This window comes from Lynx rufus, unplaced genomic scaffold (genome assembly GCF_022079265.1).
Source record: "Lynx rufus isolate CCGP_SWC_20201006 ecotype Redwood Valley unplaced genomic scaffold, mLynRuf1.p SCAF_14, whole genome shotgun sequence".
Taxonomy (NCBI): Eukaryota; Metazoa; Chordata; class Mammalia; order Carnivora; family Felidae; genus Lynx; species Lynx rufus.
The window spans coordinates 47,459,469-47,531,557 of record NW_025814828.1 but is presented as its reverse complement, the minus strand read 5'-3'; the positions used below and the strand labels follow the sequence as shown (position 1 = coordinate 47,531,557).

The window sequence follows — 72,089 nt, the reverse complement described above, 5'->3', positions numbered from 1 at the left end:
AACTGTGAGATCATGACCTGAACTGAAGTCGGACGCTTAACCGACTGAGCCACCAAGGCAACCAAGGTTTTGTTTTTGTTTTTGTTTTTAATTTATTGTCAAGTTAGCTAACATACAGTGTGTACAGTATGCTTTTGGTTTGGGGGTAGATTCCTGTGATTTATCGCTTGCATACAACACCTGGTGCTCATCCCAACATGTGTTCTCCTCAATGCCCATCACCCTTTTCTTCCCTTCCCCACCCCCCCCATCAACACTCAGTTTGTTCTCCCCATTCAAGGGTCTCTTATGCTTTGCCTCCCTCTCTGAAACTGTTCCTCTTCCTTACCTCATGGTCCTGCATTAAGTTTCTCAAGTTTCACATATAAGTGAAAATATAGGATATCTTCTTTCTTTGACTAATTTCACTTAGCATAATACCTTCCAGTTATATCCATGTTGTTGCAAATGGCAGGACTTTATTCTCTCTCATTGCCAAGTAGTATCCCATTGTATATAAAAACCACATCTTCTTTATCCATTCATCAGTTGATGGACATTTGAGCTGTTTCCATAATTTGGCTATTGTTGAAACTCTGCTATAAACATTGGGGTCCATGTGCCCCCATGAATCAGAACTACTGTATCTTTTGGATAAATTCCTAGTAGTGCAATTGCAGTTCTACTTTTAATTTTTTGAGGGCCCTCCACACTATTTTCCAGAGTGTCTACACCAGTTTGCATTCCCACCAAAAGTGCAAGAGAGTTCCCCTTTCTCCACATCCTCACCAGCATCTGTCGTTTCCTGAGTTGTTAATTTCAGCCACTCTGACTGGTGTGATGTGGTATCTCAGTGTGGCTTGGACTCGTATTTCCCTGATTATGATTGACGTTGAGCTTATTTTCATGTGTTTGTTGGCCATATGGAAAAGTGGAATGTCTTCTTTAGAAAAGTGTCTATCCATGTCTTCTACTCATATCTTCACTGGATTATTTGTATTTGGGTGGTGAGTTTGGTAAGTTCTTTATATATTTTGTATATTAACCCTTTATCTGATATGTTACTTGCAAATATCTTCTCCCATTCCGTCAGTTGACTTTTAGTTTTGTTGATTGTTTCCTTTTCAGTGCAGAAGCTTTTTATCTTGATGAGGTCCCAATAGTTCATTTTTGCTTTTATTTCCCTTGCCTTCTGAGACCTGTCAAGTAAGAAGTTGCTGCGACCAGTGTCAAAGAGGTTTCTGCCTGTTTTCTCCTGTAGGATTTTGATGGTTTCATTTTTCACAGTTAGGTCTTTCATCATTTTTGAGTTTATTTTTGTGTATGGTGTAAGAAAGTCTTCCAGTTTAATTCTTCTGCATGTTGCTGTCCAGTTCTTCCAAAACCATTTGCTAAAGAGACTCTCTTTCTTTTCCATTGAATACTCATTCCTGTGTTGTCAAAGAGTAGTTAGCCATACATTTGTGGGTCCAATTCTGGGTTCTCTATTCTATTCTCCATTTGTCTATGTGTCTGATCTTGTGCCAGTACCATACTATCTTGATGATTACAGCTTTGTAGTAGAGGCTAACATTCGAGATTGTGATGCCTCCTGCTTTGGTTTTTTCAACATAACATTGGCTATTCGGGGTCTTTTTTGGTTCCATACACATTTTAGGCTTGTTTGTTCTAGCTTTGAGAAGAATGCTGATGCAATTTTGAGTGGAATTGCATTGAATGAGTAGATTATTTGGGTAATATTGACATTTTAACAATATTTATTCTTCCAAAACATGAGCATGGAATGTTTTTCCCTTTTTTTGTGTCTTCTTCAATTTCCTTCACAAGTTTTCTATAGTTCTCAGCACACAGATCTTTCAAATATTTGGTTAGGTTTATTCCTAGGTATTTTATGGTTCTTGGTGCAATTGCAAATGGGATCAATTTCCTGATATCTCTTTCTGTTGCTTCATTATTGGTGTATAGAAATGCAACTGATTTTTGTACATTGATTTTGTATCCTGAAGCATTGCTGAATTCATGTATCAGTTCTAGCAGCTTTTTGGTGGGGACTTTCAGGTTTTCCATGTAGAGTATCATGTCGTCTGTGAAAAGTGAAAGTTTCACTTATTCTTTGTCAATTTGGATGACTTTTATTTAATTTGGTTGTCTTATTACTCAGGCTAGGACTTCCAACACTATGTTAAACAACAGTGGTAAGAATGGACATCCCTGCCATGTTCCTGATCTCAGGGGGAAAGCTCTCAGATTTTCGTCATTGGAGATAGTATTAGCTGTGGGCTATTCATATATGGCTCTTATGATGTTGAGGTATGTTCCTCCTATCCCAACTTACTTGAGGGTTTTTATTAAGAAAAGATGCTGTATTTTGTCAAATAAAATACTTTTTTTGTACATATTGACAGAACCATATGGTTGTTTTCCTTTCTTCTATTAATGTGATATATCACATTAATTGATTTGTGAATATTGAACCAACCCTGCAGCACAGAAATGATTCCCACTTGATCGTGGTGAACAATTCTTTTGATATAAAGTTGAATTCAATTTGCTAGTACCATGTTGAGAATCTTTGCATCCATGTTCATCAGGGATAGTGGCCTATAATTCTCCTTTTTAGTGGAGTCTCTGTCAGGTTTAGGAATAAAGGTAATGCTGGATTCATAGAATGAGTCCGGGAGCTTTACTTCCATTTCTATTTTTTGGAACAGCTTGAGAAGATAGGTATTAACTCTGCTTTCAACGTCTGGGAGAATTCCCCTAGGAAGCCATCTGGCCCAGGACTCTTATTAGTGGGGAGATTTTTGATTACTGATTCAATTTCTTCACTGGTTATGTGTCCTTTCATTTGTTTTTTATTTCTTCCTGTTTGAGTTTTGGTAGTGTGTGGGTGTCTAGGAATTATTCCGTTTCCTCCAGGTTGTCCAGTTTCTTGGCATATAGTTTTTCATAGTATTCTCTAATAATTGTTTTTATTTCTGTGGTGTTGGTTGTGATATGTCCTTTTTCATTTGTGATTTTATTCATTTGGATCATCTCTTTTCTAGAATTCTGGCTAGGGGGTATGAATTTTGTTTATATTTTCAAAACAACAGCTGTTAGTTTAATTGATCTGTTCTACTTTTTTTTGTTTGATTGATTGATTGATTGAATTTTGGATTCTATTTTTTTTTAATTTCTGCCCTAATCTTTAGTATTTCTCTTCTTCTGCTGGCTTTGTGGTTTCTTTCTGTCTGCTTCTAGTTTCTTTAAGTGTGCTGTTAGATTTTGTATTTGGGATTTTTTTTGTTTCTTGAGATAGGCCTGGATTTCAATGTATTTTCCTCTCAGGACCGCCTTTGCTGCATCCAAAATGGTTTGGACTGTGGTGTTTTCATTTACATTCACTTTTGTATATTTTTAAAAAATTTCTTCTTTAATTGCCTGGTTGAACCATTCATTCTTTAGTAGGATGTTCTTTAACCTCAATGCATTTGGAGGCATTCCAAATATTTTCTTGTGGTTGATTTCAAGTTTCATAACGTTGTGATCAGAAAATATACATAGTATGATCTTAATTCTTTTATATTTATTGACAGCTATTTTGTAACGCAGTATGTGATTTATCTTGGAGAATATTTCATGTGTACTCTAAAAGAATTTGTATTCTGATGCTTTCAGATTAAAAGTTCTGAATATATCTGTCAAGTTCATCTGGCCCAGTGTATCATTCAAGGTCTTTGTTTCTTGATATTTTGCCTAGATGATCTGTCCATTGTTGTCAGTGGAGTATTAAAGTCCCCTGCAGTAACAGTATTCCTATCAATAAGATTGCTTATGTTTGGGATTATTTGATTTATATATTTGGGTGCTTACAAGTTTAGAGTATAAACATTTACAATTGTTAGCTCTTCTTGATGGATAGACCCTGTAATTATGATATAATGCCCTTCTTCATCTCTTGTTACAGCCTTTAGTTTAAAATCTAGTTTGTCTGATATAAGCATAGCTACTCCAGCTTCCTTTTGACTTCCAGTAGCATAATAAATGTTTTTCCATCCCTTAACTTTCAATCTGAAGGTTTCCTCAGGTCTAAAATGGGTTTCTTGTAGACAGCATATAGACACATCTTGTTTTGTTTTGTCTTGTTTTTTATACATTCTGATACCCTATGTCTTTTGGAGCATTTCATCCATTTGCATTCAGAATTATTATTGAAAGACATGGATTTAGTGTCATTGTATTATCTGCAGGTTTTATTCTTATGGTGATGTCTCTGGTACTTTGTAGTCTTTGCAACGTTCTCCTCACAGAGTCACCTTAGGATCTCTTGCAGGGCTGGTTTAGTGGTCATGAGCTTCTTAAGTTTTTGTTTGTCTGAGAGAGCCTTTATCTTTCCTTCTATTCTGAATGACAACCTTGCTGGGTAAAGGATTCTTGGCTGCATATTTTTCCTATTCAGCATGTTGAATATTTCCTGGCACTCCCTTCTGAACTACCATGTTTCAGTACATAGGTCTGCTACTACCCTTATGTGTCTACCCTTGTAGGTTAAGGCCCATTTGTCCTTAGCTGCTTTCAGAATTCTCTTTTTATCTTTGTATTTTGCCAGTTTGACTATGATATGCTGTGGAGAAGACCTATTCTTGTTAAATCTGAAGGCGGTTCTCTGTGCCTCCTGGATTTGGATGTCTGTTTCTTTCCCCATATTAGGGAAGTTCTCAGCTTTAATTTGTTCAAGTAAACCTTCTGCTCCTTTCTGTCTCTTCTTCTTATGAAACTCCTATGGTATGAATATTATTACGTTTCACTGAATCACTTAGTTGTCTAATTCTCCTCTCGTGGTCTAGTAGTTCCTCATCTTTTTCTCGGTTTCATCATTTTCCATAATTTTTCCTGTATTTCACTGAATCTCCCCTCTGCCTCCTCCATCCTTGCTGTCACCACATCTAGTTTATTTTTCACCTCATTTATAGCACTTCTTAATTCATCTTGTCTATTAGTTCCTTGATCTCTGGAGCAATAGATTCTCTGCTGTCTTCTATGCTTTTTTTCAAGACAGCTATTAATCTTATGGCTATTATTTAAAATTCTTGCTCAGATATATAGTTTATATCTGTTTTGAGCAATTCTTTAGCTTTCATTTATTCCCAGAATTTCTTTCAAGGAGAATTCTTCTGTTTCATCATATTGGCTAGTTTTCTGTTCCTTATGTGTTTTAATAGCTTGCTATGAGTACTGAACCTTTGAGCACTACTATGTTAAAAGCACAGGTCCTGTGCCGTCCAGGGCCTGGCCCTTCAGGAGGTGTTTTTGGATTGTGTTTCATGATTTCTGTTGTTGAGACTCTGGTTGCTTTATCTCTCTACTTGTATTAGTGGTTTGGACCTTCCATCAGGTGTGCCTTAATATGTTCATTCAAGTATCTCTGGAAAGAAATTTAGGGGAAAAAGGGGGGTGGTGGTGGAAGAAGACTTATCCCATACAAAGAAAGGAATATCAGAGGTAGGGAAAAGGAAAAGAATAAAAATTGACATGCCAGAGAATCAGAGAAACTACACGGATTAGTCCAGAGAGAGAGAGAGAGAGAGAGAGGGAGGAAAATAAAGAAGGAGATGCAGAAGAGATGTAAAAAGAATAGATTATTAATTTCTGTTTAAACAAACCAAAAACCAGAATAACCAGACTAGAGAAGGGAAGAAAAAAAGAGGAAGAAAAGGAAGAAAATATACACATACTTTATATATATATACAAATATATATGTATGCATCTACATACATAAAATAACAACTGACCAAGAATCAAATCAGAGAATGCAAAACCACCGGGCTGACATCTGACAGTGCCTTGAAACTGGTGACTGCACTCCTCTTGAGGAGGGCCTTTCTGGTTCCATCAGTGTCAATCTTGCTGTGCTGGATATTCAGTTACCAGACATGGAGGGGCGTGGTTTTGTGTAGCTGGGCTTGCCTCCACTGTGTGCCCATTGTCCATTCCCTGAAACCCCAATTTGTTGGTGATGGGGAGAAAAATGGCAATGCTCCAGTCTCTCTTCCCCAGACCGGGTGTCCCAACCCACTCTGTTCGGTCTGTCCTCACAATGCCACTATGTGCGAGATGGCCAGTTCTACTCCACTCCACAGTCTCCCATGCCTCCCAGCTGCTTGGATGGGGTTAAAACCCCAGTGTCTTAAAGGATTCTGCTCCATGTGCCCTGGTTCTGGGGAAGCGCAACTCCACCCCACAGACTAAGGGCCCCTGGGTCCTCACAGTGTGGAGTGAGCAGGCCACTATGTCCTGCTTCACCATTTCCCGCACCTCCCTGGCACTTGGCTGGGATTCAAACCCCGATGTCTTAAAGGATCCTACTCCATGTGCCCCAGTTCCAGGATGCTTTTACTCTGGGGTACTGTCACAAAGGGCCTCTGGGTGGTGGGGGCCTGCAAGGTCTTTTGTAGTTGGAGTGGCTACTTTCCTTCTTCCCACAGCACTAAAGGGAGGGGAATGCTCTCTCTGACTGCACCTGGAAGCTAGCTACTGAGCCTGGGGCTGGCTCCCCTCCCCGCCAGACACATGAACAGGCCAGAGAAAGCCCCACCATTAGAGATTGGTTCTTTCTGTTTTTTTGGTTCCCTGTTCCAAGGTTTTTCTCTTATCCAAATACAATATTACACTTCCACAGACTCTCTTTCTCTTCCTTTTGTCTCTCCATAGAATGGGATCCCTCCTGTCCATTCCTTTGTCTCTGATTTTGTCTCTCCTAGTTCATAATCATGCAACTATGGCCTGCCATGTTGTCCCTGTGGGCTCTTGGAGATGTTTCCATCATTTTGTAGCCCAAATTTCTGGAATTCCAAGTCTTCTGTCCTCAACACTGCTGTGTTTGAGGGAGGAGGGAACTTCAGGTCCCCCTGCTTTTCCGCCATGTTGACTTCTCCTGCAGTTTTGACAGGTCTTAAATGATTCTGTCTATATGGCAGAGCCTTTCTGATATTATTTAGATGAAGTCATCTAACTGAAAATAGTTCTTTCTCAGATCACTGTCTGGATTGGGGTGTGTGGGGGCAAGAGACAGAAAGAAAGAAAAAGATAGTAGGGAATGAAAGAAGGGAGGAAGGAAGGAAGGATAAGGAAAGAAAGAGAAAGAAAGAAAGAAAGAAAGAAAGAAAGAAAGAAAGAGGAAGGAAGGAAGGAAGGAAGGAAGAAAGGAAGGAAGGAAGGAAGGAAGGAAAAAGAAAGAAAGGGGGCACCCGTGTGGCTCAGTTGGTTGGGCATCCGACTTGATTTAAGCTCGAGGCATGGTCTCCAGTTAGCGAGTTTGAGCCCTGTGTCAGGCTCTACTCTATCAGTGCAGAACCTGCTTGGGATTTTGTTTCTCCCTGTCTCTCTGTCTCTCCCCAGATTTTTCTCTCTAAAAAGAAACAAACTTTTGAAAAAAAAGAAAGAAAGAAAAGATTTTTAATTGGTAAAAGGATTGAACAAGTTGCTTTTATTTATTATTTACTTTTTCTATTTCTCAACTGGAAAGAAACATACATTTCCGTGTCAGGCATCTTACAGAAATTGCCTCATCTACTGCACAATGGCCCTAAGAGAAAGTGATGCACTGTAAAGGGAAGGGTGAAGGGCTTGTTTGAGTTTGAATTTGAGAATTGTGGAAAGAAGTGATGCAGAATGCACCCAGAAGTGTAATATGAAGGAGAAAGAATTAAACTCAATACTTCTATACATTTGTGAATAGAGGCAGTGATTTTACCTTAACCTAAAGAGTTGTTACTATTTTCATTTGGTGAATGAAAGCTATTAAGACAGTGCTAATAAATGTCAATGATAAGATTCAAACCTACTCAGCTTTATTCCAAAGTCACTAGTGTTTTGTCTTTTCTTTATTTTTAATGTGTATTTGTTGGTATTTATATTTTAATTCAACAAACGGGTTTTTATTTATTATTTAGACTCCAGTTAGTTAACCTATAGTGTAGTATTGGTTTCAGGAGTAGAATTTAGTGATTCATCACTTACATATATAACACCCAGTGCTTAGGCCTCTTTAATGCCCATCACCCATTTAGCCCATTCCCCACCCACTTTGCCTCCAGCAACACTCAGTTCATTCTCTATATTTAAGAGTGTCTTATGTTTTGCCCACCTCCATGTTTTTATATTTTTTTTGCTTCCCTTCCCTTATTTTCATCTGCTTTGTATCTTAAATTCCACATACGTGTGAAGTCATATGATATTTGTCTTTCTCTGATTGACTTATTTCGATTAGCATAATACACTCTAGTTCCATCCACATTGCTGCAAATGGCAGGATTTCATTCTTTTTGAAAACTGAGTAACATTCCATTTTATATATATATATATATATATATATATATATATATTCCTTTATATATATGTATATATATATTCCATTTTGTGTGTATATATATATGTGTATATATATATATGTGTGTATATATATATATATATATATACCACATCTTCTGTATTCATTCATTAGTTGAACATTTGGGCTCTTTCCATAAACTGGCTATTATTGATAACACTGCTATAAATATGGGAGACGCATGGGCCCCTTTGATTCAGCATTTTTGTATCTTTTGGATAAATACTTGGTGGTGCAATTTCTAGGTCATAGGGTAGTTCTATTTTTAGTTTTTTGAGGAAACTCCACACTGTTTTCAGAGTGGATGCACCAGTTTTCATTCCTACCAGCAGTGGAGAAGTGCTCCCTTTTCTCTGCATCATCACCAACTTCTGTTGTTTCCTGAGTCGTTAATTTTAGCCATTCTGACAAGTATGAGGTGGTATCTCATTGCGGTTTTTATATCTATTTCCTTGATGGTGAGTGATGTTGACCATCTTTTCATGTGTCTGTTAGCCACCTGGATATGTTCTTTGGAAAAGTGTCTGTTCATTTATTCACTGGATAATTTTTTTTTTTTTGCGGGGGAGGGGTGTTGAGTTTGGATCCCAACCCTTTATCTTATATGTCATTTGAAAATATCTTCTTCCACTCTGTCAGTTGCATTTTAGTTTTGTTGATTGTTTCCTTTGCTGTATATAAGGTTTTTTTTTAATATTGATAAGGCCTCAGTAGTTCATTTTTGCTTTTGTTTTCCTTGTTTCCAGAGATAAGTCTAGTAGGTAGCTGCTGCTGCTGAGGTCAAAGACATTGCTGCCTGTTTCTCCTCTAGGATTTTGATGGTTTCCTTTCTTGCATTTAGGTGTTTCATCCATTTTGAATTTACTATTTTTCTGTATGGTGTAAGAAAGTTCTCCAGTTTCATTCTTCTGCATGTTGCTGTTTACTTTTCCCAACACCATTTGCTGAAGAGGCTGCCTTTTTTTCCATTGTATATTCTTTCCTATTTTGTCAATGATTAGTGGGCCACACATTTGTGAGTCCATTTATGGGTTTTGTGTTCTGTTCCATTGATCTATGTGTCTATTTTTTGTGCCAATACCATACTGTCTTGATGATTACAGCTTTGAAATACAGCTTGAAGTCCATAATTGTGATATTTCCAGCTTTGGTTTTCTTTTTCAACATTACTTTAGCTATTCAAGGTATTTTCTGGTTCCATACAAATTTTAGTATTGTTTGTTCTGTTTCTGTGAAGAATGCTGGTGTTATTTTGATAGGGATTGCTTTGAATGTGTAGCAACAAAGACTAGAAAGGACCAGAAAACATCACTAGAAACACCAACTCTACAGGCAACACATTGACACTAAATTCATATCTTTAAATAATCACTCTGAATGTAACGACTAAATTCTCCAATCAAAAGACATAGAGTATCATAATGGATTAAAAAAAAAAACCAAGTTCCATCTATATACTGCCTATAAGAGACTCTTTTAAGACCTAAAGTCAACTTCAGTGTGAAAGTGAGGGGATGGAGATCCATCTATCATGCTAATGGACATCCAATGAAAGCCAGAGTAGCCATACTTATATCAGATTAACTGGATTTTAAAAGAAATACTGTAACCAGAGATGAAGAAGGGCATGGCCTTTTGTCTTTTCAATGTTATTTTTAATTTTTGCTTAATTTGTGTGTGTTATATTTAACTTGTGCTTAGGAAATTTCTTCTGAGCACTGAGCCTAGGCTCTTGGGCACATATAATTTGCAAGAGCTAATAGTAAGCCATAAGTCCCATCACTACTTTACTTGAAGCCTGAAAATGAAATCACTTCATTTAAACCTATGCAATTCAAATACCAATGGTGGTTCTCAAATACCAATTAATAATACCATTTTCACAGACATGGGAAAAATATAAATAATACATTTTCACAAGGCTAAATGCATTCCAGTTAAACATGTTTTTATTCCAAGCTTGGGTTCTTTCTTTAAATAAGGGTGGTAGATTAAAATGTCCTTTAAAAATATATTAATGGTAATAGTAGATGTAATTGGTGATTTGCTTTAATATATTTGGCAAAATACAATCTCTGCCAGTCCCTCCTATTTTTTTCTATAGAATTATTTTCTGGACTGTGAAATCCACATCTATTGTGATAACAACTCTTGTGATAAGCTATTTAAGTTTACTTGAATGTATTATAGGGATTTGAGGACCCTTAATTAAGAAGTAAGTCAGAGGTAAACCATGCAGCACTTTGCATTTCTTCTCCCTAAACTGTTAAGAGGTGGTTACTTTTTGTAGTATAAGGCACTAATTATGACATAGAACACTAAATTCTGAAATGCATGTCTTGTAAGCTTCACACTGCCTAATTTTGCAATGTTTTACAATCTAGAACAACTTTGTGGTTTCCTTCACCAGGGAGGACTTAGAAGAGAGGAATATCTTTACCCTCATATATCATGGGATAGAGAAGACCTTTAGTGGAAATTTCTGATTATACTGGTGATACAAATAATGTCATCAAACCGTAAAATGTTAATTATATAATTATTACAAATTAGAGTCGAATAATTTAGACTATATTATAGACTATAATTCTTACAAATTATAGATGAATAACTTGAGTTTACACAAGAAGACACTGAGGCCCTAAAGATAGACAGCTGGATAAATAGTAAGCTGTTTTATAAGGATAAATAGTAAAGCTGTTGGTTGTTATAATAGAAGTTCAGAAAGATTAATTTATCTGCACAGGGCAAAAGTATTTTATCAAAGGTAATTCCAGTGTAGATGATGGTTTAAAGGCTTTTCTAAATTTTAGTAACCTTTGTTGTGAAGGAAGGAGCTATTAAAAAAAAAAAGACCTTGTCCTTACTTGTCCAGATAAGCCTGTTTCTTACTACAGCAATTTAGATAACTAAGTCAAATCTTCAGTTTTACTAGACATGATCCTAGAAGATATATAGAACGAGGTTATCCCTCAATAAACTACTTAAATGACATCTTTCCTAACCTTATTTAAACCCATGCTTCTCTTTAATAAAAAGACAAAGCAGTCTCATGCCCTTGTTTAATGATACCTAAAGTTTAAAAATATATTAAATATTATGACCATAAATATAAGCAATGGTGATTTTAGAATAAAATGTATTTTATCTTTAAAACTGAACATAGAATTGTATCTGTAAACAGTTCATTTCAACCATATGTTTTTTTATTATAAAAATCCAGGACCCAGCTACTACATGGCAGTAGTAGGTACTCAAAAAATATTTGTTCACAGATGGATGGATAATAAAATAATGACAGACGAAACCAGATTAAGATGAACTGAGGAGTAAGTGGGAGGTCAAGAGGTAGAGACAATATCATTAAGCTAACTCTGTCATTATTTTCTTCATATCCCCAGTGCCTAACACAAAGCATGCTTCATAGTAATCAGTCGGTGTTTAACTATTTAATTACCATGAGTTTTAAGACAAGAAAATTTCCACAACTTTCCTATTCTAGCTAAAGTTGAAGATACATCACATTATAGGTCACCTTAAATAACAAGTCTATTGCTTTGTTTCATTTTCATAGCCAGAGACAAAACAAAAGAGTTTTGAAAGTGATTTATATTAAGCATATTATATTATTAGAAATGCCTTTTCTAGGGGGCGCCTGGGTTGTTCAGTCAGTTAAGCGTCCGACTCTTGATTTTGTCTCAGATCATGATCTCACGGTTGGTGAGATCCATCCCCGCGTCGCTCTGTGCTGACAATGCGGAGGCTACTTGGGAGTCTCTCTCTGCCTCTCTTTCTCTGCCCCTCCCCTACTCATGCATTCTCTCTCTCTCTCTCTCTCTCTCTTCACTCTCAACAAATAAATAAATAAACTTAACAAAAAAGAAGAAATGCCTTTTCTAAATACTTAAGCTTCTCTGGTTGTTGTAATGATCCTTCTCCTCTAGTTTCCCAAACATGCCTTTCTTCCTCTACCTCTTTATAGAACGCAAAGTTGTAAGTTGATATAGAATAGTTGAATGCTGTATGAGTTCAACTTATTTACCTTCATTTTTTATTTATCCATTTTTTATTTATTTATCGGTATATAGATAATTGAGATTTATTTGACATACAACATTATGTAAGTTTAAGGTGTACAACATGATTTGGTATTTTTTTACATGTTTATTTTTTTATACTTGAGAGAGCATGAGAGGGTCAGAGAGAGGGAGGGATAGAGGATCTGAAGTAGGCTCTGTGCTGACAGAAGAGATTCTGACACAGAGCTTGAACACACGAACCACTAGAGCATGGCCTGAGCTCAAGTTGGACCCTTAACCGACTGAGCCACCCAGGCACCCTGATTTGATACTTTTATATTGCAATATAATCACCATTATAGCATTAGGTAATACGTTGATTGCATCACACAATTATCATTTCCTCTTGTGGTTAAGAGCAATTAAGATTTGGTCTCTTAGCAAGTTTAATGTTTGTAAGTACGTTTTTTGTTGTCTACAAGCCCTATACTGTGTATTAGGTCTCCAGGACTAATTTATCAACTAGGTGCAAGTACGTACCCTTAAACATCATCTCTTCCATTCCCCCAACCACCGGTCTCTGGTTCCACCATTTTACTCTTTGACTTTGTGATTTCAGGTTTTTTTAATCTATGTATAAAAGACACAATACAGTATTTGTATTTCTCTGCCTGACTTATGTCACTTATTATCATGTTCTCAAGGTCCATACTTGTTGCAAATGGCAGAATTTCCATTTCTTCATGGCTGAATAGTATTACATTGGATATATATACTGCCTCTGTTTGTATGTTCAACAATTGATAGGGGGTTGGAAGGAAGATGGCAGCGTAGGAGGACGCTGGGCTCACCGCGCGTCCTGCTGATCACTTAGATTCCACCTACACCTGCCTAAATAACCCAGAAAACCGCCAGAGGATTAGCAGAACGGAGTCACCAGACCCAAGTGCAGACGAGAGGCCCACGGAAGAGGGTAGGAAGGGCGGCGAGGCGGTGCGTGCTCCACGGACTGGCGGGAGGGAGGGGGCGGAGGGGCGGCTCGCCGGCCAAGCAGAGCCCCTGAGCCCGGCTTGCAAAAGCGGAGGGGCCTGACGGACTGTGTTCCGACAGCAAGCGCGACTTAGCGTCTGGGAGGTCATAAGTTAACAGCTCTGCTCGGAAAGCGGGAAGGCTGGAGGACAAAGGGAGGGTGAGCTGCGGAGCCCCCGGACAACAGAGCTCAGTTTGGCGGGGAACAAAGGCGCTCGCCAGCGCCATTTCCCCCACCCATCCCCCAGCCAAAATCCTAAAGGGAACCGGTTCCGGCCAGGGAAATTGCTCGCTCCGCGGAAACACCCAACTCTGTGCTTCTGCGGAGCCAAATCTCTGGCAGCGGATCTGACTCCCTCTGGCTGCCACAGGGCCCCTCCTGAAGTGGATCACCTAAGGAGAAGCGAGCTAAGCCTGCCCCCCCTGCCGCTGTGCACCTTGCCTTCCCACCCCAGCTAATACGCCAGATCCCCAGCATCACAAGCCTGGCAGTGTGCAAGTAGCCCAGACGGGCCACGCCACCCCACAGTGAATCCCGCCCCTAGGAGAGGGGAAGAGAAGGCACACACCAGTCTGACTGTGGCCCCAGCGGTGGGCTGGGGGCAGACATCAGGACTGACTGCGGCCCCGCCCACCAACTCCAGTTATACACCACAGCACAGGGGAAGTGCCCTGCAGGCCCTCACCACACCAGGGACTATCCAAAATGACCAAGCGGAAGAATTCCCCTCAGAAGAATCTCCAGGAAATAACAACAGCTAATGAGCTGATCAAAAAGGATTTAAATAATATAACAGAAAGTGAATTTAGAATAATAGTCATAAAATTAATCGCTGGGCTGGAAAACAGTATACAGGACAGCAGAGAATCTCTTGCTACAGAGATCAAGGGACTAAGGAACAGTCACGAGGAGCTGAAAAACGCTTTAAAGGAAATGCAAAACAAAATGCAAACCACCACGGCTCGGATGGAAGAGGCAGAGGAGAGAATAGGTGAACTAGAAGATAAAGTTATGGAAAAAGAGGAAGCTGAGAAAAAGAGAGATAAAAAAATCCAGGAGTATGAGGGGAAAATTAGAGAACTAAGTGATACACTAAAAAGAAATAATATACGCATAATTGGTATCCCAGAGGAGGAAGAGAGAGGGAAAGGTGCTGAAGGGGTACTTGAAGAAATAATAGCTGAGAACTTCCCTGAACTGGGGAAGGAAAAAGGCATTGAAATCCAAGAGGCACAGAGAACTCCCTTCAGACGTAACTTGAATCGATCTTCTGCACGACATATCATAGTGAAACTGGCAAAATACAAGGATAAAGAGAAAATTCTGAAAGCAGCAAGGGGTAAACGTGCCCTCACATATAAAGGGAGACCTATAAGACTCGTGACTGATCTCTCTTTTGAAACTTGGCAGGCCAAAAAGAATTGGCACGAGATTTTCAGTGTGCTAGACAGAAAAAATATGCAGCCGAGAGTCCTTTATCCAGCAAGTCTGTCATTTAGAATAGAAGGAGAGATAAGGTCTTCCCAAACAAACAAAAACTGAAGGAATTTGTCACCACTAAACCAGCCCTACAAGAGATCCTAAGGGGGACCCTGTGAGACAAAGTACCAGAGACATCACTACAAGCATAAAACAGACAGACATCACAATGACTCTAAACCCGTATCTTTCTATAATAACACTGAATGTAAATGGATTAAATGCGCCAACCAAAAGACATAGGGTATCAGAATGGATAAAAAAACAAGACCCATCTATTTGCTGTCTACAAGAGACTCATTTTAGACCTGAGGACACCTTTACATTCAGAGTGAGGGGATGGAGAACTATTTATCATGCTACTGGAAGCCAAAAGAAAGCTGGAGTAGCCATACTTATCTCAGAAAAACTAGACTTTAAATTAAAGGCTGTAACAAGAGATGAAGAAGGACATTATATAATAGTTACAGGGTCTATCCATCAGGAAGAGCTAACAATTATAAATGTCTATGCGCCGAATACCGGAGCCCCCTAATATATAAAACAATTACTCATAAACAGAAGCAACCTTATTGATAAGAATGTGGTAATTGCTGGGGACTTTAACACCCCACTTACAGAAATGGATAGATCATCTAGACACACGGTCAATAAAGAAACAAGGGCCCTGAATGAGACATTGGATCAGATGGACTTGACAGATATATTTAGAACTCTGCATCCCAAAGCAACAGAATATACGTTCTTCTCGAGTGCACATGGAATATTCTCCAAGATAGGTCATATACTGGGTCACAAAACAGCCCTTCATAAGTTTACAAGAATTGAAATTATACCATGCATACTTTCAGACCACAATGCTATGAAGCTTGAAATCAACCACAGGAAAAAGTCTGGAAAACCTCCAAAAGCATGGAGGTTAAAGAACACCCTACTAACGAATGAGTGGGTCAACCAGGCAATTCGAGAAGAAATCAAAAAATATATGGAAACAAACGAAAATGAAAATACAACAATCCAAACGCTTTGGGACGCAGCAAAGGCAGTCCTGAGAGGAAAATACATTGCAATCCAGGCCTATCTCAAGAAACAAGAAAAATCCCAAATACAAACTCTAAGAGCACACCTAAAGGAAATAGAAGCAGAACAGCAAAGGCAGCCTAAACCCAGCAGAAGAAGAGAAATAATAAAGATCAGAGCAGAAATAAACAATATAGAATCTAAAAAAACTGTAGAGCAGGTCAACGAAACCAAGAGTTGGTTTTTTGAAAAAATAAACAAAATTGACAAACCGCTAGCCAGGCTTCTCAAAAAGAAAAGGGAGATGACCCAAATAGATAAAATCATGAATGAAAATGGAATTATTACAACCAATCCCTCAGAGATACAAACAATTATCAGGGAATACTATGAAGAATGATATGCCAACAAATTGGACAACCTGGAAGAAATGGACAAATTCTTGAACACCCACACTCTTCCAAAACTCAATCAGGAGGAAATAGAAAGCTTGAACAGACCCATAACCAGCGAAGAAATTGAATCGGTTATCAAAAATCTCCCAACAAATAAGAGTCCAGGACCAGATGGCTTCCCAGGGGAGTACTACCAGACGTTTAAAGCAGAAATAATACCTATCCTTCTCAAGCTATTCCAAGAAATAGAAAGGGAAGGAAAACTTCCAGACGCATTCTATGAAGCCAGTATTACTTTGATTCCTAAACCAGACAGAGACCCAGGAAAAAAAGAGAACTACAGGCCAATATCCCTGATGAATATGGATGCAAAAATTCTCAATAAGATACTAGCAAATCGAATTCAACGGCATATCAAAAGAATTATTCACCATGATCAAGTGGGATTCATTCCTGGGATGCAGGGCTGGTTCAACATTCGCAAATCAATCAACGTGATACATCACATTAACAAAAAAAAGAGAAGAACCATATGATCCTGTCAATCGATGCAGAAAAGGCCTTTGACAAAATCCAGCCCCCTTTCTTAATAAAAACCCTTGAGAAAGTCGGGATAGAAGGAACATACTTAAAGATCATAAAAGCCATTTATGAAAAGCCCACAGCTAACATCATCCTCAACGGGGAAAAACTGAGAGCTTTTTCCCTGAGATCAGGAACACGACAGGGATGCCCACTCTCACCGCTGTTGTTTAACATAGTGCTGGAAGCTCTAGCATCAGCAATCGGACAACAAAAGGAAATCAAAGGCATCAAAATTGGCAAAGATGAAGTCAAGCTTTCGCTTTTTGCAGATGACATGATATTATACCTGGAAAATCCGATAGACTCCACCAAAAGTCTGCTAGAACTGATACATGAATTCAGCAAAGTTGCAGGATACAAAATCAATGTACAGAAATCAGTTGCATTCTTATACACTAACAATGAAGCAACAGAAAGACAAATAAAGAAACTGATCCCATTCACAATTGCACCAAGAAGCATAAAATACCTAGGAATAAATCTAACCAAAGATGTAAAGGATCTGTATGCTGAAAAGTATAGAAAGCTGATGAAGGTAATTGAAGAAGATTTAAAGAAATGGAAAGACATTCCCTGCTCATGGATTGGAAAAATAAATATTGTCAAAATGTCAATACTACCCAAAGCTATCTACACATTCAATGCAATCCCAATCAAAATTGCCCCAGCACTCTTCTCGAAATTAGAACAAGCAATCCTAAAATTCATATGGAACCACAAAAGGCCCCGAATAGCCAAAGGAATTTTGAAGCAGAAGACCAAAGCAGGAGGCATCACAATCCCAGACTTCAGCCTCTACTACAAAGCTGTCATCATCAAGACAGCATGGTATTGGCACAAAAACAGACACACAGACCAATGGAATAGAATAGAAACCCCAGAACTAGACCCACAAACGTATGGCCAACTCATCTTTGACAAAGCAGGAAAGAACATCCAATGGAAAAAAGACAGCCTCTTTAACAAATGGTGCTGGGAGAACTGGACAGCAACATGCAGAAGGTTGAAACTAGACCACTTTCTCACACCATTTACAAAAATAAACTCAAAATGGATAAAGGACCTAAATGTGAGACAGGAAACCATCAAAACCTTAGAGGAGAAAGCAGGAAAAGACCTCTCTGACCTCAGCCGTAGCAATCTCTTCCTCGACACATCCCCAAAGGCAAGGGAATTAAAAGCAAAAGTGAATTACTGGGACCTTATGAAGATAAAAAGCTTCTGCACAGCAAAGGAAACAACCAACAAAACTAAAAGGCAACCAACGGAATGGGAAAAGATATTTGCAAATGACTTATCGGACAAAGGGCTAGTATCTAAAATCTATAAAGAGCTCACCAAACTCCACACCCGAAAAACAAATAACCCAGTGAAGAAATGGGCAGAAAACATGAATAGACACTTCTCTAAAGAAGACATCCAGATGGCCAACAGGCACATGAAAAGATGTTCAGCGTCGCTCCTTATCAGGGAAATACAAATCAAAACCACACTCAGGTATCACCTCACGCCAGTCAGAGTGGCCAAAGTGAACAAATCAGGAGACTATAGATGCTGGCGAGGATGTGGAGAAACGGGAACCCTCTTGCACTGTTAGTGGGAATGCAAATTGGTGCAGCCGCTCTGGAAAGCAGTGTGGAGGTTCCTCAGAAAATTAAAAATAGACCTACCCTATGACCCAGCAATAGCACTGCTAGGAATTTACCCAAGGGATACAGGAGTACTGATGCATAGGAGCACTTGTACCCCAATGTTCATAGCAGCACTCTCAACAATAGCCAAATTATGGAAAGAGCCCAAATGTCCATCAACTGATGAATGGATAAAGAAATTGTGGAATATATACACAATGGAATACTATGTGGCAATGAGAAAAAATGAAATATGGCCTTTTGTAGCAACGTGGATGGAACTGGAGAGTGTAATGCTAAGTGAAATAAGCCATACAGAGAAAGACAGATACCATATGGTTTCACTCTTATGTGGATCCTGAGAAACTTAACAGGAACCCATGGGGGAGGGGAAGGAAAAAAAAAAAAAAGAGGTTAGAGTGGGAGAGAGCCAAAGCATAAGAGACTGTTAAAAACTGAGAACAAACTGAGGGTTGATGGGGGGTGGGAGGGAGGGGAGGGTGGGTGATGGGTATTGAGGAGGGCACCTTTTGGGATGAGCACTGGGTGTTGTATGGAAACCAACTTGTCAATAAATTTCATATATAAAAAAAAAAACAATTGATAGACACATGTTGTTTCCATATCTCAGCTATTGGTGCAATAAACATGGGAGTGCATATAACTCCTCAGTAACCTCTTTTCATTTTCTTTGGGTATAAATTCAGTAGTGGAATTACAGTATCATATGATAGTTTTGTTTTTAATTTTTTTGATGAAGTTCCATACTGTTCTCCACAGTGGCTGAACCAGTTTACAACCAGTGCACAAATGTTCCTTTTTCATTACTTCCTCCACAATATTGTTTCATTTCTTGTCTTCTTGATGATTTCCATTTACAGGTGAGAGGTGATATCTCATCCTATTTATAATTTGCATTTCCTTGATGGTTAGCAGTATTGAGCACCTTTTCATGTACCTGTTAGAAATTTGGATATCTTCTTTGAAAAATGTCTATTTAGGTCCTCTGCCCAGTTTTAAAAATCAGATTGTTTGGTTTTGTTGTTGTTGTTGTTCAGTTGTATGTTTTTTTTTAGTTTTTAATATGAAATTTATTGTCAAATTATTTTCCGTACAACACCCAGTGCTCATCCCAACAGGTGGCCTCCTCAATACCCATCACCTCCCCTCCCCTCCCTCCCACTCCCCATCAACCCTCATATTGTTCTCAGTTGTTAAGAGTCTTTTATGTTTTGACTTTGAATATTAGCCCATTATCTGATATATGACATGGTTTGCTAAAAGTTTGACCTATTCTATAGGTAGTCTTTTTATTTTGTTTATTTTTTCTTTTGCTTTGCAGGAGTTTTGTGTTTAATTTAGTCCCACTTGTTGATATTTTCTTTTTTTGTTTGTGCTTTTGGTGTCATATCCAAAAAAAGCACTGTTAAGACCAATGTCAAGGAGTATTTTTCACTATGCTTTCTTTCAGGATTTTTATAGTTTAAGGTCTTTATGTGTAGACTTTGATCCTTTTAGAATTAATTTTTGTGAATGGTATGAGATATGTGAGCAATTTCATTTTTCTGCAGGTTATACAGTTTTTCCAATACCATTTTTGGAAGACTATCCTTTCCCCACTGGAGGTTCCTGACCCCCTAATCAAATATTATTTGACTGTATATGCAGAGGTTTAATTCTGGGCTCTTCTGTTCCATTGGTCTATGTGCCTATTTATTATTATTATTATTATTATTATTAATTATTATTATTTGCAGTACTGCATGATTATAATTCTTATAGTTTTTAGATATAGTTTGAAATCAGGAAATGTGATGCCTCCAGTTTTTTTCATTCTTTCTCATGATTGCTTTATCTATTCAAGATCTTTTATGATTCCATACACATTTTGGGATTGTTTTTTCTAGTTCCACGAAAAATGCTATTGGTATTTTGATAGGGATTGCATTCAATCTACAGGTGGCTTTGGGTAGTATTAACATTTTGACAATATTAAGTCTTCCAATCCATGAAAACAGGATGTCCTTCCATTTGTGTCTTAGATTTCTTTCAGTGAAGTCTTATTCTTTTCATTATAACAAATCCATTACTTCTTTGGATAAATTTATTCCTAGGTATTTTATTGTTTTTGATACTATTGTGAATGGAATATTTTCTTTATTTCTTTTTTCAGATGCCTCATTATTAGTATATAGAAAAACACCTGATTTCTGTGTATTGATTTTATATCCTACAACTTTATGGAATCCATTATTTAAATCCAATAGTTTTTTAGTTTGGTATATGGGATTTTTATTACATAAGATTGTATCATCAACAAATAGTGATAATTGTACTTCTTCATTTCAGATATGAATGCCTTTTATTTCTTTGCCTTGCTGATTGCTCTAGTTAGTACTTCCAATACTATGTTGAGTAAGAATGGAGTAGGCACCTTTGTCATGTTCTTTTTTTTTTTTTTTCAACGTTTATTTATTTTTGGGACAGAGAGAGACAGAGCATGAACGGGGGAGGGGCAGAGAGAGAGGGAGACACAGCATCGGAAACAGGCTCCAGGCTCTGAGCCATCAGCCCAGAGCCCGACGCGGGGCTCGAACTCACGGACCGTGAGATTGTGACCTGGCTGAAGTCGGACGCTTAACCGACTGCGCCACCCAGGCACCCCACCTTTGTCATGTTCTTAATCCTCAAAGAAAAGATTAGTATTTTCCATTAATAGAATGTTAGCTATGGGTTTGTCATGTATGGCCTTTATTATACTGAGGTATGTTCTTTCTCTACCTATCTCTTGACAGATTTTACCATTAGAAATGTATTTTGTCAAATGCTTTTTCTGCATTTTTTGAGATGATCGTACAAATTTTATCTTTCATCTTATGAAGTATATCACATTTATTTATTTGAGTATTTTATTTTTTGGGGTAAACTATTTTTTATTGGAAAACAAATACAAAACTTGGAATGGATTTGTGGCAAATCATGCCATAAGCAGATTTTCTTTAAGTGGCTAAGCAAAGTTTAAACTTTTTTTTTTTCAACGTTTATTTATTTTTGGGACAGAGAGAGACAGAGCATGAACGGGGGAGGGGCAGAGAGAGAGGGAGACACAGAATCGGAAACAGGCTCCAGGCTCTGAGCCATCAGCCCAGAGCCCGACGCGGGGCTCGAACTCACGGACCGCGAGATCGTGACCTGGCTGAAGTCGGACGCTTAACCGACTGCGCCACCCAGGCGCCCCAGCAAAGTTTAAAAAGCAAGTAATAGGGGTGCCTGAGTGGCTCGGTTGGTTAAGCATCAACTCTTGATTTTGGCTCAGGTCATAATCTTATGGTTCATGGGATCAAACCCCATATCAGGCTCTGCACTGACAGAGTAGAGCCTGCTTGGCATTCTCTTTCTCTCTGCATCTCCCCTGCTCTCTCTCTCTCTCTCTCTCTCTCTCAAAATAAATAAATAAACTTTTTTTTTAAAGCAAGTAGTAATAAAAAAATGTTTCAGGTGCAGGACCATCAGTACCAAAAAATAGTGTACAAGCACCTGGATAATACACCTGTTTTGCAATAGTGTAGCTTTTAAGTACATATTGTCCACACAGAGTCCATAGTCCACAGAGTTACATCTCCACATTTCAACAACATGCTGACAGTTCCTAAAGAAAACTATTTTTTTAAAAAGGCAAAACACAGATGTTCCCTCTTTTGACCAATTACATCTGTTTAGATGTGCAGAAGAGCTTAGATATATCCAGAGTAAGCCACATGTAACTTGTTACTTGATCAATTTTCTAAAATAAGGTTTCAGGACAATGACAGAAAGCTGAGAAAAGGAAAAAAATGGAGGAATGGAATCCTAATTACTATACAGGCATCTTTTTAAATGTTTGTATATTTATTTTGAGAGAGAGTGTGTGAGTGGTGGAGGGACAGAGAGAAGAGAAAAGAGAGAATTCCAAGCAGGCTCCATGCACAGCATGGAGCCCAACACTGGACTCCACATGGGGCTCGATCTCATGACCTTAATATCATGACCTGAGCCAATATCAAGAGTCTTATGCTTAACCAACTGAGCCACCAGGCGCTCCTGTACGTGCATATATATATATATTTTTTTTACATCAGGGGGAAACCTTTTACAGATAAGTTAAAAAGAAAAGGCACATAAACAATTTTGTACAAGAAATTTAACACATTCTGTACAATGTCTTCACTTTGATGTCATCATTCGTACAAACTCTTCATAGTTTACCCGACCAGCTCCATCAATATCTGCTTCCCTGAGAATTCATCAACCTCATCATGTGTTAACTTCTCTCCCAGGTTTATCATCACATGGCTAAGCTCTGCTACACTAATATAGCCTTTGCCATCCTTATCAAACACGTGGTATGCTTCTCTAATTTCTTTTTCATTGTCTGTGTCTATGATTTTTATTGCCATCATTATGAGAAGTTCTGGGAAGTTAATTGTGCCATTACCATTAGCATCTACTTCATTAGTCATGTCCTGTAACTCTGTTTCTGTGGGATTCTGCCCAAGAGACCTCATTAGAGTTCCCAATTCTTTTTGTTGTTATAGTTCCATCACCATCCTTGTCAAATAGTGAAACAGCTTCTTTGAATTCTGAAATCTGATGTTCAGTTAGTTGGTCAGTTATGCTGTAAGTAGCACTGGTCTCTGAGAAGTGACCGCAAAACCACTCAGCTCACTGGCCCCACTTGGACTCATATTTCATATTTGAGTATTTTAAAACATCCTTCCCTGGGGTAAATTTCACGTAGTCATGGTGTATAATCCTTTTGATTAGTTCTTAAATTGAGTTTGTTAATATTATTTTCAGTATTTTTGCAACTTTATTTATCATGGATATTAGTCTCTAGATTTTTTTTTCTTGTAGTGTCTTCATCTGGCTTTCATATCAGGGTAATTCTGCCTCTATAGAATGAGTTTGGCATCCTGCTCTTAAATTTTTCTCCTCCTCTTAAATTTTTGGGACAGTTTCAGAAGGATTAGTATTAATTCTTCCCTAAGTGATTGGTAAAATTCATCTGTAAGCCATCTTGTCCTGGGGCTATGTTTGGGATTTTATTATTATTATCATTATTATTATTATTATTATTAATTATTATTATTGAAGTAAGGTTGACATTTAATTAGTTTTATGTGTATAATAGAGTGATATGACAATTCTATAAATTACACAATTTCACCATGATTAAATGTTGCTACTATCTGCCACCATATAATGTTATTACAATATTACTGGTTATACTCCCTATGCTATCCTTCTCATACCCATGACTTATTTATTTTATAATTGGAAGTTTGTACCTTTTAATCCCCTTTACCTATTTCACCCATCCCCCACCTCCCTCCCTTCTGGCAACCACCAGTTTGTTTTTTGTACTTATGGGTCTGTTTCTGTTTTGATGTTTTTGTTTGTTCATTTGATTTGTTTTAATATTCCACATATAAGTGAAATCATATGATATTTTTCTTTCTTTGACTTATTTTTCTCAGCATAATATTCTCTGGGTTAATCCATGTTGTCACAAAAGGCAATATCTCATTATTTTATGTCTGAGTAATGTTCGATTCTTTATCTACGTATCTATCATCTATCTATCTATCTATCTATCATCTATCTATCCCACATCTGTGTGTATGTGTGTATATATCTTTTTCAAGATTGCTGAAAACACTGACTCCATCATCTTTGGACCTTCATTTTGTTTATGCCCATGCAATGACCTCCTTCAAGGTTGTGTGTTTAGGGCCCTTGGAGGTTAATGTACATTCCGAATGCAATGTGAGAAGGCTTGTTCTGATATTCTCTAAAGTGACACACAGAAGGCATCACTTTAGATAACTAGTAGAAATGACTGGTGCATTGAAGGTACCACTTTAGGGGTCCCTGGGTGGCTAAGTCAGTTAAGCATCTGACTCTTAGTTTCAGCTCAGGTCATGATCTCACAGCTTTGTGGATTCAAGCCCCACATCAGGCCCTGCACTGGCAGTGTGGAGCCTTCATGGGACTCTCTCTCTCTCTCTGCCTCTCCTCCACTTGCATTGTCTCAGTCTCTCAAAAAAAATAAACTTAAAAAAATAAAACCCATTTTAAAAAAGAAGGTGCTATTTTAGATTACCCTTTGACCTTACCACAATGCCCCTTGCCCTATGAAAGCTGTGGATTAAGGTCCAGACTCTGGCAGAGAGTAGCTGTGTAGTGTGGCTGGATCATCTGTCTGCCCCATCTACCCTTTAGTAAGTCACCTTGAATAAAATTCTGTAAACAGTATGGACTGACTTGCATTGTTTTTTGTTTGTTTGTTTGTTTTGTTTGCTTTTTGGGTTTTCTTTTGGTCTCAAAATGACTTCTCAGTCTAGAGGTTATTTTACTGTCTCTACTCCACCTTCTAACATCCATTCCGCTATTAGTGGACACTTAGGTTGCTCCCAGATCTTGTTTATTGTAAGTAATATTGCCATAAACACTAAAGTTCAAATTAGCCTTTTTGTTATCTTTGCATAACTTTACTGCGTAAATAGCCAGTAGTGTAATTACTGGGTCATTTGGTATTTCTCTTCTTAATTTTTTGAGGAATGTCTGTACCATTTTCCACAGTGTTTGCACCAATTTCCATTCCCACTAACAGTGCACAGAATACTGATTCAACTCCTTACTCATTGTTGGTCTGTTTATACTTGCTATTTTTTTTTCTGGTTGAATGATTCTAGGAAATTATCCATTTCATCTAGGTTATCTAATGTGTTAGCTATAGTCGTTCATAGTAGTCTCTTATAATATGTATTTCTGTAGTGTCACTTATGATTACTCCTCTCATCTCTAATTTTATTTATTTGAGTCATCTTTCTTTTTTCTTAGCATGGTAAAGTTTTCTCAATTTTGTTTATCCTTTTAAAAAATTGCTCTTATTTTAATTGATCTTTTTTTTCTACTATTTCATTTACTTCCATTCTGATCTTTATTTTTTCTTTCCCTTAACTTTGGGCTTAATTTGATTTTTTTTCCTAATTCCTCTAGATGTAAAGTCAGGTTGTTTATTTTTAATCTTTCTAATTTCCTAATATATACATTTTACCACTATTAACTTCCCTTTTGGAACCACTTTTATGCCATCCCATCGGTTTTGGTAAGTTGTGTTTTTCTTTTCATTTGTTTCTAAATATATTTGATTTCCATTTTGATTTCTTTTTTGATCTGCTGGTTGTTCAGGAGAGTGCTGATTAGTGTTCACATATTTGTTAGATTTTCCAGCTTTCCTCATGTTGATTTCTAGTTTTGAATCATTGTGGTCAAAAAAGATAGTTGGTATGATTTCAGTCTTTTATATATTTGCTAAGACTTATTATATGATCTATCCTTGACAGTGTTCTGTGTGCCCTTGAGAATGTGTATTCTGCTTTGTTTAGGTGTAATGTTCTATACATGTCTGTTAGGTCCATTTGATGCAATGTATGATTCAAGTCCATTATTTCCTTGTTGATTTCCTCTCTGTATTATTTTATCCATTTTTGAAAGCGAAGTATTGAAGTTCTCTACTGTTATTGTTTTGTCTATTTCTTCTTTTGGGTCTGTTATTATTTGTTTAATATTTTTAAGTACTCCAATGTTGGGTATATATATATATATATATATATAATGGCCGTATCTTATTCATGCATTGATCTTTCTATCATTATATAATGATCTTCTTTGTTTTTTGTTACTGTTTTTGGCTTAAAGTCTGTTTTGTCTGATATAGCTACCCCTACTTTCTTTGGTTTAAACTTTTATGGCATATCTATTTCCATACATTCACTTTGAGTTTGTATGTGCTCTTAAATCTGAAATTGGCCTATTTTAGGCAGCATATACTTGGATTTCTAAAAATTTTATCCAGCAATTTTGTTCCTTTTGATTGGTAAGTTTAATCCCTTTATATTTAGAATAATTATTGATATATAAGGACTTATTAATACCATCTTACTAATTTTTCATTGTTTTGTATTTTTATTGTTTCTTTTTCCTATTGTCTTTGCATATTTTTGTAATTTCCTTAAGTTCCATAGTGATATCCTCTGTTTCCCCTTTCTTTGTCTTTGTGGATCTACTCTAGGTTTCTACTTTGTGGTTACCTTTTACATTATTTAAAATGTCTAATAGATAAAACAGCCCACTTTAGGCTGACATGAACTTATCTTTGAATGGCTATAAAGTCTCAGTTTTATTATATTATTGATTTTATAATTTACTTCTTTTATTCCATGTATTTGTAAATATATTGTGGCTATAGGTATTTTTATTACTTTATTTCCCCTCAACTTCATTATTATAGTTGAGGGGTTAACACCTCATCCTAATAGAGAGTTGCAGTTTTCTAAGTCTGACTGTCTATTTTTCACCTTTACCAGTGTCTCATGTACTTTCACATGTTTTCCTGTCACTGATTAACGTCGTCATTACAGCGTGAAGAACTTTTAACATTTCTGTCAAGGCAGTTCTAGTGGTGGTGATCTCCCTTAGCATTTGTCTGGGGAAACTTTTATTTCTCCTTCATATAAGAAGGATACCATTGCAAGATAAAGTCTCCATAACACTTCTGCAGTAGAAGGCACATCTAAGGAAAAGAGAGCCAGGTTAATAAACATTTTTATTTTAGTTGGCAACTGCTCATATTGATCAAAAGGAAATTCTTATATTTGTTTGAATTTAGTGTTTGATGTCATTACTGAAAACATCTTAAATCAGTCTTATTATTTAACCTTTTTTGATCATATATTGAATAGTTCAGTACTATAACTTATTGGGGGCACCTAGGTGGCTTAGTTGGTTAAGCAGCTGACTTTGGCTCAGGTCATGATCTCATGGTTTGTGGGTTCAAGCCCCACATCAGTCTCTACACTGATAGTATGGAGGCTGCATGGGATTCTCTTTCTCCTCCTCTTTCTATGCCCATCCTCAATTCAAACTGTCTCTCTCTCAAAAGTAAATAAATAAATCCTTTAAAAAATAAATAGTACTGTAACTTATTAAAATATTTAACGATGGAATTACATAATGTGTGAAGTGTACTTTAATGTAATATGGGGTAGGGAAAATAGGTATAGTCAGAGAAAAAGAAGATTGGCCATGTGTTGATGTTGTTAGAAACTGAATAACAGGTACATGGGGGATCATTATACTAATTGCTCTTCTTTTGAAAATACTTGAACTTTTCCATAGTTAAACAGACATATGCGCACACACATGCACACACACACACACACACACACACACACACATGCATCTAAGTGAAAAGGTTAAACTTAGTGACATAAGACACCACTGTGATTTCACACCATTTTTAACCTAGTATTACATATTTGAATTTATGCAAGCATGGTGAGGAGGTTATAAGGCTACTTCTTTCATGTGTTCCTTCAATGAAATACTTGAATGAGCCCAATACTTGGACCATTCGTGTTTCAAGCTGCTTTTTTAAAATTTATTTTTTCTTATTATTAGATTAGGATTTTAAAAAGTATGAATGATACTTGTCAGTGAATAGGTTGTGAATATTCAATATTGCTTGGAAAGGGCTGAAAAAAGTCTTTCCATTATGCCCCAAATCTAACTTTGAAGAGCAAAAATCCTGTCTGTCTCTCAACTCTGCTTATGAAGCTCTTGCAAAAAGAAGACAATTGGGTCAGGGTGAGAGGCTTAATAACAGCCCCCACTGCCAAGGGGAGTTCTATTATTCTTTGAAGAGATCTAAGAAGACAAATGTAAGCCATCAAATAAAAGCTATGTCTATAGATGACATAGCAGATGTGTAGTAAAGAGTTAGGTAAATAAAAGTCAACAAACAATAGAATAAAAATATGGTCTTTGCAAAACCAAATAAGTGTTTAAGGTTCACGAAATGGTTCTGCTGAGAAAATAGTCAATAAAGTTCAAGAAAGTTACAATACATTGCCTTGTTCCCCAAACATATATCACATCTTCTATAACTGAGGAATAAGTTAAAAGAACCACATTTACTTGGGAGTTTTATCTTTCACTCCTTCCCCCCAAAATATGGCAGTGAAGGCAGTGAAGTTACTTCTGGCCTGGCTGTAGGAAGGCACAGAGAAGATGTATATGTGATTTTAGGACATTGGAAGCATGGGCCAGATCTCATATTTTTATCCCATTGTTTTCTTCATGTCTACCAAAACATCAGAAATTTCTCCTTAGAAAAGCCTTTAACACTTCCTAGGAAATTATTTCTTCAACAGCCAAAATGAAATTCTTAACAACTTGGTTATTACAGAAGATACCTGGGTCTCCCCAAAGCACTAGGGATATATATAGGTAAAATAAAAAGGGAGTTGCTAAAGAGGAAGAAAAAGAACTAAGATGAGACGAGGGCCAACAGCAACTATACTGTCATCACTGTTTGTTTTTATATCTGTTTTTGGAAAAGTAAACGAAGACAGTGGAATATGGTGTTTTTTTCCTCCTGCCAATCCACAAAAAATCAGACTGTCGTCTTAACAACACGTAAGACTTAAGGAAAAAACACTTCCTCTGTCACCTCATCTCACCTTATGCCCATAAACTGCATTCTAGAAAATATAGGGTAAGTTATTCAAATAGACTTGGTCAACAAGTGAGGGATAGAAATAATCTCAATAAGGTGTAGATAGTAAAGAATCAATCTATGGGAGAAGTGGAAAATAGGGGTAGAATAAGATGGGGGAAGTTCCTCATCTTTCTGAGAATATAATGCACCTCTCCAGTGAGAGAAAGGAAGAGTGAAGTCTCATGGGACTTATCTATGTGTATGAGAATACAGAAAAATATCCTTAAGTTTCACATTTTCTGAAAAAGTCACTACATATACATTGACTTCTGGAGGCATAAAATTTCTATGTAACTACAGAGACTATCTTTATTATTAAAATTCAACTTATAACTTACAAATGTAAATAAATTATAAGTGCAAGAATTTCACAGTGTCTTGAGAGTAAAAACAAAAAGATGATATAATAATGAAGTTGCACAAAGTTCCACTTATGTACTTTTTCAGATCAAGGTAGCTCGATCTGTTGTTCCTAGGGTAGGAGCTCTTTTTGTATGGAATTACAGGTTAATAGAATTAGCTGAGTAATTAACTGATAATGAAAACACATAAACCATTTGAATATAATAAAAAAACAATAATGACAGCAATAATAATACGGAAGTCACTCCATATTCAAAATATCTGTTTTTGGAATAATTCTGTGTATATTTTGGAATCAGAACTCAAAACATTTTATATGGGAAATTTGAGCTTATTTATCTTGAATTGTATATTACTGAGGTTGAGGGTGCTTACTTTTTGCACCCAGATTTCATTGAACCAAGAAATTAGTAAATAGGAGATTCAAAAAGAGGATTCTTCAAGGAAAAAAAGAAGCACAAAGAAGCTGCCATTTGAATGTCAGGTGCAGTAGCACATCTTTCTTACTCCTTTTTTTTTTTAAAAAAAAAAACAGAATTTATTGTCAATTTGGTTTCCATACAATACCCAGTGTTCATCCCAACAAGTGCCTTCCCCCATGCCCATAACCCACTTTCCCCTTTCCCCCACCACCCATCAATCCCTGGGTTTGTTCTCAGTCCTTAAGAGTCTCTTATGGTTTGCCTCCCTCCCTCTCTGTAACTTTTTTCCCCTTCCCCTCCCCCATGGTCTTCTGTTAAGTTTCTCAAGATCTATATTTGAGTGAAAACATATGGTATCTGTCTTTCTCTGGATTATTTCACTTAGCATAATACCCTCCAGTTCCATCCACATTGCTGCAAATGGCCAGATTGCATTCTTTCTCATTGCCAAGCAGTATTCCATTGTGTATATAAACCACAATTTCTCTTTCCATTCATCAGTTGATGGACATTTATGCTCTTTCCATAGTTTAGCTATTGTTGAAAGTGCTGCTATAAACATTGGGGGAACAAGTGCCCCTATGCATCAGCACTCCTGTAACCCTTGGGTAAATTCCTAGCAGTGCTACTTCTGGGTAATAGGGCAGATCTATTTTTAATTTTTTGAGGAACCTCCACACTGTTTTCCAGAGTGACTGCACCAGTTTGCATTCCCACCAACAGTGCAAGAGGGTTCCCATTTCTCCACATCCTCACCAGTATCTATAGTCTCCTGATGTGTTCATTTTAGCCACTCTGACCAGGGTGAGGTGGTATCTCAGTGTGGTCTTGACTTGTATTTCCCTGATGAGGAGTGACATTGAGCATCGTTTCATGTGCCTGTTGGCCATTTGGATGTCTTCTTTAGAGGAGTGTCTATTTATGTTTTCTGCCCACTTCTTCATTGGATTATTTGTTTTTGGGGTGTGGAGTTTGGTGAGTTCTTTATAGATTTTGGATACTAGCCCTTTGTCTGATGTGTCATTTGCAAACATCTTTTCCCATTCCATTGGTTGCCTTTTAATTTTGTTGATTGTTTCCTCTGTAGTGCAGAAGTTTTTATCTTCATGAGGTCCCAATAGTTCATCTTTGCTTTTAATTCCCTTGCCTTTGGAGATGTGCCAAGCAAGAAATTGCTGTGACTGAGGTCAGAGAGGTTTTTTTCCTGCTTTCTCCTCTAGAGTTTTCATGGTTTCCTCACATTCAGGTCCTTTATCCATTTTGGGTTTATTTTTTTTTGTACAGTGTAAGCAAGTGATCTAGTTTTATTCTTCTGCATGTTGCTGTCCAGTTCTCCCAGCACCATTTGTTAAAAAGACTATACTTTTTTCCATTGGACACTCTTTCCTGCTTTGTGAAAGTTTAGTTGGCCATACATTTGTGGGTCCAATTCTGGGGTCTCTATTCTATTCCATTTCTCCTACTCCTAAAAGCAATGTTTTTCTCCTGGAAATCAGGTACTGAGTTGGAAGGCATAAATTCCAAAGGAAAAGGAAATAAGCAGAGATCTGAAACTGATAACCATTCTTGTGAATATATTTCTTAGAATTTAGCATCCCCATTATGGTAAGCAAAGTAGGTGATCATTTACTGTGTATAATTTGAAAGACACTGATGTAAAATCCATTTTCTTAAAAATATCTTCCCCTCCAGTTTTCTTCAGTGTCCTTCATCCTTCCATTAAAAAGTTTATCCCTAAACCTTGGATTCAGATATCCCTGGGCAAGTTCATACTATGCCAACATTATTCACTAGCATCTCAGTATGAATAAATTGATCAGATTTATTGGGTGGTCCTAGCTAAGCAGCATAAGAATACAGGACATTTGTCCTCTCTTTGCATGATGTAAATTACCTGCAATGGCTTCTGGACCACCTAATAAATGGGCTCTAACCCCTTCAACCATTCCTCTAAGAAATGTAGTAATGTTCTAGAAAGATTTTCCTTCCCTTTTAGAAAAAAATAAATATGTTTAAAGTGAAATTAATATGTTGGGATGAGCACCGGGTATTGTATGTAAGCCAATTTGACAATAAATTATATTAAAAAAAATGAAGTCTCTGGTATCCCAAAATGACCCTAAGAAGTGTAATCCATTCTAACATAAAAAGTAGTAATGAAATATAGTATAGGTAAGACTCTTCCATTATAAGTACTCATAAAATTATTACTTTTGATACCATTACAACACTAAATTATATTCAAAAATAAATCACTTTAAAGAAAACAGACCAGACAGAGATAGTTACAGTCTCTGAAACACAACTTAACACTCATTCATAACTCATTTAACACATCAAAATATGTACCTTGCAATGAATAATTAGGATATAAATACACTATTTAGCAGCACAAAGTGTGTTTTCTACTAGGTTATTATTTTAATAATAAAGTACATGCAAAATCAATACTTGTCCAGAGAAAACATTAGAAAATCTTCCATTCCTCTCAGATATTAGAAATAATTTTGATTTTACCAGTTTCTCCTCCAATCATATTAGTATCATAATTATGTGCATAAAACAACTCCTTTTTATAAAAATATGATGGAGCCCTTGGTTGATTCCCACATTCCTTCCAGATGAGTAGTAGCATGTGTCTTTATTATATAGTGCACAGATTTTAAGTAAATCACTTTTTAAACTTAGAGATTTTTGTTAAAACATATTTCAAAGTACTATAATATTTAAAACCTCAGATTTAATTACTATTCTTAGTCTTCTGCACTTTTTCCCAAAAGATGAATCTCCTTCCCCAGCTGCTGGGAGGTAGGCTGTGCAGGCCTCACAATGGTATGACTGGGGTAAAACTGGACCAGAAAACTGTCAGAGATATTCAATGTTAGTCTAGAAGCATGGTGGAAACTCTCTCTTCTAGGCAGGTCAATACATTTCCATAGGTGTTCTTTAGAAATAGTTCAAGAGAACCAGAACTGTGATTGTCACTTATAGGATCTTTTCTGGCCCTATAGAGGCAATTTGGGTCACATCATATGTATTTTGGCAAGGTATCTGACCTGGTAGATTCAATATGGCATCTTATACAGTCATAGAAATTACTGTATGTGTATTTGTTTCCTGTTCTTACTTTAAACATACCAGAAGCTTGAGTTTGAATATTCATTTTATGAATAGGTGTGTCAGATGATGTTTAATAATGACACTTAAATGTAGGAAATAGTTATTTAAGTCTTCAAACCTTACTGTATAATCACACATGAAAGATAAAAATGATTCCATGTTTATACCACTTTGTTTTCACAGAATAACATGTCGTTCATCCTACTTAAAATACAATAAAAATATTGTATTTGAATATAAATTGTGATTACTATAATAAATAGACAAGTACATTGCCTCTAAGTACCAAGACTCAGTGTCCATTGCAGCAAAACTAAGTGCTTATGATGAGCCCAAGCAAATACTCTCTGTGTCTTAGGTTCACAGATAAAATTGCTAACGCTAATTCACTTCATATATTCACAAAGGATTTTCCATGGAGTTGGATGCTCTCTTGTCTTGAAAGTCGTCTTCTGAACTCATTAGTGGTGAAGTAGTATATGACTGGGTCAAGACAGGAATTCAGACTAGCAAGACAGAGGGCAGCAGAATGAAATATTAGAATCACCCTTCTGGCTAGGCAGCTTTGAATTTTGTTGGACTTGACCAGGAAATCTAAAGGAAAACTGAAGTGATAAGGTGCAAAGCAAATTAAGAATACTCCTGCACAGGTTAGAATCATCTTCAAGGCTTTCTTTTTCTCCCCAAGGTCTTGGACCACAGGATATTTATCATGCAGTGATAAAACTGTCTTCCAGGTACAGTAAAGGATAATCAGAAGAGGAGTGACAAACCCAATCAGCTCACCAATGGTCATCATGGCAATAGATTGGACCAGATTGACATTCCTGGTAGGAAGACCCACAAAGCATTTGGTTCTGTTGCCTGAAGTGTCATCACTGGTTCTGAAGAGAGGAAAGAGCAGACAGGCAAGGCAGATGATCAACCATCCAGCGATGCTGACGTATAGGTCATATTTCTGTTTGCAGTCATGGAAGCGAAAGGGGTACATGAGAAACCAAAATCGTCGCACACTTATGCAGACCAAGAAGTAGATGCTTGCATACATGTTGACATACTTCAGGTAGAAACAGAACATGCAAAGACCAGTCCCAAATGGCCAGTCATGATTCAAGTAGTAAAAGATCCTCAGTGGCAGGGAGAGAACTTGTAGTAAGTCAGCAATGGCTAAGTTTATCATGAATATCACAGCCCTTTTGGTTTCTTTCATATAGCCATAAAATACCCACAAGGCTAATATGTTCCCTATGAGACCTGGCACAAGAATTACAGTGTATGTCACTGCATAGATAAAATATCGAAAATCTCCATTGTCTCCATCTGGCACAGCACAAGTGTCATTTGCAGGCATGTTTCTTTCCAGAGCAACTACCTTTGCCAAATGGTGGTTCAAAACATAAATTCACAATCAACTGCTACTCTTTCTAAAAGACTTATCAATGGGTTGTACAGAGTGAGTGTAAAATAGCTTCCTTTCTCCTGCTTTGGTCTGAGCCCCTGCACATAATTTTGGGGTTTTCAAAGAACTATCTGCATATTTTCCTTGGATCTTCTTTCATAGTAACTACACTGAAGTCTAGTGTGCAAACACAGGTGACAAGCTGTTATAATTTTCCCTCTTGTTTACTCTGTTATAAGGCCTTCTGGGATATCATGACAGTTGATTCCCATTTGGATCATGAATGTGCCACATAGAAGCTCTTCAAATTTCCATATGATGATAGCCATCTCTTTACAGGTGTTTGACAGGCTGTTTTTCCTTATTTTGGGCTCACATAGAAGAAAGATTTGCTTTAGTACTGAATGAGTCTGCAATTCTTCAGAGATGATTAGCTTGGATAGATCAGCTTTCTGAGAGTTTTTCAGTTATGTGTTGAAAGTTAAAAATTGGGAAACAAAGGCAGCACTGCAAATGAAAAAAACAAATAAGCCAATTACTGTCTGCATTTTTTGCAAAAAAAGAAAAAGGCTATGTATACAAAAATCTATTCATTTGAATGGAAAATTCTGAAGTTAGGGTGAGAAGCCAGTTTCTATAAGGTACTTTAGAATCACTGGAAAGCACAGCTAGAAGTAACTTGAGAGGTAATGTAGTCTGTGACTGAACCAACATTATCTGAGAGCTTGTTAGAAATGGGGAAGACTCTCAGACCCCACCTGGGACCTTTGGAATCAGTTTGCAGTTTAATGAGAACCACAGGTGATCATTATGCATATTAAAATTTGAGGGGCTCTGATTTAGACCATTGAGTCACAAATCACATTGTCAGACTCATCTGATGGTGTTAAAAAAATACAGTTTTCCACAGCTTTCCTGGTGTCTCCTCCAGAGATTCTGATTCATTATAGAAGGCCCCAAAGTTGTATTTTTTAAAAGTTTCCCATATGATTAAGATATAGTTGACCGAGCATTTCTCATTGAACCACCATTTTAGGGGCCACTGATTTGGCAGGAATCCTTCTCATATGTCTGAAAATAAGTGGGAAACCAGCCTCTCTTTATTTTATTTATCTTCAAATTTTAATTTAAATTCTAGTTAACATATAGTGTAATATTAATCTCAGTGATTTAGTGATTCATCACTTACATACAACAACCAGTGCTCAACACAACTGCCCTCAATACCCCATCACTCATTTAGCCCATCCTCCACACACCTCCCTCCATTAACCCTCTGTTCTCTATCTTTAAGGGTCTCTTACAGTTTGTTTCCCTCTCTCTTTTTCCCTCTTCCCATATGTTCATCTGTTTTGTTTCTTAAATTCCTCATATGAGTGGAATCATACGGTATTTGTCTTTCTCTGACTGACTTATTTCGCTTAGCATAAAACACTCTGGCTCCATTCACGTCTTTGCAAATCAGCCTCTCTATAAATAGTTCATTGACATGGATCATTTAGTCACCTCTTAATTATCCAAGATAACAAAACATAGCACCAGTAGAGAGAGTCCAAGTTCCAAGGTGGTTGAATCGACTGGGATTCATGAACTTTGTCTGAGGTAAATAAATTTTAGCTTAGGAACTGGGATAGTTGCCCCAAGGCTGCTGAAATCCAGGAGGATTTAACTGGCTTAAAGATATGTGGGAAGAACAAAAGTGAAATAAGAATTATGAAACATTCTGCTTTATATTATCAAATCCATGTGGCTTAAAGTGTGCTTTATTCAACCCCTGAAGGAATTGTTATTGTTCTTATTTTGCCTCAATTGCTTCATAAGAAAAATAGCACATTTTGTTCAAAAACATAGTGTTCACTTTAACTAAAAGACCTGATGTAAAATATGAACTATGCATCATACTGAAGAGGTTAAATACTTGAGATTTCTCAGTTAAGGGCAAAATAGAAACATGGTGTTATAAAATACAAGGAAACACAATTGTAAAGCATTATTGTTGAAAGAGTAATTAAAATTAGAGGTTGTTTAGCTCTGAAATTGAAATAAGTCTTTGTAATATTTTCACAGGTAGTGATTTTGGATAGGTGACAGGCCAAATCAGGTGGCAGACTGATCAAAAGCCTGGGGTTCCAACCTCCTTTTAACTATATAGAAGTCATTATCTTCTATTGTCACTGAATAAACATTAGAAATTTATACAAATATACATCCAGTAAACCTTTATTGAACATCCGTCTTCCCTATCATGACCAATGACTCTTCTGGATTTCATTTGAGCTGTAGCTCTTTCCAACTATACATAAGAACTCTTCTCTTGAATATTTCATTATCACTTCAAAATTCAACACATGCAAGTGATCTTTACTATTTATTCAGAATATGTCTTGTCAGATTATGTCACCTCTTTGGAAAAAAATCTCCTAATGACATTTTCTCTCAGAGGAAAAAACAAAGTTCTTTTCAATGGCCTACATCTTCTTACATGATCTGGTCCCCGTTACATATCAAGCTCACCTCCTAATATTCTCTTGCCCTCTGCTCCAGCCACTTTGCCATTCTTGCTGTTAGGTGAGCAGACCAGTAAATTCCTACTTCAAAGCCTTTGAATTGGCAGTTCCCTGTGCCTGAAATGCTTTAGACCAGTTATTTACTTGTTGCATTCATTCATCTCCTGCAGATATTTACCTAAATGTTACCTTTTGGTGAGGCTTCCCCTGATGTTTCTACTTAAAACAGCAGTTCTCTTCCAACATTCCGCATCTCCTTTCAGTATTTATTTTATTCATTTTCATTCATAATTAACATACCTTATGTTTTTTTTTTACTTATTTTGTTTTTATATATTTTCCCTACTAGAATGTAAAGTCCATGAAGACAGGGATTCTTATGTTTTCTCTACTTTGCTGTATGCTAGAACCAAAGACTGCAAAACACAAAGTAAGTTCTCAGTATTAGTTGAATGAAATCGTCACAGTAATAAAAATTAGTTGAATATAAAAATCAACATTCCCAAACAAAAATTATCATCTCTCAAAACTTCAAACCTGATTCTTCTCTAGGTTTCCTTATTGCTCTTAAGTTCATCAATATTTTCCCAGGTTGTCTCAAAGTCTTGGAGGCATTGACTCTTTGTCACTTATTCTCCACTTCCAAACAAGTTTCTAAGGGGGAAATAGCATACTGTGGGGGAAATTAATGTATGTTTAGAAGGTAGACTGACCTAGGTTTAAATTTCTGATCTTTCAATTAATAGCTATGTGACCTTGGGTATATGACTAAACCTCTCTGATCCTTAATTTTCTCATTGGTAAAATCAGAATAATCATAGTACCTAACCTATAGAGTCAGTGTAAGAATTAATTGTGCTATTGTATGGAATCTATTTTGCATAGTGTCTGGTACATAATAAGTGCCCAATAAACACATGAGTTATAACTGATATTATTACTATTTTCTGCAATTGCATTATTTAACACAACCATCTCATTTTTAAAATTCACAATGTTTTTACTCTAGTTCAGGCCTTCATTAACTGAATTTGTCTCCCTATCCCATATCTTTTCCTAATCTATTATATATAATGCCATCAGATGTTTTTCTGAAATGAACTTTTTCAACGTTTATTTATTTTTGGGACAGAGAGAGACAGAGCATGAACGGGGGAGGGGCAGAGAGAGAGGGAGACACAGAATCGGAAACAGGCTCCAGGCTCTGAGCCATCAGCCCAGAGCCTGACGCGGGGCTCGAACTCACAGACCGCAAGATCGTGACCTGGCTGAAGTCGGACGCTTAACCGACTGCGCCACCCAGGCGCCCCTGAAATGAACTTTTTAAAGAGCATTAATGACTCCCTGTTGCTCATCAAATCACAACGTGCATAGCCTTGTAGTCAATGGCCTCCTTAAAATACAGTGCCTCCTACTTTTAGAGTTTTGTCTCCCATTACTCTCCTGGCATGATCCACACTCCAGCCAAAAGGAACTCCTTACTCTTCAAACTGACCTTTTTTTTCTTTCCCACAAGCATTTGCACATTATGCTACTCATCCTGGAATATGAATATCTTCTTTTTGAAAATTAGTCCTACCTATTTGTAAAAGCCTTTTTCAAATTTCCTGTTCTTCGTGGACACTTTTGTTATGCTAACCCCCTTTTTAAATACTCATTTATATCTCTCTCAAAGTACCTAACATTATCTACTTTTTAGTTAGTAATTTGTGTCTGTGTCTTATTTATGGCTCTGTTCCCCTGCCAATCTCACCTTACCACAATGAGGCCAGAAATCCCTTGAAGTGAAGGGCTGGGTCTTAAACACCTTTATATCCCCTGGAACACCTAGAGCCATGTTTAGAATGTGGTGGATTCAGCAAATATTTATTCAGCAAATATTTACTCAGCATCTACCATTTGCCAGGCACTATTCTTGGTACTGCGGATATTGACAGTGGAACAAGGTACATGATCTCTGTCTTCTTGGACCTTATTTTTCTAGTGAGGAAGAATGATAATTGCCACACAATATTAAAAAAAATATGTGTTCATAGGCAATGTACAATGTAGTCTATAAGCACAAAAGAGGGGAAACAACTAAAATATTCAGAACATTTTCCTTAAGTAAAGGGAACTTAAAGTCATGACTACCCTTCTGAAGTCTATACTTTTCCTTTTGGTCATTCCCTCACTGCCCACATTTTAGCGCATTTTCATATGTATATCCTCGCCTGTAACCTTGAAATGCTCCTGAATAGAATGCCTCCCTTAAAATTCCTCTGGCTTCCTCTGGGAGAGCTGATGATGCTTACCCTTTGTTTAAACACCATTATTTTCTAATAGGGAAAGTTACCTGGGATGACTGAAAAGGTTTTCCATCATGGAAAAAGCCCTAGTTAGCCGTTCCATAATGAATATAAATTGTCCATTATCTAAGAGTGTTGAATACAAAAAAAAATGAAGGAGGCATTTTTTTTTCAGAGCATGCCACTATTTTTTTGAGATTTTCCTTTCTCAGGAAAAAATCCATATTTGACAGGCACTGAAACAGACTCCAGTTTTGAATGAGGTATTTATTTGAAGAAACTTGCCAGACTCCTTGATCAATTTTTTTTTTTTTTTGCTTTCAGGAGCTTATTCTTCCTTAATTTTACTTACTTCCTGATATAAGTAAAAAAGAAAAAAATGAAAAAAAGAAACAAAAAATGAACTAATGGACTAAATCTGTCCTCTTTCGCAGCAATCTGCAGGTCAGAAACTATTTCATATGGAGTTCTCATGGGAAGATATTATTTTCATTTATGAATATTTATGTTTATCCAAACCTGAAGATTCATTAAATTTCACTTACGATATGGTTCAAGTGTATTTTCCAGTAATACTATGTCTTTGCTTATCCAGTAAAAACATAACTCAAATGAATATCAGGGATAGCTTTTTGTGTTATTTTACTGAGACGTCCTTGAACAAGTTACTATTATCTATGAAGATGCTAGACTTTTATCCATCAAAATGTATTTCTGTACTTTAATAAAAGAAAGTGAATTATTAAAAATATTAAACCACCAAATTACCTAATTTTTAATGGTGGTCTTTGAGACCTATTAGTGACAAGGGAAGACTATATTTTCGGATGTGGAGTTCTGCCCAGCAACCGTCCAATCATAGGTCATAGGCAACTACTTACTCAAAAGCCAACTTTATTTTAGAATTCTGGTTAGATATATACTGTACTAAGCCAAGAAAAGGCAGACCTAGTTCTTTAAGTGACTGCAAATAATGTGGGGCTGAATAAGGTGTGTACATGTGTGTGGGAGGCAACTGTGCCACTATGATACATAAGTAATCACAAATATTAGATGGAAGAGAGTGAAACAACTTCTTCCTGATTCTTATTAGCACACAGAGCAAATATCAGGGATTCTTTCTAACTTTTGAAAATCCTTGAAGTCAAAAAGCTTATAATCTTTCCATAAAATGTGTCTGACAACTGCATCTAGGTAAAGAGCTGACTACAGCACAGTAAGCAAATACTTTAGAAACTCTTTGCCTGGATAATTCTCCTAGGGAATTCACCAGTTCTGCCCCACTGAAAATTAAAATAGAATTTTTATTTTAAAGAGGGGTTTTCTGCTTGGATACCACATCCAATTAGGTTTCCAACTTCTCATATTTGGTACCTCCTATGATTCTTTCATAAGCCAACTTCATAAAGGGGGGAAATAACTGTGTGTGGACAGACAGTGCAGTTATTATGAGCGTTGCCATTTTTCCAGGAAATTCTTTCATTTAGCTGGGTATAAATGTATTTGCTGAGATCTAAAGCCCCTTTCCTCTTCAACAGATAGTGTATCTTGTTACTCTGCTCTGAGTAGTACTCTTAATTACACAGAGACAGCAAGGAGTACATTACCTAATCTGACATTACCAGTAAGTCATGCCCAGTCACATGGCCTTTCCTCAGATATCCTAATTTGTAATAATTTCATATCCTGGAGACAAAGTCACACCAAATGGTATTGACGACCCCAGAGGCTATGAAATCTGCACTGATAATTAACAAGTAATATAGCCACTATCCACTTCCTTGCGTCTACTATCCATTAAACCATGTAAGTTTGTTCTTATACAGTTCCTCTCAGGGACTTGGTCTTATACATGTGATTTAAAGGTATTTATTTTAGGGGCCCCTGGGTGGTTCAGTCAGTTAAGCATCTGACTTCAGCTCAGGTCATAATCTCCTGGTTTGTGGGTTTGACCCCGCATCAGGCTCTGTTCTGACAGCTCAGAGCCTGGAGCCTGTTTTGGATGCTGCATCTCCCTCTCTCTCTGCTCCTTGCCTGCTCACACACACTTTCTCAAAAAATAAATAAACATGAAAAAATTAAAAAGAAAATAAAGGTATTTATTTTTATTCTTTCCCTTTTTCTTAAGCAGTGTTTCTCAAAATGTGGTCTCTGGGAAAACTGGAGTGCATGTTAAAAATGAATATTTCCAGATGGAACATTATTTTTTTTAATTCTATTTTTAATGTTTATTTATTTTTGAGAGCAAGTGGATGGGGGACAGAGAGGGAGACACAGAATCTGAAGCAGACTCCAGACTCTGTGCTGACAGCTGAGCACAGACGAGGGCCTGACGTGGGGCTAAAACTCAAGAACCCTGAGATTATGATCGGAGCTGAAGTTGGACACTTAACCGACTGAGCCACCCAGGCGGCCCCCAGATGGAACAATTCTTAACTTCCAAAGGACAGAGACAAGGTAGCTATATTTTAACAAGATCGCAAGAGAAACAAATCCAAGAGCTTTCAAATATGAGAGTCTTCCTTGAGTTATAAAGGGCAATTTCAATATCAATACAGTCTTTTTCTTAAGTTCCATACCAAAACTAGGTCCTTGTAGGGATTCTCTGTGCTTTCCTATCTCCATTGTCTGGGTTCTTGAGTTCTCCATCTGCTTAAAGTGATATATTCCCATCTTTACCTATTGAAATCCTGCCTATCTTCCAAGGCCACTCTTCAAAAAAAATGTCAACTTCCTCATGAAAGCTTTCATTATCTTCTGCCTGATTATGATTATATTCACCTGTGAACTCCTATAGCACTTTGTATTAGAAATATGCTTTCTTATTCATTCCACAAAATTGTTAGCTCATTACCAACAAACACTATTTTTTTATTGATGTATATGACCCTTTACCCCTAAAGTGCCTGGCTACTTTTCGTGTAGTAGGAACTCAATTTGATTCAACCATGTTTATTGAACATCTAGACCAGAGCTTAATACAATGGGAGAGAATCCCTTTATGTCTCATATATGGTATGCTATTTTACAAACAATTTGCATATAGCCTCATATTGTTGACTACTGTTTAACTTGTGGTTCATAGTGGGTCTCAAGTCTTTATTTATACGTTATTAAAATATAAGAGAAAGCAGTACATTACTTTTGATAGATATTATAAAACACTGAGCAGTTTAGAATTTACATGTAGCCAACTATCTAGCTATCAGTGTCTCCTATTTTTACCACTAGGGTGTATGTATCCTAAATTTTGGTTTGAATTACTCACCATTTCACTGAGTTTTATTTTATAAATTTTTTTTTTCAACGTTTATTTATTTTTGGGACAGAGAGAGACAGAGCATGAACGGGGGAGGGGCAGACAGAGAGGGAGACACAGAATCGGAAACAGGCTCCAGGCTCTGAGCCATCAGCCCAGAGCCCGACGCGGGGCTCGAACTCACGGACCGCGAGATCGTGACCTGGCTGAAGTCGGACGCTTAACCGACTGCGCCACCCAGGCGCCCCTCACTGAGTTTTATTTTAAATATTATATTTGAAATTATTCACTTTGTAAATGTGATGAGAAAATCGCAAGTTATGTTACAGTGGGAAAACTGTATGTATTTCCTGTTCTCAGTGCTGACATTGCTTTGGGGATTTTCCTCCACTCTTCTAAATGCTTATCTGGAGTTTCAGACCAGACATCAGAATTTGGACAAAAAGAGAATTTTTATTAAGGAAAGTTAAAAGCTTCCAAGTTTATATAAAATAAACTAAGATCCAAGATAACCAAGTCCTTCTGGCTGTTTTCATTTGCAGTCCTTTTCTTGCAATTTTCTCTTTGAGAGTGTTTCGTATCCACTACTTTACAGGATTAATAGGCTGCAAAAGTGGAGGAATAAAGCAACTTTATGAGGTCTGGTAAAAAGAGCAAGAGTGGAGTGGAAAATTAAACCAGTCTCCACGGCCTCACTCCAGAGTTGGCTTTCATTTTGGGTGTAGGTGGCTACCTAATATGGTGTGATTTCCAGAGCTGCCAAAAAGTGCTTCTTTAAGAAAAAAGAAACTACAAATTCTTTCCTATTTGTTGGCTGGGGCCAAACCTCCTTCTTAACAAGACATATTCCTTATTGAGGACACATAGACTTGGAATACCAGACTTCCACCTTTAAAGATGGAGTCCAGGAACTTAAAACTGGCAGCTTTTCCTGGGGAATATCAGTACCCTAAACAAACTCAGTCTTTCCATATCATGTGTAATGGACAATAGAGTTCTTGTTGTTGTTGTTGTTTGTTTGTTTGTTGTTTTGCATTGTGCTTTTCTGCTCAGCTTTTTTGTTCTTGATGCTTAGTACTTTTTCCGCCATAGTTAGTTGTATCTTACTTATATCTTAAGGCCATTTTCTCTGCACTACATTATTCAAAATCTATACCTTTTGTGTTAAAGAAGAAACAGATATTATGGAAGCTTCTCAGCAGATATTTGAGGTCTTTAGAAACTGCATAAAATCCTGTTAAAAATAATTTAAATTTTAAGATTTTAAATATTAAAATGCAAGTGACAAACAGAAGAGATTGTCTAGCTTTCAGTGATTACCCTAAAATATACCCATGTAGCTCTCAATAATTACTCTAAAAAACTGTCTATGAGACATTTGATACCCCAGTGAGAGGGCAATTAATCTAAAATATGGGATCTCATTTTTGGATTTTAATGACAAATGCTAGATCCTGTCCTTAGATAATACTTTTATATGGAACCATAAAAGACTGAGAATAGGCAAAGCAATCTTGAAAAAGAATAATAAAGCTGGAGACATCACAATTCTGGACTTCAAGTTATATTACAAAGCTGTAATAATCGAAATAGTATGTATGGTACTAGCACAAAAATAGATGCATACATCAATAGAACAGAATAGAAAATCCAGATTATATCATAAGTGTTGGCAGAGAATTCTACAAAAGAGAGGAGTGGGCAGGAAACATAGAAGGCAGGCAACCAACATAATAGCTTCCACCTAAACAAATTTGTATTGATCTAATCCTTTTAAGAACCTTTTCTCATCTAGACTCCAAGCTTCTTGGGGAGGGGTCTCCTTTAAAAGTGACTAGAGTTAAAATGCCAGCTTCAGTTGGGAAATCTTGAACCACTTGCTTTCTGTTCTTCTCCCTACCCTAACCTCAGTTTCTTCCTCTTGTACAATGAGTACAATAATGTATACTCCTGGGGTGTATTGTTAAAATTACCTGAAATATCCCAAGTAAAATCCAGTAAGACAGTGCTTAGCACATAATAGATGCCAATACATATCATTTGTCCTTTTCTTCTGACCTCCAACATATGCTAAATAAGATGTTTGGTATACAGGGACTTCTCAATAAATGCTTTAAAAAGACTTGATGAAGAAAAAATAGTGAGGATAAAACAGACTAGTGTAAGCCAAAGGCATTCCCAGGAGCCCAGAATCCATAGTAGTCTGTCATGGGGGCTAGGAAAGAAATCTACTGGTCCTTTGTTGTATGTGAAGGCATAGCCAAGACTATCCAAATACTACTGGAGTGGGACAGATATGTGAAGACAAACTAGAACAATATTTCATAGGGACAGAATTCAGTGACTGAGTAGAGTTACAGACTAATCATAAACATCACCAGACGAATCCAGCTGGACAGAAACAGATTTAATTAAAGTGGTGAATATTCTCAGGCACTTTTAAAAAATCTTTTTACTGGGGCGCCTGGGTGGCGCAGTCGGTTAAGCGTCCGACTTCAGCCAGGTCACGATCTCGCGGTCTGTGAGTTCGAGCCCCGCGTCGGGCTCTGGGCTGATGGCTCAGAGCCTGGAGCCTGTTTCCGATTCTGTGTCTCCCTCTCTCTCTGCCCCTCCCCCGTTCATTCTCTGTCTCTCTCTGTCCCAAAAATAAATAAACGCTGAAAAAAAAATTAAAAAAAATATCTTTTTACTTATTATATTTCATGGACAGGAATCATGTAAGATATCAAAAAGATGGTGGGGGTCACTTCATCAATTTCTTCTAGAAAAATCATATGCCCTAAAAGTATTCTGGGTTACTTTCTGTTTTTTTTTTCAACTCCCAAGACAGGACACATAAGCTGAGAGAAAGCAGGGTATAGGGGGGAAAATACAAGTCATAGACATAGGACACCTGCTTCTAGTCTTCACTTTACCACTAATTGGTGAAATGACTTTGGAAAAATTACTTTTATCTCTGGGCCTCAATATTTCATCTGTAAAATTTAATAGTTAGGCTGTATTATCCCTGAAGTTCCTTTGAGTTCTCACAGTTTAAAACTAGTACAAAGCTTGATTTTATTAGCCTGGGAAGAAGGTGAATAAGTGGATCCTAAGTTTACCTCCACCCAGGAATACGCCAAATAGCCACACCAGTGCATCTAACCCAGGCAACAACCCAAAGCTTGGCAAAACAGACTTTCCATAGTTAATCCTAGAGAAGAGATCACATAAAAATGGTAGTAGGGAAAGAAATGTGGTTATGAACCAAACTCCTGGTCAGAGTAACCACACATGGGAGGGACACCACAAGCATGGAAAAGAAGAGGAATAGGCCCCACAGCAGGCACCCCAGATACAAGGGACCTGCACTGGGCAGATGAATCCTCATAACATTTGGCTTTGAAAAACAGTGGGGCTTAAATTTGCACTTTTACACTAAGAACAGCTTAACTCTGGGTGCTTTAAAAATCAGCATTTTTTTAAAAATTTTTTTTTCAACGTTTATTTATTTTTGGGACAGAGAGAGACAGATCATGAACGGGGGAGGGGCAGAGAGAGAGGGAGACACAGAATTGGAAACAGGCTCCAGGCTCTGAGCCATCAGCCCAGAGCCCGACGTAGGGCTCGAACCCACGGACCGCGAGATCGTGACCTGGCTGAAGTCAGACGCTTAACCGACTGCGCCACCCAGGCGCCCCCAAAATCAGCATTTTTAACTGTGGAAGAGCCCGAGGGAAAATTTAATCCCAGCTATTAAAGAGACAGTATAATAAACAACCCACCCTGAAAGATACAACATAGAAGCAGCAGTTTAAAAAGTGTCTGAAGTATATGGGAAGGAGATTTATTTACTAATTTCAGAACATGTGCTGAAGTAACAAGGATATTTAAAATACTTCAAAGACAAAATAACTGGTGGGCATGACTTCTCTCCCCATTGCCAACCTAAATAGCCAGATACCTGCTGAAACCAACTTGAACACTCTTCACCTAGTTTGCAAACACTGCAGGCCCCATCCCCATGTTCTGCATAGTTGCCTATCCAGTCCAACCCACTCAACAGTAGTCCTTCCAAAGTGAATCCTGCCCTGGAGAGAAGGAAAGATAACTACACACACAACCCAACCATGGCCCCAGCAGTGGGATGGGGACAGATATCTTGTCTGACTGCCAGCTCCACCTGCCAACAAAACTTCACAAAGAGAAAGCCCTTTTAATTTGGGGTCACTGCAACCCCAAGAGACAAACTGAAGGAAATATCTAGGTCTGACTGCAGGTTCCACCCATCAAGTAAATCTTCTCAGGGGACAATGTAAGGAGAACACTCTGAAGTTCAGTGCAAAAGCAGCCCCAGAAAAAAGCAGGCATCTGGTCTGACCCAAGTATAATAATAAAGCAACCCTAGACTGGCCCCTTCAAGGTACAAGGACAAAAACCTGCCTACAACAGGCAAAGTAGGCCCTTACAGCCTACTGGACTTAAGGCAAACACAGTTCAACCACCATAGTAAGGTGCATGCAACACACATAGAAGACACCCCTGAAGTACCTGGTTCCAGTGACCAAGAGACATTGCCCTACAGTGCACTGCAGGACCTCATCTTCATAAGGCCATTACTGTCAAGATCAGACCATAACTGAACTTCCTAATACACAGAAACAAACACAGAAATTTAAACAACATGAGGAGACAGGGGAATATGTTCCAAGCAGAAGAGCAGGGAAAAATCACAGCAAAAGGAGTTAAATGGAATGGAGATTGGCAATATGCCTGAGACCTTCAGCAAAGAGACAGAAAATGTAAGAGAGAGAGAGAGAGAGAGAGAGAGAGAGAACCAGTCAGAGATGAGGAACTCAATAACTGAACTTAAAAATACACTAGAAAGAATATATAGTAGAGGAAATAGGAAAACAGATCAGAGACCTGGGAGACAAGTTAATAGAAACTAACCAAGCTAAATGGCAAAGAAAAATTAATAAAAAATGGGAATAGGTTAAGGGAACTCAATGACTTCATAAGTTGTAATAATATTGGAATTATAAGGATTCTAGAAAGAAAAGAAAGAGAATAAAAGGATGGAAAATTAATTTGACAAAAAAAAAAAGCTGAAAAATTCCCTAATGTGGGGAAGGAAACAGACATCCAGATTCAGGAATCACAGAGAGCTACCAACAAAATGAAGCCAAGGAGGTTTGCACCAAGACACATAATAATTAAAATGGTAAAAAGTAGTGATAGAGAGCTTTAAAAGGAGCAAGAAAAAAAAAACAGTTACATAAAAGGGAAACCCCATAAGGCTGTCAGCTGATATTTCAGCAGAAATGTTTTCAGGGAGTGGGATGATATTTTAAAAGTGTAAAAAAACTGTAAAAAAAAAAAAGAAACTGTAAAAAAAGAAAAAAAACTGCAGAAAAAAAATTCTATCAAGCAAGGCCACTATTCAAGATAGAAGGAGAATTTAATAAAGAGTTTCCAAGACAAACACAATTTAAAGGAGTTCATCACCACTAAACTTACCTTACAAGAAACATTAAAGGAAATTCTTTGAGTGGAGAGAAAATGCCATAATCAGGAGAAAATTAGAAGAGGAAACATTTTTACAAGTACATAGAAACATAATAAAAGTAATAGATTGATCACTTATAAAACCAGTGTGGAGGTTAAAGCACAAAAGCAGTAAATCAATTATATCAACAAAAATCAGTCAATTAATTCACATAATAAAAAGATACACAGTATGACATCTATACATATAACATGGAGGGTGGAGTAAAAATTTAGTGCTTACTTAAGATGGTTTTAAACCTAAGCAACCATCAACATAATATAGATTCCTATATACATAGGGTGTTGTATATAAACCTAATGGTAACCACAAATAAAAAAAAAACCTATAATGGAATTGCAAAAAGTATACTGAGAGGAACCCAAGCATATCGCTAAAGAAAGCCATCAAACTATAAGGGAAGAGAGCAAGAAAAAAAAAGGAACAGAGAAAAAATACAACTGTAAAACAAGTAACAAAATGGCAGTAAGTGCATACTTATCAATAATTACTTTCATTATAAATGCACTAAATGGAGCAAAGACACAGGGAGAAATAAATGTACAAAAAAGCAACATCCATCTATATTCTGCATACAAGAGACTCATGACAGACCTGAAGAAATCTGCAGATTGAAAGTGAAAAGATGTAAAAACATTTATCATGCAAACGGAAGGGGAAAAAAAACTGGTAGCAGTACTTATATCAAACAAAATAGACTTTAAAACAAAGATTGTAACAAAAAACAAAGGACACTTTAAAACAAAGATTGTAACAAAAAAACAAAGTATTCTTTCATGTAATCATGAAATAATCAACAAGAATATATAACAATTGCAAATATTTATGGACTCAGAATGGGAACAGCCAAAGAAATAAAGCAAGTATTAACAGATATAAAAGCAAAAATCTATAATACAATAAGGGACTTTAACACTCCACTTAAAAAAATGGATAGATCATCCAGACAGAAAATCAACAAGGAAACAGTAGCTTTGAATGATACATTGGAAAATATGGAATTAATATATATTCAAAACATTTTATTCAAAAGCAGTCAAATGCACTCTTTTCAAGTGCATATGCTACATCTTCCAGAATATATCACATATTAGGCCACAAAAAAGCCTCATTTTTTTTTATTTATTTTTGGGACAGAGAGAGACAGAGCATGAACGGGGGAGGGGCAGAGAGAGAGGGAGACACAGAATCGGAAACAGGCTCCAGGCTCCGAGCCATCAGCCCAGAGCCTGACGCGGGGCTCGAACTCCCGGACCGCGAGATCTGACCTGGCTGAAGTTGGACGCTTAACCGACTGTGCCACCCAGGCGCCCCAAGCCTCATTTTTTTAAAAGTCAAAATCATATCTTGATTCTTTGTCAACAGCAATGGTATGAAACTAGAAATCAACCACAAGAAAAATCTTGAAATAACACAAATACATGAAGGCTAAATAAAATGCTAGTCAACCATTAATGGGTCAACCAAGAAATCAAGGAGAGGGGCACTTGGGTGGCTCAGTCGGTTAAGCATCCAACTTCAGCTCAGGTCACAATCTCATGGTCCATTAGTTCAAGTCCTCCACTTCAGATTCTGTGTCTCCCTCTCTCTCTACCCCTCCTCTGCTGATGTTCTATCTCTTTCTCTCAAAATTAAATAATCATTATTTTTTTTTAAAGAAATCAAGGATAAAATAAAATAACAAATGGAGAGAAATGAAAATAGAAGCACAATAGTCAAATATCTTTGGGATGCAGCAAAGGCTGTTGTGAGAAAAAAGATTATAATAACACAGGCTTACCTAAGGAATAAAAACAACTTCAAATAAATAACCTAAACATACACTTAAATGTGCTAGAAAAATAAAAAAAAAATCAAAGCCGAAAGCCAGTAGAAGGAAGGTAAAAATAATGATTAGAATAGAAATAAATGACATGGAGACTAAAAAAACAAAAAACAAAAAACAAAACAAAACAAAAAAACAGATCAATAAAACTAGTAACTGTTTCTTTGAAAAGACTGAAAAAAAATTGTTAAACCTTTAGCCAGGCACAAAAAAGGCAAATAAATAAAATCAGATGAAGAAAGAGAAATAGCAACTGACACCAGAGAAATGGAAAGAATTTGTATTGACATGACAAAAAAATGTATGCCAAAAAATTGTACAACCTAGAAGAAATGTATAAATCCATGCAAATAATAACGCTTCTAAATAGAATCAGGAAGTAATAAAAAAATGAAAAGACAGATTACTAGCAATGAAATGGACTCAGTAATCATAAACTCCCAGCAGACAAAGTCCAGGAACAGATGCCTTCATGGGTGAATTCTACCAAACATTAAAAGAAGAGTTACTACCTATACTTCTCAGAGCATTTCAAAAAATAGAAGAGGAAAGAAAGCTTCCAAATTCATTCTATAAGGCCAGCATTGCCCTAATACTAAAAACAGTTAAATACACTACATAAAACTACAGACCAATATCTCTAATGAGCCTAGATGAAAAAATCTCCAACATAATATTAGCAAACCAAGTCCAATAATACCTTTTAAAAAGTCACTAGGTCACCTGGGTGGCCCAGTTGGTTAAGTATCTGACTTCAGCTAAGGTCATGATCTTGTGGTTCATGAGTTCAAGTACCACATCGAGCTCACTGCTGTCAGTATGTCAGCACAGAGCCTGCTTCAGATCCTCTGTGCCCCTTTCTGTGCCCCTCCCCCACTTGTGTTCTCCAAAATAAATAAATAAATATTTTGCTAAAAATCAGTCACCATGATCAAGTGGGATTTACTTTTTTTTAATATGAAATTTATTGTCAAATTGGTTTCCATACAACACCCAGTGCTCAGCCCAACAGGTGCCCTCCTCAATGCCCATCACCCACCCCCCTCCTTCCCACCCTCCCATCAACCCTCAGTTTATTCTGTTTTTAAGAGTCTCTTATGGTTTGGCTCTCTCCCTCTCTAACTTTTTTTTTCCTTCCCAGGCACATGAAAAGATGCTCAACGTCACTCCTCATCAGGGGATTTACTTTTGAGATACAAGTGTGTTTTGATATTCTCAGATCAATCAATTAGATATACCACATTAACAGGAGAAAGGATAAAAGCCATATGTTCAACTCAATACATGCAGACAAAGCATTTGACAAAGTACAGCATCCATTCGCGATAAAAACCCTCAACAAAGTAAGCTTAGAGGGAACATACCTCAACATAACGAAAGCCATATAATGAAAACTACAGCTAACATCATACCTAATGGGGAAAAACTGAGAGTTTTTTTTTTCTAATATTTGGAACAAAACAAGGATATCCATTCTCGCCACTTTTATTCAACATAGTACTTGAAATCTTATCCACAGTAATCAGAAAAGGGAAAAAAAAGGCATCCAAATTGGTAAGGAAGAAGTAAAACTGTCACTGTTGGGGTGCCTGGGTGGCTCACTCGGTTAAGCGTCCGACTTTGGCTCAGGTCATGATCTCACAGTCTGTGAGTTCGAGCCCGGCGTCAGGCTCAGTGCTGACAGTTCAGAGTCTGGATCCTGTTTCAGATTCTGTGTCTTCCTCTCTCTCTGACCCTCCCCCCTTTCATGCTCTGTCTCTCTATGTCCCCAAAATAAACAAATGTTAAAAATAAAATAAAATAAATTAAAAAACTGGCACTATTTGCAGATGATATGATACTCTATATAGAAAACCCTAAAGATACTACCAAAAAACTGCTAGAACTGATAAATGAATTCAGCAAATTTGCAGGAAACAAAATTAATATAAAGAAATATTTAGCATTTCTGTACACTAATAATGAAGTAGAAGAAAGATAAATTAAGAAAACAGTCCCAATTGCAATTGCATCAAAAATAATAGAACACTGAGGAACAAATTTAACCAAGAAGGTGAAATATGTACTCTAAAACTATAAAATACTGACGAAAGAAACTTAAAATGACACAATGAAATGGAAAGATATTTCTTGCTCACCGATTGGGAGAATAAATATTGTTAAAATGTCCATACTACCCAAAGAAATATATACATATAATGCGCTTCCTATAAAAAATACCAGCAGTATTTTTCACAGAACTAGAACAAATAATGCTAAAATTGGACATGGAACCAATAAAGACCCCAAATATCCAAAACAATCTTGAAAAAGAAGAATAAAACTGTAGATATCACAATCCCAGATTTTTTTTTATCTTTTTTTATTTTTTTCTTTTTTTTCTTTTTTTTTTTTTTTAAATTTTTTTTAACGTTTATTTATTTTTGGGACAGAGAGAGACAGAGCATGAACGGGGGAGGGGCAGAGAGAGAGGGAGACACAGAATCGGAAACAGGCTCCAGGCTCTGAGCCATCAGCCCAGAGCCTGACGCGGGGCTCGAACTCACGGACCGCGAGATCGTGACCTGGCTGAAGCCGGACGCTTAACCGACTGCGCCACCCAGGCGCCCCCCAGATTTTAAGATACACTAGGAAGCTGCAATAATCAAAACAACATGGTACTGGGACAAAAATAGATAGAGATAAGTGGAGTAGAATACACAGCCCAGAAACAAATCCACACATTATTATTAATTAATTAAGCTATGACAAAGGAGAGAAGAATATATATTTGGAAAGATATGGTGTTGAGAAACCTGGACAGCTACATGAAAAAGAATGAATTTGGACGACTTCCTTACACTATATACAAAAATAAACTCAAAATGGATTAAAGACCTAATTGTGAGACCTGAAACCATAACATTCCTTGAAGAAAACATAGACAGTAATTTCTTTGACATGGGCCATAACAACATTTTCCTAGGTATGTTTCATCTGGCAAGTGAAACAAAAGCAAAGTTAAATTGTTGGGGCTACACCAAAATACAAGACTTGCACACAGTGAAGGAAACCATCAACAAAACAAAAAAGCAACCTACTGAAAGGGAGAAGTTATTTGAAAATGATTGGGGCGCCTGGGTGGCGCAGTCGGTTAAGCGTCCGACTTCAGCCAGGTCACGATCTCACGGTCCGTGAGTTCAAGCCCCACGTCAGGCTCTGGGCTGATGGCTCGGAGCCTGGAGCCTGTTTCCGATTCTGTGTCTCCCTCTCTCTCTGCCCCTCCCCCGTTCATGCTCTGTCTCTCTCTGTCCCAAAAATAAATAAATGTTGAAAAAAAAAATTTTTTAAAAAGAAAATGATAGAATAGGGGCGCCTGGGTGGCGCAGTCGGTTAAGCGTCCGACTTCAGCCAGGTCACGATCTCGCGGTCCGTGAGTTCGAGCCCCGCGTCAGGCTCTGGGCTGATGGCTCAGAGCCTGGAGCCTGTTTCCGATTCTGTGTCTCCCTCTCTCTCTGCCCCTCCCCCGTTCATGCTCTGTCTCTCTCTGTCCCAAAAATAAATTAAAAAACGTTGAAAAAAAAATTGAAAATGATAGAATAATAATGGGTTATTTCCAAAATATATAAAGGACTTATACAACTCAACACACAAAAAAATGATCTGGTTAAAAATGGGCAGAGGACCTAAAAACTTTTTTCCAAAGAAGACATACAGATGACCAGCAGACACATGGAAAGATGCTCAACATCATTAATCATCAGGGAAATATAAATCACAACCACAATGAGATATCACCTTACACATGTCAGAATGGCTAAACTCAAAAGTACAATAAATAACAAGTGTTGGTGATGATGTGAAGAAAAATAAACACTTAAGCACTGTTGGTGGGACTGCAAATTGGTGCAGCCACTGTGAAAAAAAGTGTGGAAATTCCTTGAAATAATTAAAAATATAATTACAATAGACACAATAATTCCACTACTGGGTATTTGCCCAAAGAAAATGAAAACACTAATTCTAAAAGATATATATACCCCTATGTTTATTGCAGCATTATTTACAATAGCCAAGATATGAAAGCAACCCAAGTGCCTATCCTTAGTAAATGGATTAAAAAAAGGTATAGAAAGCGATATTACTCATCCATAAAAAATAATGTGATCTTACCATTTGCAACAACATTAACTGACCTAGAAGATATAATGCTAAGCGAAATAAAGACAGTGTCTCTATTTTTTAAGCTCAAAAAGACTGAGATTTTATCAGTGGATTTAAGCTAATGTATCCATGACCAAGAAGTAGAAGATGTTATGCACAAACTTCACTGAGACCATGCAGGCACTTTCCCAGGAGTCTTATATTTTTATAATTTTTTTAATGTTTATTTATTTTTGAGAGGGAGAGAGAGAGAGAGAGAGAACGAGTTGGAGAGGGGCAGAGAGAGAGGGAGACAGAATCCAAAGCAGGCTCCAGGCTCTGAGCTGTCAGCACAGAGCCTGACACAGGGCTCAAACCCATGAACCATAAGATCATGACCTGAGCTAAAGTCACACACCTAACTGACTGAGCCACCCAGGTGCCTCCAGTAGTCTTGTTTTAAATAATTCATGGGAACCATCACAGATCCAAGAAAAACACAGGACAGTACCAAGGGAGGAGAGTAAGGGAGAGGTTTTAAACAATTTGTACCCTTCATATATTACACTAAACTTTCTCATCAGCCTACACATGGAGTAAATAATTCAACAAGTTCAGTCAACACAATCGTCTTGAGCATCTGGAGCAGTACGCAGTTTTTCTTTTTTTTTTTCTTTTGTCAGTATGCTGACAATTCAATAAACCTTATTATATATATTTTTTCAATTGCTGGTAGAAGTGATTGAATATTTTTTTAAAATATTAAATTTTAGAATTATTTATTAATAATCTATTAATCTATATTAATGCTTTGTTGTTAAGAAACAAAGTAACTGAGGGCTAGAGAAAGTAAGGTATCCCTTCTTAGTTACATAACAACTTAATGGCAAAGCCACTACTAGAACGTACATTTTAGTTAAAAAGCTTGGGGTTCTTTTATCCACATCACACTTCCAACTCTACACTCTCTAATATATTAGTGGATACTTTAGTCCTCATATAGTCAGACCATTTGGATGTAAGCTTTGTTTACTTTATTAAGGGCTGTCAATCTTTAAATAGACACCAGTGTGTAAATCATTGAAAACACATGTCCTTCATTTTTGTTTCTTCAATGCAATAAGAACCAGTGTTCTTACTACATGCAGAAAAAAAATCAACACCTATTCCTGTCTCTTCCCTCTCTCTTTATCCCCATTCCTACATACAGAAACACAGACATACAGACATCCATTTTCACTGGCATGCAAGACTGGATAAAGTAACGAAAATGGGACAAATGTTCTTTTTTGTCCAGTCCTTTCCTGCTGCTACAATTTGCTACATTATCAGTCTAGGGAAAAAGAATTAAGTGACGAGATGAGCAATACCTCGTTGTAAATCAAGTTACCATGCTGGAGAGAAAAAGAAGACATGCCTCTCTACTTGAAAACTTGTGGACTGTCAGCAGCAACACAATACACAAAATGAGAGAGAAATTGAATAAAATTGATTGCTAAATTGAGCAAGTCAAGTACTAAGCTCTATAGAAAGCTGCCATATATGTAGGGTACAAACCCAGCATAGTTTTTAATGTGGTTGGGTCATTCCATATGGCCTTTCTAAAAGCAGTTATTTTATTAAACCATAAAACTCATATTTCTATTTCTTATTTTTTCATCTTTAAACCTTATAACAGTTATGTTCCTTATAAATAATTTAAGGTTGAAGTTTGACCAAGCATAATGTTTCCATGTGCTGAAAGAAATCTGACAGGTGGAAGGCAGGTGTAACCTTACTTTTCCAGTATAATTTCAATCCAATTGCACATGACATTTTGCAAATTTTACGGAAGAATTCTAAACAAAGTAATTAGAAGTATCTATTAGGTATTTGCATGGTGATTAATACCCCTGAAAGAGAGGTGCCCTCAATCATACTATTCTCACAAATAGTGAAACTGAAAAATGAAGAAGTTTACTCCTTTGTTCAGGTTTATACCCCTAACCAGTCCCAAAAGAGTACAATCTAAAGCTCAAATTTCTGATTCGTGCTTGCCGAAAATATAATTTAGAACAGAGTTCAGGGATGCATGTCTCAAGGTTCTTCCTCTACTTCCTCTTAGATAAGAAAGCATAGACATGGAGGGTGGGGTATAGAGAGCAGGAGGATGTGGGGAATAACCACATAATCACGAGACAGACTATCCTAAAACCTTGTACCTGTTAGTTAGTTAGTTAGTTAGCTAGTTAGTTAGTTTCTCAGAGTTCTGTTGATGGTTGGGTCAGATGGTTACAACACTGAGCTCCTAAACTTAAGTATGTGAATTAGATTTCATTAATTCTCTCTGTAATATAGCCATATATTGTATTCTGAACCTGTGACAGTCATCCTGTAACTACAAAGCCTTGGTCCTATGGAAAAAAACTCCAATTATTAACCATACTACACTTGAAAAATAGTAAACACAGTAAATATTGGTTGAAGAGAAAGTATTTTATCTATGCTTTCTATGATCCCCATTTTTAATCTACTTTATTCCCTATTTTATATGTTTTACTCCCCCCTACTTCTTAGTTCACATGGCTTCAATATAAGAAAAGAATAACCAATTTTGAAATTGGTACATATTAATCCCCATGACCTATTTTACCCATCCCACCATCCACCTCCCCTCTGATAACCATCAGTTTGTTCTCTACACGAGTCAGTTTCTCATTTTTTTTTTGTTTCTTAAATTCCACATATGAATAAAATCATGTGGTATTTTTCTTTCTCTGACTGATTTCCTAAGCATAATACTCTCTAATTCCATCCACATCATTGCAAGTGGCAAGATTTCATTCTTTTTTTATGACTAATATTCCATTACATATACATATGGTGTGTGTGTGTGTGTGTGTGTGTGTACATTCACTTTATACATTCATCAGTCACTGGACACTTGTGTTGTTTCCATAATTTTTCTATTGTAGATAATGCTGCTATAGACATCAGGGTGCGTGTATCCCTTTGAATTAGTAGTTTTGTATTCTTTAGGTAAATACTTAGTAGTTCAATAGGTCGATCATAGGGTAGTTCTATTTTTAACTTTTTGAGGAACTTCCATGCTATTTTCCAGAGTGGCTGCACCAGTTTGCCTTCTTACCAAAAGAGATCCCCTTTCTCCACATCCTTCCCAATGCCTGTTGTTTCTTGTGTTGTTGAATTTAGCCATTCTGACAGGTGTGACATGATATCTCATTGTAGTTTTGATTTCTATTTCCCTGATGATCAATGATGTTGAGCATTTTTTTCATGTGACTGTTGGCCACCTGTATGTCTTCTTTGGAAAAATGTCTATTCATGTCTTCTGCTCATTTTTAATTGGATTATTCTATTTTGTAGGGTTTAGTTTTATAATTTCTTTATATATTTTGGATAGTAAACCTTTATCAGATATGTCATTTGCAAATATCTTTTCTCATTCTTTAGGTTCCCTTTAGGTTTTCATGATTGTTTCCTTTGCTGTGCAGCAGCTTTTTATTTTTATGAAGTCCCAGAAGTTTATTTTTGCTTTTGTCTCCTTTGCCTCGGGAGATATATCTAGAAAGAAGTTTCTATGGCCAATATCAAAGCGGTTACTGCCTGTGTGATCTCCTAAAACTTTCATGATTTCAAGTCACCACATTCAGGTATTTAATCCATTTTGAATTTAGTTTTGTGTATGGTGTAAAAAAGTGGTCCAGTTTCTTTTCTTTTCTTTTTTTTTTTTTTGCACGTTGGTGTTCATTTTTCCCAACACCAATTTTTGAAGAAACTCTCTTTTTCCCATTGGATATTTTTTCCAGCTTTGTTGAAATTTAATTGACCATATAGTTGTGGGTTAATTTCTGGGTTTTCTATCCTTTTCCATTGATTGATGTGTCTATTTTTGTGGCAGCACAATACTGTATGATCATTAAGGTTTGTAATATAACTTGAAGTCATAAATTGTGAAGCTTAATTTAAAACAAAATTTTTTTCTATAGTTTGTAGTCACTGTCTTGCTATTTTATTCACCTTTGTAATCAGGGTGTCTCTATTTATACATATTGATGTGACATCAACCACAAATGTCAAGAAAACATTTCCTTCTGGAGGTTTGGAATTAAATAGCTGTTGAAAAAACACATTTGATAAATAATAAATCAATTGATCTTTTAGATGTCATTTATTTTCTGGCACACCATTTGGTCTGACACACTCAAAATAGAGGAACCACTCAGCGTAACAGATTTTCAGTTTTAAAGAACTTGGGGTGCCTGGGTGTCTCAGTCAGTTAAACATCAGACTCTTGATTTTGGCTCAGGTCATGATCTCACAGTTTGTAAGTTTGAACCCTGCGCCATGCTCTACACTGGAAGTGTGGAGCATGCTTGGGATTCTCTCTCTCTCTCTCTCTCTCTCCCTCTATCTCTCTTTTCGTCCCCCCACTTGCATATGTGCTCACTCTCTCTCAAAATTAATAAATAAACTTGAAAAAAGAAAGAACCAATTCACAGGTCACCTTGTATCACCTAAAAATGAGTAGATATTCCAAACAGTAAATAAGTATCGTTAATGTTATCCTATAAATAAAGTGTAAGAATTATTTTAGCATATAAAAATAAGTCATTAACCTATAAGAAATATCTGGTAAAAAAGGGGGGAAAACGTGTACTCTAAAAACTATAAAAAGAAAACTATGAAAAAAACTATGAAAGAAATTGAAGACAACACAAAAACATGGAAAGACATTCCATGCTCATAGATTGGAATAACAAACATTGTTAAAATGTCTATACTACCCAAATCAATCTACATACATATACATATACATATACATATACATATACGTATATTCAGTCAAGTGTCCATTGACTGATGAATGGATAAAGAAGATGTAGTGCATATATATCACACCATTATATTTTCATATATATAATGGAATATTACTCAGCCATCAAAAGAATGAAATCTTGTCATTCACAATGAAATGAAAGGAATTTGGGATTATTATGCTAAGTGAAATAAGTCAATCAGCAAAAGACAAATACTGTATGTTTTCACTCATAAGTGGAATTTAAGAAACAAAACAAAGGAGCATAGGGAAAAATAGAGGGAGACAAACTAAGGATTAGACTCTTTTTTTTTTTAATTTTTTTTTTTCAACGTTAATTTATTTTTGGGACAGAGAGAGACAGAGCATGAATGGGGGAGGGGCAGAGAGAGAGGGAGACACAGAATCGGAAACAGGCTCCAGGCTCTGAGCCATCAGCCCAGAGCCCGACGCGGGGCTCGAACTTGCGGACCGCGAGATCGTGACCTGGCTGAAGTCGGACGCTTAACCGACTGCGCCACCCAGGCGCCCCTAGACTCTTGACTATAGAGAACAAAGTGATGGTTACACAAGGGGAGGTGGGTGGAGGAATGAGTTAAATAGCTGATGGTAATTAAGGAGTGCACTTGTGATGAGCATGGAGTGTTGTATGGAGGTGTTGGATCACTAAACTTTATACCTGCAACTAATACTATACTATATCTTAGGTAACTGGAATTAAAAAAAAAACATTTAAAAAAGAAATATCTGGTAATATGTTATTAGCTTATGAGAAATATCTGAATATGATCTACCAAGTAAAGCTGAAAAGAGTTTTAACTGTGTAACTATAATTATAACTAAATTACATGCTCTCTTCTGCTTCTGAGAATGTGGAAGAAGCCTTACCATTCCCTTTCGTAAATAGTGTGGCATTGAGCAAAAGCTTTCGGAAGAAACGAATATATTTTCAAGAAGTAAGGAAGGAATTGAAGGGCTTTTTGAGTTCATGACTTACATTGCATATATTTTAGGTACCTAGTGAGATAGTAATTATGCTGTCCAAGATACATTTGAGCCCAAATGGACAGCATTGGCTCATGTTCTGGGCTCAAATCATGCTTTTCATGATCCACCTGCCGATCATGGCCAATGGTTTAAACTTCTGTTTCCTCACTAGCTAGTTAGATTTAGTGAATTTCTTGGCCTGTACCCATCCCCAGACTTGATTTTGGTTAAATTCCTGTACTTCTGATGATTTCTCAGGAACTCTGTCTGCATCTTGATTTCTGGCTGATACTAAGGCAGTCATTGCTACAAGTAAAAGTTATTCCTCTGAAGCACACTCTCCTCTATGGATTATCTTTCAATGACTATACCAAGAAAACCCACTTTAATTTTCAAGTCCCAGATATTATGCTGTTATATGATAAGCAGTAATAATCAAGGCACTAATGACTATACCCTTTTCTGTATTCACATACTACCAATTATTATAATATTAACTTCCTCACACTTTATTCTAAGGCTGTTTTACCTTTATTTTTACCCTGTAATCTTTACTCCTTTCTCAAATTTGGAATATCCTAGACCTCAGAACTTCCTGAGTACTTTCTGATGTTTTATAGCTTTCCCAAACTGTTGCACTGGCACATGATAATGCACAAAAGCATCCAGTACATGGACAGGTCTGTGTTAATGTTTATTATATCATTTTGTTTATATTCATTTTAATTTTGGGTTTTTTCTGTGGGAACAATAGAACAATTTTCTCCTATTCTTGCAAGAAAACCATAGTAAAGCCCAGCAAAGCAAAATTTGCTAAATTATCAGGGCCCTTGGGAGAAGCCTGAAGTGTGCCCCTTCATTCTTGAGTGATTTCAAAAGGACATCTTTAACATTTCCCAATGATTAATACATATGTCTCTTAATCCTTAAGCCTTATTCAGCAGTAATAAAAAAGTAAAATGAGCACTGATGAGGTATCAGAGACCTAAGTTGCAGTCTTTTCTCTGTCATAGACTCACAGAGGTACTTGGTTCGGTCACTTCAATTCTCTGAATCTCAGCTTTTCCAGCTTTAAAATGCAAACTGTCAATCTGTGTCACTTTTCAAAGCATAAAAGAGTCTAAGGTGTTTTTCCATTGCTCCTGTAAGTGACAGGTTTTGAATCCGTTTCTAATAATTTCCTTTAACTCGTGGTCTGCAGACTGATTCTCTAGACCTATGTCACAAGACAAAGGCTTTTGGGATGTAACTTTAATGGGCAAGGGAAACAGCACTATCTGTAGTTCTTTCTTTCAGGATTAGGCAGGGGTCAGAAGAAAGAGTTTAATTTCCTTTTCAGTTCTGAGCATCTGATTGGTGCTAATAGTGTCTATAAAAGGAAGGTATAAAGCATGCTTCTTTCTACTTTTCATTTCACTTACCTAGTACACAGGGGGAAAATTGAGTTCATTCATTCCTAAGGGTCTCTAGGTGAAAATTCAGTGAGATTTTTGGAGGAATCAATGTCCCACTTTGTATTTATTCACCTTTACAATATTCTGTACCATACTGTACCAGCCCACACAGAATTGGTATTTTAAATGATTCCTGTCTCACAGAAATGTAACTATTGCAAACATACAGTAAGAGAGAGCAGTACATGTGTTTACAAGTACAAAGAATATTTTCTATAATAAAAAAAAATACCCCCTCTGATACAAAGTTCCTGGAGGATGACTTTCATGTGATCCAAATATTTACTAATGTGGCTGGTGGAATCTTTCCTTGGGATGAAAAACTTGAATCCCATCTATAAGATTAATGCCTTTGCCACAATACCTGATATTTACAGCAGCTGCCTGAAAGAAATACTCCTTGCTGAATGACCCAAAGCTCTCTAACAAATTTAGCTCTAGTTGAATAAAATTATAACTTTTTTACTTCCCTGGAAAGATTAGAGCAGTATAAAATAAAGTCCATGAAAAAGAAATTAAAAAACAAAACGAAGTCCAAGGACACCACTGTTGACAGTAGAGAAAGGAAGGAGCAGAAAATCATTTGAGATTTTTATCTTGGGTCATGTTGCACCATGGACATACATCCTTTCCTTTTTTAAAATCTCTAAATGCAGCTTCTAGAAGTTACATGCTACTGATAGCCTTATCATTGGGTTTAAAGTTAGAAGGTGCCTTCCTCAATATTTTCTACTTGAGCATAAAAGAAAAGCAACACGCAAACCAGAAAACAATTTTACTTACATTTTGTCAAAATATGTTGATGATGAGTATCTAAAAATGTAAATTTAATCTAAAATCATTTAACCCATTATTGATTGTAATGTACTGATTATTCTGATAGATAAAGCTTATGTATGAGAAACAGAGTAAATAAGTCTCTTGTCTTCTTATTTCTCCTCTCTCATTATAAACATGTTTTTGTTGTTGTTGTTTGTTATTGTTGTTGTTGTTGTTCTGGAGTGCTTTCTTTGAAAGCAGAATCTTTACACTTAACATTAATTACAATTCACTTTTACAGTAAAAATATATAACTTTTACAAGCTGATAAGAATATGTATTCATGTTGGTAAATGTCCTGAGACATTATAGTTCTTATTTTTTAATCATAGCTCATTTTGAAAATAACAGAAATCTAACCATTTAAATCATTTATCAGAGAAACTATCACCTACAAAAAGTTATAACTAAGAGTAGATAAAAAACATCCTGCATATTCTGCAAGTAACTCTACTTAATATAGAGTTGCTTAAATTACAAATGTTCACAGGGCTATTTTATTCAATATCAATTGAGTGAAACACATTAGAAAAACCTCTCCATGTCAAACTTAAATTTCTCCCCGTTAAAAGTTACCTCCCCCTTCCCATATTAAGCAGTCAAGTGTATAATTATTTTTGTTTGTGCAAATACTAAGGAAATGACATACAAGGATGGTCCAGGTTCATGATATCCATACCACCCTTAGATCTGACAGATTACCCAGACCTTGGTGTGAAGAAAACAGTTCTAGATATTAATGGTAAAAGATACAGATAAGATCTAATTCATTAAAAACTGGAGCCTACCGTTTCAGTTTCTTTCTGTTTTCTCCAATGATTTCCAAAGAATTCAAGTGACAGCCACTTCAACAAGGATGCTATTGATCTGTACCTCAATTCCAGCTCCTTGTTCTGAGAAAAACCAACATCCTTTTCCATCACCAAAAAACAAACAAACAAAAAAACACAACCTCTTAAAAATGAGATAAAGAAAGACAAAAGGAAAGGAGATAGAGAAAGAGTGAAAGATAAAGAAGAAAAAGAAAGAAAAGAAAGGGAGGGAGGAGGGAGACAAGGAGGGAAGAAAGAGTAAAAATAAAACAAAATATAATAAAGCCAAAACAAAAATGAAGATAGCAAAGGTAAAAAAAAAAAAAAGAAAGAAATAAAATTCTCAGCATTACCTAACCACTACCATGTTGGAAAACATGGTAGTGAGATGTCAGCGTGAAATATGCAAGCCTCTGTGCACACTGAACATTTCCGTTTTCCAGGCGGTAGCTTGAGCTAGCAAGCTTGCCTGTGCTTGTTCTCTCTCTCTCTTCTCTCTCTCTCTCTTTTCTCTCTCTCTGTCTCTCTGCCTCTTTATCTCTGATTAATTATGAAGAACTATTTTTGGGCTGTAAATACAGGCTGCAAAGCTTCACATTAAGCAAATAAACTTTTGTTTCTATTTATAGGGCGACAGTGCATTGTCTTCCAATCCTGTGGTTGCACTTAGCTTTGAGTTTGTGACAATGCGTGGTTTATTTGTTTATGGAGTCTTTTGTAGAAACTATGTGCCCTCTGGCCCCTTTCATAGTGGACCACTACAATCTTCATCGTGATCCTTTCTCTAAGCCCCTCAATTGTTGTGTTCAGGTACCAAAGTGGACACTCCTTACCTAAGATTGACCCTTAGGTAGCTCCCAACAGGAGAGTTCAAAGTGGGAATGACCTCTGCCTAGAGTATTCTTAGATATACAGACATTTAAACCCCTGATATTAAAATAAATACTCTACTCCTTAAGAAAAACTTAAAGATACATAACTCACCTCACACTTCCTGTCCACCCACTCCCCATTCCCCTCAGAGTCCTCTGCCAGGAAGTATAAGTAAACCTTCATTTCCTCACAGTGGTTAGGAATAATTGGGTGAAAAGAGGCTGGTTTTCTGTAGCCCAGACCTGTAGCCACAACCCGTTGAAGATGGTGTTCCAAGCACCTTCAGAGCCCCAGAGCCTAGGACTACACTGTATTAGATGCCTAACATATTCTACCTGCAGCAGTACACCTGTGAAATGGACAAGGGGCAGCTGAAGGCAATCTCCAAGACTTGCATAGTATTTTAGATCAGAGCAAAGGAAATTTTCACATGTACCATGGGAGAAAGAAGTATATTAATGCAAATCCAGTTTTATTCCAGGACATATCTGTATGGCATATTATAGGAAGCATTGGGAAGCATCTGTAGGACTCTTTACCTCAAAATATTTTTTTTAATTTTTTTTCAACGTTTATTTATTTTTGGGACAGAGAGAGACAGAGCATGAACGGGGGAGGGGCAGAGAGAGAGGGAGACACAGAATTGGAAACAGGCTCCAGGCTCTGAGCCATCAGGCCAGAGCCTGACGCGGGGCTCGAACTCACGGACCGCGAGATCGTGACCTGGCTGAAGTCGGACGCTTAACCGACTGCGCCACCCAGGCGCCCCTACCTCAAAATATTTTTTTCACTAATGCCTGAAAAACAAATTCTTTGGGGGTAAGCATTCCTTTCTTCCTGAAGTGTTGATTTTCAAATCTTGACACTCTTAGAAATATATTTAGTTGAAAACCTTGGTGTGAATAAATTTATTAGGATTGGAAAGATAAAAATAGATAATGAGAGCAAGATATAAAAGAAAATTGAATAGATTCCAGGGAATGAAAACTGAGTTGCCAATCTTTAATGATTTTGCACTAAGCTATGTTGAGTGTAGTTCTGAATAAGTGGAGAAAATATAGGGGAAAGGGTAAATTAATCTAAATTTTCATTAGGTCAGCTATATTGACAAGAGATCACAATTCATTGCCCCTTCTGTATCCTTTTATTCTGTACCCCACAGTCTGGAAGAATGTGGCATTAATTCTGTGTTTATTTAAAGAAAATTGTCCTACTTGCGTTTGTTGTGTCCAGAGTTTATTGTGATGCTCTCTCCATTCACACAACCTTAGCTCCATTCAGCACTTACTGAATAACTGCCAAATGCAGACCAGTAGATCAAATATAGCTGAAAAGAGAAAAGGAAAAGAGTACAAGAGAGCTGATGGTAAAGGAAAGGATACTGCTTCCCAGAAACTTTTTAGAATCTAGTTAAGCAATTAAGACACTATCTAATTGCCTAAATTATAAGGCAGCATACATGTCATAAGGGCCTAAAAATGTTATTTCTACTTCTGTAATATTTTACAGAGGACGTCAGGGATCCCAGGAGGGCTGGGATAAGAAATGGAATTTCAGGATGCAAGTCAAGCAAGTCTTCAGGAGAATGAGAGTTTGGGCTGTATCTCTTAAGAATGGAAGGATTTCAATAATTACAGAAGTGACAGTATTTTGCAAATTTCTAAAAACTCATAAATTTTGCTTCTTTGTACAGGATCACATTTTATTATCCTCATTTTTCTCCTGTCTTCTTCCACCAAATAAAGTTTGGGTACAGACAGATCAGTCTTGAGGTTTCAGCTGGCTGTCTCAGATAGAACACATAGGAGCCAATCTATATATTTTGAAAAACTACCTGGTGGTAAAGTTTCCTGACCTAGTCTATACTTATCTTTCTTATTTAGGTCAAGGAAATTTACCTCGATGAGAATCCAACTTATGCTCCTATAAGAACATTGTTAAATTCCACTCCAAATTGCTCAAATAATACTTTCAGAGCTGAATGCAGTAGGAGTCATGATGTAGTCTAAGTTATCATTTTAAAGATTAATAAGTTAAGAGAGAAGGACCTGATTCATGTTTCACAGTGAATTAATGATAAAGCTGCCACTTAGACCCAGGTTTCTTGACTTTTAAGACAATGTCCTCACCAACATCATTTCCATCTGGCCAGGGTCTAATGGCATCAATGATATGGGTAATTTATTCACTATTATATAATCTGTGGAAAGGTTTGTCTTATTTAGTTACAGAGGAAAGGCCAAATATCAAATAAACTCAAAGGCTAAATTCTATGGCTCTGTCTTTATATGTAAAAAGGGTGGACATCTTGACTCACTCAGATCTACTTAAAAAGAAAAAGTTTAAGCCCAGTCAAATTAGAGATAGAGGTCAAGACAATTTACACATACTTCCTCAATCATGTAATTATGAAATATAAAATATATTAAAAATATATTTAAAAAATGGAAAGTAGTAGCAAAGTAAGAGGACCCTAGCCTTACCTCCTCTCACAAACACAGCTAAATGACTATCAAATAATCCTAAATACACCAGAAATTGACCTGAAAACTGCAGGAACAAACTCCACAACTAAAGGTAGAGAAGAGGACACATCGAAGAAGGTAGGAAGTACAGAGACATGGTTTCATAGAGAAATGGATTGTGGCCTCTGCAGTGGGGACAGAGCTATGGTGGTGGAGGAGGGTGAGAGACAGACTAACACAAGGGGAGTGCATGGGGAAAGGAATACCAACACCATTTGGTTTGGAAAGCAAGAGGGAATGAATTTCATAATAGCTGACAACCAGCTGGGCTTAATGCCTGGAGTGTTAAAGGTCTTTGGGGGGCTTGGGTCCAAAATAGCATAGAGAGCATTGGGCTGCTCTTGGAGAGAAAGCAGGGCAAACAGTCTGTGAACTTACAGTATAGAAAAAATGATATGAAGAGCACTTGGGGCACATAATGGGGTTATTTGCTCATCTCAGAGTATGTACCAGAGAGTCAGTGTTCACGGAGAAATCCCTACAAGAACAAAAAACCTAGCAGGCACCATTTCCCTTCCCTTCCCTTCCCTCATCATAAGCACAGGGTCACCTGCAGAAACTGGCATAGGCCTGAAATTCACTAACTTGCTAACACCAATACCCACCCCCACTCCCACACTCTAGTAGAACCAACCTTCCCTTCCAAGTCATGCTTCCCTCAGTCCAGGGTGGTGGGACCCCTACCCCAGAAGTGCTGGGAATATTGCAAGGACACAATTACAGAGACTGCGGCAACAGGTCTCATTTCACAAGCAGACCACAGAACACCTGCTTAAAACTCACCACATTCAGGCCAGGGACCAAACATTGCATACAACAGGAAAAGAGAGCCTCTAAAGATGACTGGCCCAAAGGATAAAGCAGCCAAGATAAAATAGCAGAGCAAACACAACATACATTAGAGATACTACCGGAAATACCAGGCTCTGGGGAACAAAGGACACTATACTGCAGAGCACTACAGGACCTCTTCTTTATAAGGCCATTACTCTCAAGAACAGGAAACGTAACTGACTTACGTAACTTACAAAAACAGGCACAAAGACTTAGATAAAATGAAAAGAGAGAGGATAATAGAGCCACAGATCTACCAAAACAGATATAAGTACATGACTAATACAGAATTTAAAGCAATGATCATAAAAACACTCACTGGACTACAGAAAAGAGTAGAAGGTAATAGTGAGACCCTTAACACAAAGATAAGGAATAATATAGTTGTGATAAATAAAAATATGAGAAACATATTTACTAGAATGAACAGCAGGCTGAAAGAAGCAAATGAATGAGTTAATGACTGAAAAGACAGTAATAAAAAGTAATCAGGCTGAACAAGAGAGAAAAAAGGTATTATGCAGAATGAGAATAGACTTACAGATCTCAGAGACTCCATCAACCATAATAACATTTGTGTTATAGGGTCCAAGAGGAAGATAGAGAAAAGGAGGCAGAAACTCTATTTGAAGAAATAATAGCTGAAAACATCCTGAAACTGGGAAAAAGAACAGATATCCAGATCCATGAAGCACAGAGAACCCACAACAAAATCATCCAAAGCAGATCCACACCAAGACATATTGTAATTAAATGGGAAAATGTAGTTATAAAGGAAGAATTAAAAAAAAAAAAACAAGACAAAAGAAGACAGTTCTACCAAGTAGAACAAAGGAAATCCCATAATTCTATCAGCAGATTTTTTAGCAGAAACTTTGCAAGCAAGAGGGGAGTGGCATGACATATTCAAAGTGCTGAATGGGAAACTCTGCAGCCAAGAATACTCTATCCATAAATGATATCACTCAGAATAGAAGGAAAGATAAACAATTACCTAGACAAACAAAAACTAAAGGAGTTTGTGACCACTAAATCAGCCCTGCAACAAATATTAAAGGGGACTCTTTGAGTTGAAAGGAGAGACAGTAAGAGGGTAAGAATTACAAAAGCAATAAATATAAATATTTCTGTAAAAATTATTTAAGTAACTCACAAAATAAAAGTCTGAAAAATATGACAATATATACTTAACACTTCAGAAAGAGAGGGGTAAAAAATGAGTTCAAAATTAAACAACCCTTTACCTAATATAAACTTCTATATAAAGAAGAGGCTATATAAAAACCTAATGGTAATCATATATCAAAAACTACTAATATATATGCAAAGAAAAAAACAGAAAAAAATTTAAAAAATATATCACTAAAGAACACCAAAAAATCATGAGAGAGAAAAACAAGAAAGGGTCAGAAAAAATCTTCAGAGACAACCAAAAATGAATGATAAAATTAAAATAAATACATATTCATCAATTACTTTTAAGGTAAATTGACTAAACACTCTAATCAAAAGACATAGGGTGACAGAATGAATTTAAAAAAAATCAGACCAATCTATATGTTGGTTATAGGAAACTCATTTTAGACCTAAGACACCTATAGTCTGAAACTGAGGGATGGAGAAAACTTTATCATGCAAATGGCTGTCAAAAGAAAGCTGGAGTAGCAATACTTATATCAGAAAAAAAAAAATTAGAAGAAAGACTAATAAGAGACAAAGAAGGACCCCGTATAATAATAAAGGGACAATCCAAAAGAATATATAAAAATTGGAAATATTTATGTACCCAACATGAGAACACACAAATACATAAAACAGTTAATAACATTAAATTGAACTGATAGTAATACAATAATAGTAAGGGGCATTTTTTTAAAAGTTTTTATTTAGAGGAGCCTGGGTGGCTCAGTTAGGCATCTGACTTCAGGTCACGATCTTGTGGTTTGTAAGTTCGAGCCCTGCGTCAGGCTCTGTGCTGACAGCTCAGAGCCTGGAGCCTGCTCTAGATTCTGTGTCTCCCCTTCTCTCTGCCCCTCCCATGCTCATGCTCTGTCTCTGTCTCTCAATAATAAATAAACATTAAACAATTAAAAAAAAAAGTTTTTATTTAAATTCCAGTTAGTTAACATGTAGTGTAATATTAGTTTCAGGTGAAAAATATACTAATTCAACACTTCTATACAACAATGTGTGTTCATCACAGGTGAAGTTAACTCCTTAACCCCCATCACCTACTTAAACCATTAACCCACCCACCTCATTTCTGGTAATCACCAGTTTGTCCTCTGTAGATCAAAGTCTGTTTCTTGGTTTCTCTCTCTCTCTCTCTCTCTCTCTCTCTCTCTCTCCCCCTCTCTCTCCTGTTTACCTTTGCTCATTTGTTTTATTTCTTAAATTTCACATATGAGTGAAGTGATGTGGTATTTGTCTTTCTCTGACTGACATTTTGCTTAGCATAATACTAGTTTCATCCATGTCATTGCAAATGACAAGATTTCATTCTTTTTTGTGGCTGAGTCATATTGAATTATATATATATATGTATATGTATATATATATATATATATATATATATATATACACACACACACATATACATATATACACACATACATATATATATATATACACACACACATACCACATCTTCTTTTTCCATTCATCACTCAATGGACACATCAGCTTTTCCCATAATTTGGCTACTGTAAAAAATGTTATTGTAAACAATAGGGTGCATGTGTCCCTTCAAAGCAGTATTTTTGTATCCTTTGGGAAATACCTATTAGTGCAATTGCTGGATCAGAGGGTAGTTCTATTTTTAACTTTTTTTTAAGCTTTTTTTTTTTTTTTTTTGAGAGAGAGTGTGAGCAGTGGAGGGGCAGAGAAAGAGGGAGAGAAAGAATCCCAAGCAGGCTTCAAGCTGTCAGTGTAGAGCTTGAGGCGGGTGTCAATTTCATGAATGATGAGATCATGAACTGAGCCAAATCAAGAGTCAGACACTTAACTTACTGAGACATACAGGCACCCCTATTTTTAACTTTTTGAAGAACCTGCATATTTTTTTCCAGACTGGTTTCACTACTTGCATTCCCACCAAGAGTGCAAGAGTGTTCCATTTCTCTATATTCTCTCCAACACCTCATCTTTCTTGTGTTTTTAATGTCAGTCATTCTGACAGGTGTGAGGTGATATCTCATTAGAGTTTTGACTTGCCTTTCCCTGATGATCAGTGATATTGAGCACCTTTTCATATGTTTGTTGGTCATCCATATGTCTTCTATTGGAAAATGTCTATTCATGTCTTTTGTCTATTTTTTATTGGATTATTTGCACTTCAGGTGCTGAGTTTTATAAGTTTTTTAATATATTATGGATATTAACTATTTATCAGTTAATTCATTTGCAAATATCTTCTCACATTTGTAGATTGCCTTTTAGTATTCTTGATTGCTTCCCTTGCTGTGCAGAAGCTTTTTTATTTTGATAAAGCACAAGACCTGTATCCTGAACACCATAAAACACTGATGAAAGAAATTGAATATTATACAAAGAAATGGAAAGACATTCTGTGTTCATGGATTGGAAGAAAAAATTTGTTAAAATGTCTCTACTACCCAATGCAATCTGCACATTTAATGAAATCCCTATGGAAATACCAACAACATTTTTCACAAAGTTTGAACAAGCAATCCTACAAATGGTATGGGAGCACAAAAGACCACGAATAGCCAAAGCAATCTTGAAAACTAAAATCAAAGTCAGAGACACCACAATTCTGGTCTTTGAGCTATATTACAAAGCTGTAGTGTTCAAGACAGTATGGTGCTGGCGCAAAAACAGACACAGAGATCAATAGATCAAAATGGAAAACCCGGGGATTCTGGGAAGATGGCGGCGTAGGAGGACGCTGGGCTCACCGCGCGTCCTGCTGATCACTTAGATTCCACCTACACCTGCCTAAATAACCCAGAAAACCGCCAGAGGATTAGCAGAACAGAGTCACCGGACCCAAGTGCAGACGAGAGGCCCACGGAAGAGGGTAGGAAGGGCAGCGAGGCGGTGCGTGCTCCACGGACTGGCGGGAGGGAGCCGGGGCGGAGGGGCGGCTCGCCGGCCAAGCAGAGCCCCCGAGTCCGGCTTGCAAAAGCGGAGGGGCCTGACGGACTGTGTTCTGACAGCAAGCGCGACTTAGCCTCTGGGAGGTCATAAGTTAACAGCTCTGCTCGGAAAGCGGGAAGGCTGGAGGACAAAGGGAGGGTGAGCTGCGGAGCCCCCGGACGACAGAGCTCAGTTTGGCGGGGAACAAAGGCGCTAGCCAGCGCCATCTCCCCCGCCCATCCCCCAGCCAAAATCCCAAAGGGAACCGGCTCCGGCCAGGGAAATTGCTCGCTCCGCGCGAACACCCAACTCTGTGCTTCTGCGGAGCCAAACCTCCGGCAGCGATCTGACTCCCTCCGGCTGCCACAGGGCCCCTCCTGAAGTGGATCACCTAAGGAGAAGCGAGCTAAGCCTGCCCCCCCTGCCGCCGTGCACCTTGCCTTCCCACCCCAGCTAATACGACAGATCCCCAGCATCACAAGCCTGGCAGTGTGCAAGTAGCCCAGACGGGCCACGCCACCCCACAGTGAATCCCGCCCCTAGGAGAGGGGAAGAGAAGGCACACACCAGTCTGACTGTGGCCCCAGCGGTGGGCTGGGGGCAGACATCAGGTCGGACTGCGGCCCCGCCCACCAACTCCAGTTATACACCACAGCACAGGGGAAGTGCCTGCAGGCCCTCACCACACCAGGGACTATCCAAAATGACCAAGCGGAAGAATTCCCCTCAGAAGAATCTCCAGGAAATAACAACAGCTAATGAGCTGATCAAAAAGGATTTAAATAATATAACAGAAAGTGAATTTAGAATAATAGTCATAAAATTAATCGCTGGGGTGGAAAACAGCATACAGGACAGCAGAGAATCTCTTGCTACAGACATCAGGGGACTAAGGAACAGTC

General features: G+C 37.2%; 1 protein-coding gene and 1 pseudogene across 6 annotated transcripts; both read right to left on the bottom strand.

Annotated features, from left to right (window-relative positions):
• Positions 1-22,597: 22,597 nt before the first annotated feature.
• LOC124509558 (calmodulin-like) lies at positions 22,598-23,718 on the bottom strand (annotated as a pseudogene).
• An 8,608-nt stretch (positions 23,719-32,326) lies between these two features.
• On the bottom strand, positions 32,327-65,047 carry GPR174 (G protein-coupled receptor 174). Of its 6 annotated transcripts, none has more exons than XM_047076277.1 (3): positions 64,945-65,047; positions 62,834-62,956; positions 32,327-34,924 (listed from the first exon to the last, which is right to left on the bottom strand). In XM_047076277.1, exon 3 carries the CDS (start codon positions 34,367-34,369, stop codon positions 33,410-33,412), a length of 960 nt encoding a protein of 319 aa, XP_046932233.1. In that variant the 5' UTR covers positions 34,370-34,924; positions 62,834-62,956; positions 64,945-65,047; the 3' UTR covers positions 32,327-33,409. The 6 variants fall into 6 exon arrangements, with proteins under 6 accessions (XP_046932233.1, XP_046932232.1, XP_046932234.1 ...); XM_047076276.1 differs by lacking the exon at positions 64,945-65,047 and adding an exon at positions 63,211-63,890; XM_047076278.1 differs by lacking the exon at positions 64,945-65,047 and adding an exon at positions 63,211-63,890 and having other exon boundaries at positions 62,834-62,938.
• Between the last annotated feature and the right edge of the window lie 7,042 nt (positions 65,048-72,089).

Coding starts and splice junctions, on each gene's coding strand:
- GPR174 (XM_047076277.1), bottom strand. CDS start 34,369: ATGCCTGCAAATGACACTTGTGCTGTGCCAGATGGAGACAATGGAGAT.